Source organism: Setaria viridis, chromosome 4, assembly GCF_005286985.2.
Source record: "Setaria viridis chromosome 4, Setaria_viridis_v4.0, whole genome shotgun sequence".
Taxonomy (NCBI): Eukaryota; Viridiplantae; Streptophyta; class Magnoliopsida; order Poales; family Poaceae; genus Setaria; species Setaria viridis.
The window spans coordinates 18,944,433-18,995,965 of record NC_048266.2 but is presented as its reverse complement, the minus strand read 5'-3'; the positions used below and the strand labels follow the sequence as shown (position 1 = coordinate 18,995,965).

Sequence of the window (51,533 nt, the reverse complement as noted above, 5' to 3'; positions counted from 1 at the left end):
GACGATGTGTGACGATCGACCCCAAATCTCATGAGTTAATCTTAATCCGAGTCCCTAATCCCCTGTCTCAGCCTTACCGAGTTTAAGTACTCAACCTCCAGTCCGGTCCCGACCCCTGAGACCCAACCCTTCTCAGCTGGTTCCCCGTTCCGACCCCGCTGACCCCAACTCACCCGCCGAATCCTTCTAAGTCCTCCCGCAGCGCCTCTCTCTCAATCTGAGCAGTGGACCAACCGAGACTGACCGGTGGACCCACAAAATCTTTCTCCCAGATCTCCCGCGGCAGACGCACTCGAATAGCATGCCCGCCTCAGAGCTTCTCTGCCACGTGGCTCAACTTCTCCGACACCCGCCGCTCCGCCTCGTCGCCGGCCACGACCGGATGGATATCCGTGCCCCCTTCCCCAATCGCAGTGGAAGCTCCTCTGCTACCCTTTCTGCAGCGTCTCGCGACTCGCACCCATCATCACCCCGCCGGAACCCCGGCTGCGGAGCCCGACGCCTCCCGTCTTTTCCGCCGCTTCTCCACCGTCGCGCCGCCCCAGACACGCTACGCGACGATTCCTCCTCCGACAACCCAGACCACGGCCGCGACAGCTCCTTTTCCGCCCTATCAGAGCCGCGCCCCCGACAATCTGTTGCTCCGCGCTCTCCCGCACGACTGCAACCCGCCTGTCTTCTCACCTGTGTGCCCTCGCTTCTAGCGCCATTTCCCCGATCACTTCCATCAGATCCACCGCACGACGACACCCGCCTCCGCCAAATCTCAACCACCGGCAAAACCGTACCTACGCCGCCCCGTCTCTGGTGCCCAATGACCGACGGTGCCACCCCCGAAGCCCCGCTCCGTCAGCCTGCTGCTCAATCTCCGCCCCGGCAGAGCACTCGATCGCTTCTTCCCGGTCTTCGCGCCGCTCCAACCTTCTCTCTCTTTTGCGCAGCTATGAAAGGGAATACCAGAGCTCCGCCGGAATCCCCTTCGCCATCGCTGCCCTTCCGCCCTGCTCTCTATTTCGTGCTCAAGCGCTACAGCCTAAGTCCCTGAGGAACTCTCCTCTCCGCTCCACATCCGCCCTTCCCAATCCACCCAGCCGCCTACTCCTCCGTGCTACGCAAGAGCTTGCTTGTGGTCCACAAGAAGCACTGCCACCGCCGGAACCCCGCCGGACCTCGCCGCTGTCCAAAGCCTTAGTCCTTCCTCCCAAGTTTTCTCCTTCCCGACCCCAAGCTTCACCTGTAAGACGAAGGTAAGCTGCCGACCCCTTTTCCGCCTCGTCCGACCCCTTCTATCCGCCCGACCCCTATTCCGTCTCGCCCGACCCTGTCTATTTCGCCGACCTTTCTCCGCCTCGCCCGAGGGCTCGGCTGTATCCTTTTCCTAGACCCGAGGGTATATGTGTAAAGATGTGGGGACTTCTCTGCGTTAAGTCTGAGGACCCCCAGCACATCTATTCCTCTATTCTAAGGGTCAGATCATAAGCTTCTTCCCATCCGACCCTTTGACTTGTTCTTCTCCAACTCAAGCGTACTTCCCCACCTTTTTCCGTAGCTATGCTACAAAGTTTCTGAGCTAGAACTTGCAAGTGTTACTATTGAAATAACCGTCTAAGTACTAACCCTTGCATTGCATTCGTGTAGAGTTACGTCTCGCCGACGGCTTCTACGAGCTGCACCCGGCGCCAGAAGACGAAGCTGCAGCAGAGCTCCCACTTCCAGAAGCCGAAGCCGCCCCCGCAGAAGACCCCTTCCCTTCCTCCTCGTTTGAAGGCAAGCCCCGGAGCATGAACCCAGTTTCCCAAACTTGCGCATGCCTTCTATTTCTTGTTTGTCCATTTACGTATAGGAGTTGTGTGAAACCATAGAATGCATGACTTAGATCCCTGATCTGAACACTAGCTGTTGGACCAAGTAATTGCAATGCTTAATAGAAAGCGGTAAAAGTCGAGTGATCTCCTATCACTCGCGAGTTGTAGGAGTTGGTTGTTTCCTTCTGTCGCAACTATAAGGACGATGGACGGGGCAGGGTTGTGGTTAACTCTTTGGTGGTCGGCTGATCGCCCCGTCTGTCTATGGAACTTGTTAAGGCCCGACAGTGGTGGTGTTCGTGATCAAGTGTTTGAAAGTAATAACCTCATACTTATTATGGGATGAGGAAGCCGAGTACCGGATTGAACTTAGACGTGAGCGGTCGCCCCATTGTCCTTGGAACGGAGTTTCCCCTGCGGCCGCACGTGGTGGCAAGTGTGGTCACAGAACGGCAGAGGCCGGGTCTGTGGAACATTGCACCAAAGGAAATGGGCCCGACACGGGTTAGGGAATTGATGGGGAAGGCCGACACAGGAAGCGACCCTCGGTGGTGCACGTATGTCGTGAGGTTAGGTTCACCATGCATGGTTAAAGAACTCGAATCGATTCGTCTGCCTGTCACAGTTTGAGACTGCTTGATCGCTATGCTACCCTGAGTAATAAAGGAATCTGATGATGACATGGTCTTGATGATGATATATATACCTTTTGGTTGGTTCTATGATGATATATATACCGGAGCTAAAACTTTGAAAATAAGGAACTACGTAGTGCTTTTGGCAAACAAACCCCTCAGCCAAAGAACCTTGCATGTCTAGAAAAGGTGGAGTAACTTTACTCCTGTCGGTTAAGTCTTGTTGAGCTTAGTAGCTCAGCCTTGTTGTGGCTCCTCTTTTTCAGGTGAAGTTGCTGCTCCCGAGCCTTCTTCTATTGGCACTTTGCCGCCCCAGCTCCCTCCGGGTTGGACAGTCGAGTGGGATCCCTCCTCGGACGGCGAGGAGAGGGATCACTGACGTCTTGGATGGCCTCACCAAGGACGTTCGACCCCCTGCGTTTAGCTCCCGCTGTTTACCTTCTGTTGTTTTCTTCTAAATCTTGTAAAACTCTGATGTTTGTTTTATGGCCGAACTAAATGGTTAAGTTGTTTAACTCAGTGGACTTGTTGTAGTCTCTGGAACCGCTCACCTTCGTGTGAGTTTGCTAACTCGGTCCTGTTCAAGTGGTTAAATCGGATGAAATCCGACGGCATCTCGTGTTAGCCCAATTAAGGCCGAGTGTCGCATGTTGGGCGACTTAACCGTGCCTTGATCTAGCTAACCCGAGGTGGATCCGCCACACGATGAGTCAAATGTTTGGCATTCATGACTTTGTCATGTTAATTTCAGTTGTATGTTGCGGCTAGCTAGTATGAATTTAATTCCGAAATTCACTTTGGTCAAAAATTCTAAGTGTCAAGTGTGTGTGCAATCTAAGCAACCCCGCAAGCCTCACAAGGCTACTGAGGCGAGGAATTTGGCACCTTTAGAATTAATTCATTCGGACTTGAGCGAAATAAATGGTGTATTGACTAAAGGTGGAAAGAGATATTTCATGACTTTGATAGATGATTCTACTGAATACTGCTATGTGTATTTGCTTAAATCAAAAGATGAGGCATTTAATTTTTTCAAGATCTATAAGGCCGAAGGTGAAAATCAACTTGAGAGGAAGATAAAACACGTACGATCGGATCGAGGTGGAGAGTATTTTTCTAATGAGTTCAATTTGTTTTGTGAGGAACATGGCATTATTCATGAAAGAACACCACCTTATTCTCCTGAGTCAAATGGAGTGGCTGAAAGGAAGAATCCTACTCTAACTGAGATGGTTAACGCCATGTTAGAGACAGCTAGACTTTCTTGGGAATGGTAGGGTGAAGCCATGTTGACTGCTTGTCATACTCCTAATAGAGTTCCCATGAAAAATAAAGAGAAAACTCCATTCGAGGAATGGGAAAACAAAAGATTAACACTCTCATACTTGCGTACTTGGGGTTGCTTGGCAAAGGTTAATGTACCAATTGCTAAGAAGCACAAGCTCGGACCAAAAATAGTTGATTGTGTCTTTCTAGGCTATACTTTTCATAGTATCGGATATAGATTCTTGATAATTAAATCTAGAGTACCAAACATGCATGTTGGTACAATCATGGAGTCCAGAGATGCCACATTCTTTGAGAACATTTTTCCTATGAAAGAAACATCTAGCAACTCTAGTTATGAATCTGTTAATTACCCTAAATGTAATGATACAGTAGTACACTTTGAATAACCACTTGAGGAGAATCATGAGAAGGATGATAATGAAGGGACTCGAAAGAGTAAAAGACAAAGGACTACAAAGTCTTTTGGTGATGACTTCATTGTGTACCTTGTAGATGACACTCCAAAAACCATTGCTGAGGCTTATGGATCTCTTGATGTTGACTATTGGAAAGAAGCAATCAGAAGTGAGATGGATTCCATAATGTCTAGTGGAACTTGGGAGGTTTTTGATCGTCCATACGGGTGCAAACCTGTAGGATGCAAGTGGGTGTTTAAGAAAAAGCTTAGGCCTAATGGTACTATTGAAAAGTACAAGGCAAGACTTGTGGCTAAGGGTTACACCCAGAAAGAAGGTGAAGATTACTTTGATACTTACTCACCTGTTGCCAGATTGACCACGATTCGAGTACTACTATCCTTGGCTGCCTCACAAGGTCTTCTCGTCCATTAGATGGTGTTAAGATAGCTTTCCTTAATGGAGAGTTGGATGAGGAAAGCTATATGGATCAGCCTGATGGCTATGTAGTAGAGGGTCATGAAGGAAAGGTGTGCAAGTTATTAAAATCTTTGTATGGTCTGAAATAAGCTCCTAAGCAATGGCATGAGAAGTTTGACAAAGACTCTCACGTCAGCCGGCTTTGTTGTGAACGAAGCCGACAAGTGTGTGTACTACCGTTTTGGTGGGGGAGAAGGTGTGATCTTGTGTTTGTATGTTGATGAGATATTGATCTTTGGTACTAATCTAAATGTGATTGAGGAAGTTAAAAGATTTTTGTCTCAAAGTTTTGAGATGAATGATATGGGAGTGGCTGATGTAATTTTGAACATAAAACTATTGAGAGAAGGCAATGGTGGGGTTACACTTGTGCAATCCCATTATGTGGAGAAGATCTTGAGTCGCTTTGGTTATAGTGACTGCAAGTCTGCTCCCACGCCTTATGATTCCAGTGTGATATTGCGGAAAAACCGTAGAATCGCAAGGGATCAATTGAGATATTCTTAAATCATTGGTTCGCTGATGTATCTAGCTAGTGCAACGAGGCCTGACATCTCATTTACTATAAGCAAACTCAGCAGGTTTGTCTCAAATCCTAGAGATGATCACTGGCATGCTCTTGAGAGAGTAATGCGCTATTTAATAGGCACAACGAATTAAGGAATTCACTATACTGGGTATCCTAGGGTACTGGAAGGGTATAGTGACTCAAACTGGATATCAGATGCTGATGAGATTAAAGCCACAAGTGGATATGTGCTCACACTTGGAGGTGGCGTGCTGTTTCTTGGAAGTCTTGCAAGCAGACCATCTTAACGAGGTCAACAATGGAAGCAGAACTCACAGCAATGGATACCGCCACAGTTGAGGCTGAATGGCTTGGAGATCTCTTGTCAGATTTGCCGGTGGTTGAGAAACCAATACCGGCTATTCTAATGAACTATGACAATCAAACAGTGATTGCCAAGGTGAACAGTTCCAAGGATAATATGAAGTCATCAAGACATGTGAAGAGGCGGCTGAAGTCTGTCAGAAAAATGAGAAACTCCGAAGCGATAGCACTGGACTATGTCCAAACAACTAAAAATTTGGCAGATTATTTCACTAAAGGTCTTTCACAAAATGTGATAGACGAGGCATCGAGGGAGATGGGAATGAGACCCACATGAGAGTTAAGTCATAGTGGTAACCTATTCTATTTGATCGAAGATCCTGTGAGCTAGAGTGGTGAAACAAGCTATTTGACTAACTGAGAAGGTGAGGACTATTGTACTAACCCACTCCGTTGGAGATGCATTCTCTCCTAAATCTGCATGATAGGTTGGTAAACACCTTAAGGTGATCCGAGTGGCTTAGGTAAAGATGTTAACCTGCAGAAACATCTTTTGAGGAACATACCTATATGAGTTTGACTGCTAGTCACAGTCTATGAGATTGGGTAATCTCTAAAGACCCATGAAAGGTCAAGAAGTATGACTTATATGCTTCAACCAGAGGAGGTGCATTTTGCAGCCTAGTATCGGTAAAGGACTTAAGTGAAAATTGTTCGCACAAAACTGACAATTCAAGGCATAGTCCATTGTTTAGTTGTGGATAAATGTAGCTTATGTTCTAGGTGGATGTTCAACCTTATTCAGGTCTCCATCAAAACACTGGTATATTCAACAATAGTGGAACAAATTCCCAAATGAGCCTTGGAATTTGGTAGGGATTGTTAGAATAATTGGGCAGGCCCAATTGCTTAATTAATCAAATAAATCCCAAGGCCCATTAGTGGTGGTAGTTACAAAAAAAAGAATAAAACCAACTTGGAAGTTGAGAGGGTCCCTAACCAACTTATATGGTGAAGTTATGCTGCACCTGTTGAGAAGTTGATAGAGGCATAGCAGGATGCGACACGCGCGCGAGCTCGCTCGCCGAGCCGAGCCGTGCCGTGCCGTGCCGAGACGCGGTGCGGCACAACGACGTGATGTGTGGGCTGGGCTTTGTTAGGTTTTGCAGTTTTTTTTTGTCATAGTTGATGACTAGTAACTGAAGACTCATTCGGTGACTAGTAACTGATGATTCAACTGACCAGTAACTGATGACTACTAATGGCTGGTAGTTACCAGAAACTGAGATTTTTATTTGCTGCATTAACCTCGACGTCCAAAGGTCTTCTGCTGCCTATAAGAGAGAGGCTGCCTCTCATTCTTTCGCGTGCGAAAACACTGACCACCAGAGCTTTTGTCCACTGTGCTGTGCTTTTATCATCTCCGTTCCGGCGATCTGTGTGCACGGATTTCGCTGGAAGAGCAGGCGTCTGAAGTTGCGCTCTTCACCAAAGGCACCCGAGGAGTAGAAGGGCGATCAAGTTTTTGGGGAGCGTGTCTATGCGACTGCTCACTATTCATCCACGACTACTTCCCGGTGACGCATCTGCACTGCCTCAGCTCTACACTGCGTCAACTCTTGAACGGTTACATCGAACAGGCTCGACTATCAATGTCGGGTAACGGCGCATTCGATTGCTCCGGAACTGGCCCCGCCTCTGGGTATTTCCTTTTGGACTTTATCGTTCAAATCTTATGTTTCATAGTACCTACTGCATGCTTTATGTTCATTGCAAATACAATGATGGATCACGTTCTTGTTTACACTATCTTAATTATTATGTTTTATTCTATATTTTGGATTAAAATGAACCATAAAATGCCTCTGATTCCAACAGGGTGGTGTAGCTCCAGCGTGGAGCAGAAGGTGCACGCGGCGCAGCGCTCCGTGGCCCCGACGTGCGGTAAAGGCCCGCGAGTAGCGGTGGCGGCCCCACGGGCAGCATCGCGGTTCCGACGACGGCGGAGGTGACGACAGCGGAGGCGAGCGCAGCGCCTGTGAGCGGAAGCACCAGGTGGGGCCCCACACTCGGCGGAGAGCAGGGGCGTTGATCCTCTTGCATAGGTAGGGCGCGCAAATTTGTAGGGCGCGGGGCTCGTGGTTCGGGTCGGCGAAAATTCGCTATACTTTGGGGGAAGTTCTTGGAGAGAGTTTTTTTTCCTTTTTCTCCCTAATTAAGTTTTTAGGGGTAATTTAAAGGATCTTTTAGAGTTGGTCTAAGAGCGACTCCAAGACTACCCAAAAATTTTTTCCCCAAAACTATGTATTGGGGGCTCTTCCAAAATTTTTTTTTCCAAAAAAACATATCAACTCTCAGCAGATCGCTAATAGCTAGCCCCCAATATTTCAAAACAGGCCACATCATCATAATTGGGCCCATTAGTTGGACTAGTCACATGCTCCTCACGCACACCAACATGGTCGGCGTGCTCGCCAGGGAGGCTGAGGCGTTCATCCTGTTCCAGTTCAGCGTCGTGGAGGCAAGGCTCGACGATGTGGACCCGGACGCACTCTGACAACTCCTCCGCGTCGGGTCCGGCGAGGTGCTCACCATCAGCGTGAGCGGCTACTGTGCGAGGGGCGCGGCTGTTGTGCGAGAGCCGGTCGGAGGTGAGCAAAAACCAAGCACATTTCATACATCATGATTCAGATAGACATCAAGTTGGTGTCTTGGTGAGAGCAAAAACCAGGAGGAGAGCTGAAGTGGGAATGAGTTGATTCGAAATAAAAACTCCAAGCTAATCATATGTGCAGATAAGCGGGAAAGCACCAGCCGATTCCATCTCATCCTATTGCCGTAAAATGTTAGATCAAATAAGCAAAACGCAGAGCGCCAGAACCCTATCCTCGAGAGGGCCACCTGCAGAATGCCACCGATGTGGGGTTCAACGACGACCTCCCCTGAGATGATGACGACGAAGGTGCTCCCGCGGTGGCCCCGGATGTACGGCCACGCCTCCCAAAACCACCCGACGAACCGGCCCCCTTCCTCCCCCTCCGCCTCCTCCGGCAAAACCCCGCCGGCTGGCACCCTCGCCCCTCCACAGCACACGCCAGCCTGCACCACCCGGCGATGCAGGGGATGAGCTGAAGTCCTCAAGCTCGCACGCGGCGTCCTCGGCGATGGGGCGGACAAGCGCGGCTGGCGGCTGGGGCGCAAACGCATGCCCGGACGTGTTCTAGGACCGGGAGAGGAACTTGAGCGGGTCCAGCGGGGAGCAGGGCGATTGGGGAAGGATCGGTCTCCCACATATATGCAGGGTGACGGAAGTGTTTTTCGCATCTGCAAATTTTTACGGGAAGGATGGGGGAGCTGTTGGAGGTGAGTTTTTTTCTTTTTTCCCCTAAATAAGATTTTGGGGTAATTTTAAGGGAACTTTTGGAGTTGCACTTATGCACCTAAATATAGGGTTTTGTCTAAGTGCATAGCAAAAATTAATATTTCCCCATCACAAATTATATGTTGTTTTGGTTCTTTTAGATTCATAATTTTTTCTATACCTTTAGATATACTCTATATCTAGATTTATAGAAAAATTAATGAAGCTAGAAAATCAAAATGACTTACAGTTTAAAATGGAGTTACTCTGTTCAGCATGAACTTTATTAATCATATTTCATACTACACATCAACACGTCTGATGATCATACGGAGCCCAAACTTAGGTCGCAGCATGAAAACATCTATTGGTGCATGGACGTACTTGGGCGACAGTGATAGTGAGAACCGCTGGAGCATAACAGCAAAAACGGCCTTAGCCTCAATCATCGCATAGTTCTTCCCAATGTACGACCTTGTGTTGCCCCCCTCTTCACCACCGCCGTCGCCTCACCTCCCGTGCGTCTCCTCGTCTCCCGGAGTGCCAGCGCGGCCCCCTCCCCAAGACCTCTCGACACCACCGTCCTCCCATAGCACCGCCGCTGGCTGCGCCCCCCTCTCCACCCGCCGGCCCTCTGTAACAACTCTACCTAAATTAAGTGCTGTTAAATATAAACCAGTGGTTAATCACTAAGTAAAGAGGTGAAATGACCATTTTAACCCTAAGAAGCTCTTTTTGGAGTTTAAAATAAAACTTGAGATTTTATATACAAACTTAAAATTCTGCCCAAATAAGAGTTGTAAAAATTTTAATTTCAAACAACTTTTTTAAAGGAACTTTGACTAATTCGGATCAGGAGGAAGTCAAAAACAGCAATCAAAACCGGAGTACTAAAGAACCCTATAAACCTCCCAAGTCCTGGAATTCAAGATTTCCTCCAACTTTGCAAGCTGTTATCTCACAATTTAATATCTAAACTCAAGCCAGGCTCTTAATAAAAGGTGTAGTCCCTTGAGTGTGTTCCAACTTTGTTACACTGATCCAGGTCCAAATCGAATCAGAACATGTTCAAAATCTTGGTCAAAGTTGGGTAAAACAGTCAACTCAGCCCCTGAGCACCACAACGCTAAGTCTGGAAAACTGCTCAGAGTACACCTCTTGGCGAGGGCGTTCCTCCAAATTTCTGAACTAAACTCAAGAAATACCCTAAATAGAAGTTGAAGTCCTCAGTTTGGAGAGAAACTCCTTCAATAACTCTTAAGTCTAATTCAACTCAGCAGCTACCCAAAAATCGAGTCAAAGATAGCTAAACCTCTGAAATTCCACCTCTCCGGCCAAATTGGCTAAGTCTGGATTCTAGATTTTTAGCCAACTTTGGTACGAAATATCTCCAAATCCTTTCACAATATAAACAAGCACCTTAAACCAAGTTTGAACTACGTTCAGAGTTGAACAAGTTTGCTTAAAAGAGTTTTGAAAATTGAGTTGCAAAATCTTGAGTAATGAGCTCCCAAAGCTGGTCGGGCTTACTGCCCGAAGGAGCCTCGACGCCCGCGCGCCGGGGCATGTTCGCCCGCGTGCCACGCGCCGCGTGGCCGCCGGATACCGGCAGCTCGCCGGTGCCCTATCACTAGTGAGATAGCGACAGGGCGAGAGCCACGGCGCCCAACCCGCGCCTGCGACAGGATGGGGCGAACGCCGGGCTGGCCAACCGCTGGCCGCGCGCGTGTCTTTTCCCCTGCCGCGTATCTGCTCCGCCCAACCGCGCTTTGCCTGCCCGCCGAAGAAGCTGCCACGCCAACGACGTCCCGCGCCTCCGCCTGCTCGCCCAACCCCCGCGGTGGCCCTCCGCTTCGCCCGCCCGACAGGCCGGAGGCCTCAGACACGCATTGCCCGAGGCCAATCGTGGCCGGAGAACACCCGGAGCTCCGCCTCCCTTGCCCAATGGCACCGCTGGACAATGGCCGCCTCGCCCGCGCACCCGCCGCTCCCCGGCCTTATCCTCCCTCCACCAGAGCCCCGCCTCGACCCTCCGCTCCACCGCTGCCCTATAAAAGGGTCACCCTCACCATCAACACCACCCTTTGCCACTGCCCACAACCGCGCCTCTGCTTCCTCCTCTGCGCCGCCGCTAAGCTCCTGTGGAGCTCACACCTTCGCGCCACCCCGCACTCTGATGACCTCTCCGCCCGCCTCGCCACCCCTCCACGCACGTCTCCGAGCAGCCTGTGGCCTTCCCGACGCCGCCAGTGTGCCGGAACGCCGCCTGCACCGCCGCTGCGTTCCGACCCCCGCCGGCCATCTCCGTCACTCCAACCCCGCCAAACCGAGCTCAGGTGAGCCCCTGCGCCCCTCTGGCCACTTGTTGCGCGTGCCCCGGGGACGACATTGCGTCTCGCCCATTCTTTCCAGGGGCCTGGGCGCAAAACTCAGGGACCCCTGCGTAGTTAAACTGTAGACCTAGGGGCTAGCTTGCAAGTTTACCACGGCTTTTCTTTTAAATAATAGGCAGAAATATAGTTGAACTTTGTAAATGCCCAGTAAATCGTAGAAAAATCATAAAAATGCCAAACCACTTTTGTTGGAATCCTTGCTCTGTCTAGTTCCTAAGAAAAGTAAGTTTGCTCATGTTCTTGTTGTAAATAATATCCTATGCTTTTAATCATGGTTTAGGCCTTTTAAATCCTAATAAATAGAAGAAAAGTGGGAAAAATGTAAAACCAACTCTGTGATGTGTTTCTATGTGTAGAAGCTCAGAAATATGGTTAGGGCTCTGGTCTAGCACTTTAAGTCACTGATAAAATTGGGAATCTAAGATTAAATCTTCCTTTTTGCGTAAGTTTTGATCCAGAGCTCAGAAAAATGTGAAACTAGTTGGGTTAATTTTGTTTTGCTGTGTAGTTTGCAGTAAAAATATAAGTTGTTGTGCAAATCAGAAAGAAAAACACCTTCCTTGTTAAGCATGTTTAATTAAACGGAAAACAGAGTAAATAGTTATCCTTCTCCAAAAATTATGAAAAATTCACCAAAGCTCCTGTAACATACCCTTAACATATTGGTAAAATTTGACCCTCGGTTGCACTGTAACTTTGAAGATAGAAAAAGTTAAGCTCATATTACCTTTAATAATAAAATGCATGTAATTCCTTTTTGAGTCATCCAATGGCCCCCAAAATTTTACAGTAACCTAGTGATGGCTTAAGTGAGGTGCTGTAATTTTATTAGTGCCCTTAGCTACTGTTTCTCTATGAAGTCATTTTGGTTCATTAATCAACTAAAAGGGATAAAAGAAAAGCACAAATCCTAATACGATAAATAATTGGAAATTGAAAGAGGTACATAAAAACATTTAGAAGTAAGTAACTCTCTTAATGCACTTGAACCACCCAAACACGACCTTTCACTCTCTTTATGCAACTCTAAGTTGCAAGAAACTATATATGTACACAATCGCCATCTAACTCGAACTCAAGTTTAAACCGACCACATTCGTTGAAGTTACAAGAAAGTTGAACCTCGTCAAAGTGAATGTGGCTGTTGCAACTCCTTGTCTTTAAGCCATGCCTTGTGTCATTGAATAAACGTGCGAGTCCAACTAAACTCTTGCATGTGCATGTCGTATAGAAGCAAATCTCGCCGACGGAACCTACGAGCTCCACCCAGCACCGGAGGAAGACCCCACTGCGAAGCTTCACCACTTGGAAAGCAAGCCCGAACCGGATCAAGACCTCGAGGACCCGCTAACTTTTCCTGAAGGCAAGCCCCGGTGCATGAATTCCCTGTTTTACTTTTATGCTTATGATTGTGCATTTATGTTGGTAGGAGTTGATTGAAACCGTAGATGCATGAACCTAATACCTTGTTTGAATACTAGTTGCTAAGGTTGAGTAGTTGCAATTCTTAATAGGTTCCGGGAAGAGTCGAGTGATTTCCTATCACTCGCGAGTTATAGGAGTTGAATGTTTATTTATGTTGCAACTATAAGGACGACGGACGGGTTCGGGCTTATGTTCGATACTTGGTGGTTTCCCCGTCTGTCTAAAGGAAATTGATCTAAGGTCGATACGTGTCGGCGTTCCTGATCAAGTGTTTGAAAGTACTAATCTCATACCTAGTATGGGATGGGGAAGCCTAGTACCTGATTGAACTGGGGCGTGGCATACTCCCCCGGCTATCCTTGGAACGTCATTCCCATGGTGCATCATGTGGGTGCAAGTGCGGTCATAGTACCGCAGAGGCCGGGATTATGAAGCATTGCATGCCAAAGGCAGTTGGCCCTGACACGTGCCTAAGGGATCGATTGGGACGGCTGACAAATGAAGCGACCCCTCGTGGTGCGTGGATGTCGTGAGATTAGGTTCACCATGCATGGTTAATAAATTCAAATCGATTCGTCTGCCTCTCACAGTTTGGGACTACTTGATTGCTATTCTACACTGAGTAACGATGAAACATGATAACGAGATTAAGTTGATGCTTGTTCTTTAACTGCTTGGAAACTATGCTTGCTTAGTATAAGTTGCTAGTCTAGACTGGTTAAAGAACATAGAACTTGAGCTAAAATATTGAAAGTAAGGACCGATTGTAGACGCTATTGGCAAAGCAATCCCAGAGCCAGAAAAGCCTTGCATGTCTAGGTCTTGGTAAAACAATTTACCCAACGGGTCAGTCTTGCTGAGTATTAGTTGCTCAGCCTTGTTGTGGCTTAATCTTTTCAGGTGATGTTAATAGTTTGGCTGCTGGCACCACTTGGTCTACCCAGCTCCCTCCGGGCTGGACAGTCGAGTGGGATCCCTCCTCGGACGGTGAGGGCAGGGATTTTTGATGTCATGTTCGGCTTCGTCGTGATATCATGTACCGACGTTTTGCTTCCACTTGTTTTATCTGACTTTTCGAACCTTGCAACTTTTTTTAATTTCAGAAACTTTGATGTAATAAATTGTGGAACTAAGTTAATGTGATGGAATGTTGTAATCTCTGTGCTACTCACCTTCGTGTGAGCGATGCTTCTCGATCCTGTGTATGTGGTTCATCGGATGAAATCTGACGGTCCACCAAGTTGACTTGCTTAAAGTGCATAATCGCGTGTCAAGCGACTTATATGCATTTTAGTCATGTTAATTTGGGAGGTTCCGCCACACCCTCCCCTGGTGAAAAGACCGACATGTCGCCTAGAGGGGGGTAAATAGGCGAGATACTCAGCAGCACTGCCCAAGCCAAACCGGTCAGACCAGTCCAAGCAGGATGGCACACAAGTGCTGCTCAAGTCCCTCCTTGACTTCTAGCACCTACCAAACTTGGAGAGTAGCTTCCGTAGATGATTTCCAACAGGGAAAATAGTCCCTGCACACAAGACACAAGCACACAAGTAGATCGAAGCAGAAGCACAAGTAAATTGCTATAAATCAACAAGTGAAGCAAACCAAAATGAAGACACGAGGATTTATTTATCCGAAGTTCAGATTAACCGCAATGAATCCTACGTCTCCATTAAGGAGCCTATTGGAATACGAGTCTATTTCAACTCCCTTCCAACAAGTCGTGTCTCTTTCAACCACTTTCCTCATCTCTACTAGATGATCTTTTTCCTTGCGGAGGCAAGATCACAGCCCTCACAAACTTGCTGCTGCTCACCACACCTTGGGAGTTATCTGACGATGCCTAGCCGTCTAGGAGGCACACTTCCAAGAGTGACAAATGCTTGAAATGCTTCCTTAACGTGAACCACAAGTGCTCAAGCTATGGATTGCTCTTTTCAGCTCACTAATGCTCACACAAGATCACACTCTCAACCCAACTTAAATATTTCTCAAGAATCACTCAAGTCTCACAAAGAGAGTGAAAGTGCATCTAGGCCCCTAAGTGGATTTTGGTGAATTGAATGATAAACGATTAAAGAACTAACTTGTTTGCCTAAGATTGTGAGCAAGATTCTATTCTTATACTCATGTTGTAATATTGACCTATGTGTTGAATGAGTATCATATGGCTCACAATAAATACAGCAAGCAAGTGTGTGATCCTATAATACAAATAAAAGATCAATGACAAGCAAGAGCAAAGTGAAACTTGGGGATGTGTTCTATGATGGTTGAACTATGATTCTACAAATCATATGATATCTTATTTGACAAAGTAAAGGGATCACTAAGAAAAGAATAGCAATATTCATAAATGGATAGTTACAAGACTTCATGTGAATATAATAAATGAACATGAGTTATTCATTGGTCTTGTTATTGGAAGTTTGCAACTCATAAGAGATTCTTTATCAATAAAGAACAAGTATTTAAAGCGGATTTCAAATGGGATCTTATTGTTGATGTCAAAATCAAAACTAAACTCATAATGGTTTGAATGCATAAAGAGATCAAGCAAGGGATTTGCGGTACTAAGCAAGGTTTGGTCAAGTGGTGACTTGAGCCATGAACGATGTTAAGGTGAAGTTGCTATCTCTTGGGAATTTTGAGGCATCAAGTCAAGCCTTATGGAGAGAATTAATGCAATGCATCTAATCTATTTTGATTGGTAAATGGAGTGGCTTAAGGATTCAAGTATGTCTTACATGAACAAAGGAGAATCCTAAGTCATCAAGATGGATGTGCTCAAGATGATAGCTATGTCAAGAGCCCTCAAAATGATTATTGATCAAATTATGGCATGGATGAGGACTTTCAAGCTCAAGTGGAAAATATAGTGTTTATATTTATTCTTGATTATAGGTATGCCGTATTATCAAGAGGGATGCAACATTAGCTAATTGACAACACCAAAAGTGCTCTTAGTTGACCTATGAGAGTTTGGCCTTGAGAAAAGCCCCTGAGTGAGCTAAATGTTCCATATCAGCTAACAATGGTTGGTTCATTCTTTGGGCCAATCAAGGGTGAGTGTTGAGAGTTTTGGGGCTAACACAGCCAGACCGGTCTAATCAATCCAGGTGTTCTAGGTGATGCTAACTTGGGAGCTCCGAATTATTTCGGAAGCTTTTCCGGAATATTTCAGAAGTTCCGGAGTTTTCTGAAGAAACTTGTGGAAATTTCCAAAACTTTGTCCTAACGGTTAGTTTTTGGGCAATGGCGTATTTGTACCCCACGACCTCCTCATTTGGAGGCTGTTGTTATGAGCTTCCAAAAAGTGTTCCTTGTCCATTATAAGCTAGGCCATAGCTAAGAAAAGCTCTCCCGAACCCCTCATTGTGAGGTTGTGTGATCCTTGTGAGATCTTGTAAGTTGGGTTGTAGAGAGAAGTCAATTGAGAGATTTTGTGAGCTGAGAAGAGTAATCCATATCTTAAGCACTTGTGGTTGACGTCAAGAAAGCATTGAAGCATTTGTTACTCTTGGAGGTGTGCCTTCTAGACGGCTGGGCATCGCTGGTTAGCTCCAAAGGTGTGGTGAGCAGCGGCAAGCTTGTGAGGGCTATGATCTTGCCTCCGCAAGGAGAAGATCAAACTAGTGGAAATGAGGGAAGTGGTCGAAAGAGACCCGGCTTGTTGGAAGAGAATTAAAATAGACTCGTATTCTAATAGGCACCTCAATGGAGACGTAGGATTCACAGGAGTGAATTTGAACTTCGGAGAAACAAATCTTTCTGTCTCCTTTTGGTTTGCCTCACTCATCAATTTCTAGCAAAATATTTGTGCTTCCGCTTCAATCTACTTGGGTGTACTTTATCCAGCAGGAAATTACCCACAGAAGCTACTCTCCAAGCCTTGCTAGTGCTAGAAGTTGAAGAGGGACTCGAGCAGCATTTTGTTTTCTACACAGCTCCTGACCGGTCTGACTGGTTAGGCAGACCGATCTGATCGGCTAGCCCTAGCTGCAGTGTTCGAGTGGGCTTAAACTTGAATAAATTGTCAATTCACCTAGTCACCCCCTCCCCTCTAGGCGACATCAAGATCCTTTCAAAGAGGTTGGGGAGAGCTGTTCTGATCACAAGATGGTGTCAAAGTCATGTGTAACAAGCAACCCACCAAGGAGAGGGCCAAGGGGTATATATAACCTCACAAAATAGAAACTAGCCGTTGGAGCTGATCAAACTGGTCAGACCGGTTGCTAGACCGGTCAAACCCAGACCGGTCAGACACTCACTTTCGGTTTACCTACTTGTTGAAACAACCATTGTTACTTGATCTGGGACAATTAGCTCACTTAAGGATTTTGTCAAGGCCAATCTCACATAGGTTAACTAGGAGCACTTTTGGTGCTGTCAATTAACTAATGTTGCATCCCTCTTGATAGTACAAGATACCTATACTCAAGAATAAATATAAACACTATATCATCCACTTTGAGCTTGTAAATCTTCATCCATGCCATACTTTGGACAATAGTCATTTGAGGACTCTCAACATAGCTATCATCTTGAGCACATCCATCTTGAGCTAGTGACTTAAGATTTTTCCATTGTTCAAGATAAGATATACTTGCATCATTAAGTCACTCCATTTTACCAATCACACTAGATTAGATGTATTTCATTGCTTCCCTCGGTAAGGCTTAGATATGATACTTCGAAACCCCCTGATACTAGCCACTTCACCTTAGCAAAACGCACATAGTCCAAGCCGTCGCTGGTCCAAAGCTTTTAGTCCCTCGCTCTAGTATCTCGATTGATTTCTTTACCTATTCTTGTCACTTTGAGTTTAGGTTTACTTTGACACCAACAATGAAATCTCATTTGAAATCCTCTTCAAATGCCCATTCTTGATTGATAAAGAATATCTCATGAATTGCAAGCTTCTAATAACAAGACCATTATGTAACACATAAGCTCATGTCCTTTGATCATATGCACATGAAGTCTTGCAATATCCATTTGTGAATATCACTATTCTTTTCTTTATGATCCCTTTACTTGTCAATCAAGCTATCACATGATTTGAAGACTTATATATCAAGAATAAAACATATGCCCAAGTTTTACTTCACCCATGCTTGTCATTAGTCATATAATTTCACCACGGGATCACATACTTGCTTCAGATTTCTTGATTGTGAGCCATATAACACATATTCAACTCATGAGACAATATCACATCATAAATATGAGAATAAGACCCTTCTCACAACCTTAAGCAAACAAGTTAGTCCTTTAATCATTTTGTCATTCAATTCACCAAAACCCACTTAGGGGCCTAGATGCACTTTCAATCTCCCCCTTTTTGGTGATTTGATGAAAACCCAATTAAAGCTTACAAATATATCAATAAAACACTTTTAGATTCTCAGATATATCATAAGTTCCCCCTTAATATATGCTTTGAGTGGAATTTCAAAAATTTGACCTCATATGCCCAATGTACATAATCATGAATGCCATGGGAGCTTCCTCTATATCTCAGAATCTGTGGGGTGCAACAAGTGTGTGTAACAATATAAAATACGTGATGCATATGACATGTAACAACACTCAATAAGAGATAAGTGTGTCTATTGTCAAGGGCCAGACCGGTCAAACCGGTTTGCCCAGTCAACATACACACAAAGCAATCATCAACCATAACGTGCATATCAAGCTATCACAAAGTCACTTAAGAGTATAAATAAGTTCTACACACACAATAGCATACATTACAAGTTATCAAGTCCACATAGGAATTAAATTTGAATTATTACAGAAATATCTCTCTGCCAACTGACCAGACCGGTCCCTCTGACTTGTCAGACTGGTGACTACTGACTAGCTCAACTAAGTCCTAAAGAGGTTTAATCCATTTCTTCTCCTCCTTTGTCATTAAGCATCCATAAAAGGGCTTGGAGAAGATGTAGTTGTAGTCACTGATCCTCATGTCAATTCCCACTTTCTTTTGGCAAGTCCTCGGGCCAATGAAGTCCTTCATGCATCCAAGGTATAGGATACATAAGATAACTAGAGTCTGATACTGTGATTTCAGAGAGAGGAACAAGAGTGCTATCAGACATACCCTGGGTCGATGGATGAGGAGGAGGAGGAGGAGTACCAAAGATAGCCTGTGCTGCATACTCGGCTGTGTCCATAGGAGGTGCTGCAAATGGATGACCTGGAATACTGCCACTAGTTGCTGCTGAAGATAAAGCTCCTGCAAATGGCCCAAAGCCGGATCACGGATAACATGGATAGACACCTCCATGAGCGCTCAGACTCTGATCTATGATGAACGCATCAAATCCTCCTGCTGTGTGAATTTGAAAAGGTGGAGGAGCTGAGGATGAACCTCCCATATCCGGATAGAACTTGCTGCCATATTGATCAAAGTACCCGGATGTCATGTACTTTTCAATTCTTGCCTCAACTTATGGGATTTCAACTTCTGGAGGTGATGGAGAAATGGGAGAGCAAGGAGGCTGAAGATTCATGTGATTGTGCATCATTTTGATTGAATCTCACTATTTCTTGCTAGCCTTCCACTGTCGCTGCTGTTCCACCTCAATGTTCTTTTGACTCTTGCACATACCCAGCAGAAACTTTATGGACTTTTTCATGGGAGAGGAGGGCTTCTCGTACTGCCTCTGTGAGTGGCTGTGCTGCCCAGGTCCAAACTGGTTAGGGGAACCAGTGAGACCGGTCCCTGCTTGGAAACCAGCTGGCTGCTGAAACTGCTACTGCTCAAACCCCTCTGCCCCTTATACTTGTTGTTCAGGTTCTATTTCTACTGGAGGAGATGGAATTCTAAGAGTCTTGCTCACATGAGGTCTCAATGGTTTGTCCTTCATATCCCTAGGAAATTTTGCCATTGTCACCTTCTTAATCATATACATGATGTAGGGACTATCGCTGCAAATCTTCTGAGGAGTTTCTAATAAATTCTTGATTTCTTGCCAAGTAAAGTCACCCATACTAAATTGAGGCTCATCCAGTTTCAAAGCTGCCATCAAGTTTCTTTGGAAGAGAGTCACATTAGAGGGATTTCAATCTCTAGGAGTGAGGGTCTTTCTAAACAGCCGGTTTAGAATAGCATAATAGGTGTAGAGGCTTTTTACCTTCCCCCAATTTTCTCTCTTATTCTTGGGATACATAAAGTGCATCTTTGATGTCTCAAGAACACCTTCATCATGGAGCTTGGGATGAGCATCATCATTTCCAACTCTGAACAATGATGCAAAAGTGGGATGAATGATATGGTGCTTCTCACCCTTTGTCATCCAAAACATAGCCCTCTCATTTGCAACATATCCAAAATAGACAGTGGCATAGAACTGCGCAATGATCTCCTTGTTCCAACTATGCTTGAAACCCATGAGATATTTTATTATTTTTCTTGCACAAGCATCTATGATTTCATTGAAGATAGGATCATTTTTCTTACTCATATAGTCCCAATCGACCCATTATTCCTTGCGTGATTTTGGACTTCTTCAGAATGACAGTGGTATAGAAATCCTGCTAAAAAGTAGTCCAAAATTTGTATTCTTGAGCACTCTTAGGACCACTGTAGGGATCCTCTCTTCACTATCTCTGTCATCCCATCCCCAAAGTAATTCGTAGGTCCTCTATGAATGGGATATGTTGGCCTACGAGTAGTTGGCATAGCTATGTCACCCACATCCCCATCATCGCTTCCCTCATCATCCTCTTCATCATCATCATCATTCCCTTTACCACCATCATTGCCATCACCATCACCATCTCCCTCATCACTGCTAGCTGACTCCCTATCATCGCGGTGCTTGACAATGTATTCCTCTTCCTTACTATGACCACTAGTTGTTTCTTTCTCACTTTCCTCAACTTCTTCAATCTCATCATCAACAGGAGCCCTTTTCTGTCATCTCGGCCTCAAGGATCTACTCTAAATCTTGGTAGGTTTGCTAGAATTGCTCCTTGGACAACCGACTCCTATTCTCTTCTCTTCTTGACTCTTTTGACATGAGGTCCCTTAGGCATAACTACTGATCTTGGGTCACAAATATATGACAAAGAGTGCATAAGACACCAGGATAAAGATTGGATGGATAAATAGATGCAAGAATCATGAACTAGAACAATTGGGGCACTTTTGGGCCAAACCGGTCAGACCGGTTGCACCCAGAAATGGACCAATGGTTCTAGATGTCAATCCTAGCAGCCAGATCAGTTAAGATATATAAATTTAGGTTCTAGAGGCATTCCTATGCAGATGAGTTATACATACACCAGAAAAACATGATTTAGAGTTTGATTGTGCAGACGATCAAATCGGTCTACTTGACCGGTCAGACCGGTCCAGGTAATCCAACCCGAAAATCTGAATCCCAACAATGTAGCCAACAAAATTGAATGATACTCTAGGAATAGCTTCTAAGGGTTGTCAAGAGATGATTCACCAAAGGAATTTCAAATTGACTCATGGAGTTGATAGATCGGGAAAGAACAAGATTTGAATACCTTTGGAGAGAAGAACTCAAGAGGAATCCAAATAACTGGTTGGGGAACTGATTAAGCTGCCTTAGGAGACTTGAATCCTTCAAAGGGGCGAGCAAATCCTTGGTTGAATCTTAAAATCACCAAGGGAAGAGTGAGGCCGGTGTAGGGGCGCACGGGGGAGAGAGGAGGAGAGGCTGTCGGTGGTGAAGGGGTAAAAGAGGATAGAATTCACTATTGTACATTCATGGGAGGGGTAAAAAGATAACTCCCGGGGCGACCGGTTAGGGAAGCTGGTTAGACCGGTTTCCACCAGGAAACTAGAGAAAGGTTGAATTTGAGAGATTTTGGTCCCACACTTTCTCACAAGATTGGATATAAGATTTGAGATAGATATTGATCCAAAGTTGACATGTCTTAGAAGAATTTTTGATAATCCAAATAAATCATCACTTCTTGATTCTTCCAAGAGAGTTGTGAGAGATAGACAATGATTTATGGACTTGATAAAAACTCACCACTTGTGACTAGCCATCAATCAATCAAGGTGAACAATAGTCACAAGCGGGTCAATTAAGTCACAAAGACCAAGAGCCAAATATTTTCAAAATAATCATACTTCCTATACATGCTAGTTAAATTTTTCAAAATTCTATCCTATGCCACAAAGAACATGCAATCAATTCAAGTCAATGGTCAATTTAGTATATTTATCTCATACCTTACACAAAATGAGAATACATGACACGAGGTCAATTATAAGGACGGTATCAACTAAATATCTAAAAGAGGTACATCGATGATAACTTGAAATGATTACATGCAAGTGCACAGACTAGCATGAGAATATAGCCTAGATGCATAAAGGTAGAAATACGAGTACATGAGAGCGTACCTTTTGCTTTAGCCATCCATTCTTGTGCATATTTTATTTTAACCACGATGCTAGCTCTTATTGGATTTTTCTTAGCCATAGCATGAAAAGGTCAGATAGTATAAAGTGCACAAGTATATGAGACTACAAGATCACTAGAAGAAATTGTTAGTTTCACAAGTGACACAAGTATTGAAATAAGCTCCCCCTCAATTAGTGCAAGAGATGTTTGAATTTCTTAATTATTGCACATTATCCATTGACGGACATAGAGGAGATTATTCACAATCTTGGTCAAGGCACATAGCTAGGTAATTTTATCAATTGAAATTATGCCAAAGATCTTATTACCATCAATGCATGGTCATCATAACCATAGCCAAGGTTTGAGCAGTCTGTCAAAAGTTCCTATGGAGAGTCGGAAGTTCCGATGAAAATGAATCCAACTTCCTAAGCACCCTATGCCGGAAGGTTGCTGAAACTTTCGATGGTCATTGGAAGTTCTGATGAAAATAAATCCAATCTCCTGATCACCCTCTGTCAAAAGTTTGTTGAAATTTCTGGTGGTTATCAGAAGTTCCAGCGTTGTGTCGGAAGTTCCGGTGGCTTAGTCTCCTCTACTCCGGGCCACCGGTTAGTTCGGTTAGTCAAGCCGGTCAGACCGGCCTAGCCAGGGACTGGCCAGTCTGATAACCTTGATTATGTCTTGCTCCAAGAATTAATGAACCGAGCATTGTACAGATTTCTGCATGAGAACAAGACATATGCCCTCCCAGAGAGCCATTTAAAGCATCATATGCTATGAGAGAATAAATTTCATAAATGTGTCAAAGTCACTTTCATGAATTTCACAAGCCCAATGCTTGTAAGTTGTAACACACTAATGTTCACATAAAGTTGAGATTGACTAAGACATGACATTAAGCACTAGTTACCGAGATGACATTGGTTATATGAATTTAACATCATAGCTTTTCACTTGGTCATTTGATCCATCTTTGATTTCTTTTATTTTAATCAAGTGTCCAATGTATCCCGACGACTCTGCAAGCTCAGCAAGCATTCTTTGGTACCCAAACTTTATTAGGTCCATGAAGGTTAGCCACAAGATGTTTAGGAATCCAAATGGCTCTTATGCTAGTTCGAGGTGAACCAAATCACTCTTATAGAACAAGTACCAGCTTTATCATTCCCAAGTTTACTAAAATCGTATTGGACAAGGTTTAACTTGAGAGGGTTACCATTTGGACAATCCTTACCTATGTAACCTTTTTGTCGGCAAGTGTAGCAAATACGATTTTTGTTATTGTTTGATACTATATCTTCTTACTTTTTTTGCCTATGCTTGCTTCTAGGCATGTTGGTTGAAGAGGTGGCTTCCTTCATCTTGCTGCAGTGAGAAGAGACTGCCTTGGCCAGAACCAGTCTAACCGGTCTAGGTCAGAGCCACCCTCACCTGTAGCACTAGGACATGTAGCAGCAATATGTCCCCTCTCATTGCACCCATAGCATACCCTCTTCCTGGCAAGACTTCTTTGCTTCTTGGAGAGAGTTTCCTTGCCCTTAAGCTTGGTGGGGCATGTATACGCAAAGTGCCCTATTTTTGAACAATTGAAGCATTTGATATGCTCAAATTTGTTCTTTTCTTGAATCTTGCTATTGCTGATTTTGAGATGTCGTTGAGGAGCTGAGTAAGTGACGGTTGATCCCTTCTCAAGCTTCTTCACCATGATTTCACAATTATCTTGAGAAGGTTGCACTTGGCTCTTCCCTTTCAACTCACTCAAGTCTTTCTTGAACCTTTCAACCTCTTAAATGAATTCATCATTTTCTTGAGAAATGATGTCATTACAAGATTCTACAAATACATGCTCAATGCTAGATTGGCTTGCTTGAGAACAACAAAGTTTAGTGCAAGATAAATCAATATTGACGTGTGAGCATGAGCATGTGTGTGAGAGGTTGAATAGATTTTACCGATGTTATAACAACCTCATGATCTATATCTAATATAGCATATGATTCCACAAGCTTCTCATGGGAACACTCAAGTTCCTTGTGAGTAGCTTGCAAAGCCATATGTTCACTAGTGAGCTTCTCAAGTTGAGCTTCGAGTATATCATTGGCTTTTTCTAAGGATGCTACACAAGGTAGAGATTTAGTAGCACATACATAATCTTTTTCCAATGAATAATACTTACAGACCAAGGAGGCATGATCGGATTTGAGGAGCTCAAGTTCTTTAACCAAAGAACTTGACAACTCAATCTTTTGACTTTTCCCTTTCTTGGCCTTCTTCTTCTTCTTTTTGTCCATCAAGCACAAGTCAACTTCATCATTTGATGGAGTGGATTCTGGAAGAGATGAAGCTTGGCTTGAATCTTGACAAACACCCATGTCACACATGGAGCCAGTTGCTCTACTTGGACCGGTCTGACCAGTTCCTGCAGAGGAACCATGTCTTGACTTCTTTGACCTTCTTCTTCAATGAGAAGGGACACTTGAGGATCAGTGCGAATTTCCGGTGATGTAGAGCACTCCTCAAGTGACTTCTCCTCTGCTTGCTCTTCATCATCACATTCGTGCGTTGCATATGTCTCCATGAGAAATGCCCAAATGAGATGTGCATCATTACAAACATCTTTTATGTCAAAGATGATATCCTGAATATCTTCACAAAGAGTGCTACGCAAGAAGTTAGTAACACTAGCATTAAGTTGCGTGCAATCTAATTCCTCTTGAGTGATATTGGACCAATCAATATGGTCAATGTTAGAATTCAGAGGAACAATACTAGCAACTAAAATTTGCTCAACAAATGGACCTATGGTCCTAAATGCATTGAGTATATGAGCAGACCAAGAAGCGTAGTTTGAGCCATCATACGCGAATGGCTTACATGATACCTCACATATTGTCGACATCTTTTCTCATGGCGGTTAAGCTTGAATGTGAGTCCAAACTCTGATACCAATTGAAAGGACCGAGATGTCACCTAGAGGGAGGCTGAATAGGCGAGATGACCAATTTATAAAACTTCAACCCACTCAACAGTATTGCCCAGGCCAAACTGGTCAGACCGGTTCACCAGACCAATCTAGGTAGGGTGGCACATAAGTGTTGCTCGAGTCCCTCCATGACTTCTAGCACCTACCAAACTTGGAGAATGGCTTCCGTAGATGATTTCCAACAGGGAAAAATAGTCCCTGCACACATGACACAAGCAGCCAAGTAGATTGAAGCAGAAGCGCGAGTAAATTGCTATAAATCAACAAGTGAAGCAAACCAAAATGAAGACACGAAGATTTATTTATCCAAAGTTCAAATTATCCGCAATGAATCCTACATCTCCATTAAGGAGCCTATTGGAATACAAGTCTATTTCAACTCCCTTCCAACAAGCCGGGTCTCTTTCAACCACTTTTCTCATCTCCACTAGATGATCTTTTTCCTTGCAGAGGCAAGATCACAACCCTCACAAACTTGCTGCTGCTCACCACACCTTGGGAGCTATCTGACGATGCCTAGCCGTCTAGGAGTCACACTTCCAAGAGTGACAAATGCTTCAAATTCTTTCTTAAAGCGAACCACAAGTGCTCAAGCTATGGATTGCTCTTTTCAGCTCACTAATGCTCACACAAGATCACTCTCTCAACCCAACACAAACATTTCTCAAGAATCATTCAAAGTCTCACAAAGAGAGGTTGAGGAGAGCTGTTCTGGTCACTAGATGGTGTCCAAGTCGTGTGTAACCAGCAACCCACCAAGGAGGGGGCAAGGGGTATATATAACCCCACAAACCAGAAACTAGCCGTTGGAGCTGATCAAACTGGTCAGACCGGTCTAGTTTGAAAAAACTAGTCGTTGCCATTGGACTGTTCAGACCGGTCTACCAAACCGATCAGGCTAGTTTGGCTGAGTTAGCTATTTGCTCACTAAACCCCAGATCGGTTAGACTAGTCTGCCAAACTAGTTAGATCGGTTTGGTTAAGTTAGCCCCAAAAGTCTCAAACACTCACTTTCGGTTTACCTACTAGTTGAAACAATTATTGTTGCTTGAGCTGGGATAGTTAGCTCACTTAAGAGTTTTCTCAAGGCCAATTTCACATAGGTCAATTAGGAGCACTTTTGGTGTTGTCAATTAGCTAATGTTGCATCCCTCTTGATAGTACGACATACCTATACTCTAGAATAAATATAAACACTATAGCATCCACTTGAGCTTATAAGTCTTCATCCATGCTATACTTTGAACAATAGTCATTTGAGGGCTCTCAACATAGCTATCATCTTGAGCACATCCAACTTGAGATAGTGACTTAAGATTTTTCCATTGTTCATGATAAGATATACTTGAATCATTAAGTCACTCCATTTTACCAATCACACTAGATTAGATGTATTGTATTGCTTCTCTCGGTAAGGCTTAGATATGATACTTCAAAACCCTCCAGGTACTAGCCACTTCACCTTAGCAAAATGCACATAGTCCAAGCCGTCGCTTGTCCAAAGCTTGCTTAGTCTCTCGCTCTAATATCTCGATTGATTTCTTCACCTGTTATTGTCACTTTGAGTTTAGCTTTGCTTTGACATCAACAATGAAATCTCATTTGAAATCCTCTTCAAATGCTCATTCTTGATTGATAAAGAATATCTCATGAATTGCAAGCTTCCAATAACAAGACCAATATGTAACACATAAGCTCGTGTCTTTTCATCATATGCACATGAAATCTTGCAATATCCATTTGTGAATATCACTATTCTTTTCTTTATGATCCCTTTACTTGTCAATTAAGCTATCACATGATTTGGAGACTTATACATCAAGCATAAAATATGCACATGAAGTTTTACTTCGCCCTTGCTTGTCATTAATCATATAATTTCACCATGGGATCACATACTTGCTTGCTTTTCTTTATTGTGACTATATAAGACATATTCAACTCATCAGACAATATGACATCATAAATATGAGAATAAGACCCTGCTCACAACCTTAAGCCAACAAATTACTCCTTTAATCATTTTATCATTCAATTCACCAAAACCCACTTAGGAGCCTAGATGCACTTTCACCCGGCTGCCCCCCCCCCCCCAACGCCCCTTGACACCGTTGCCACCGGCTGCGCCCCCCTCTCCACCCGCCGGCCCTCCCCCGGCCTCCGGTACTCCCCGACCCGACGCCCGACGCCGTTGTGCCTCCCTCTTCCCCGCCACTCCGTGATGCTGTGCTGCCGCTCCTCCCTGAGCCGAGCCTCCTCCCCGACCGCCGGTGCGCCGCTCCTACCCGAGGCCGCCGCGCTGCCGCCAACCCTCCGCCGGTGCCGGCCCTCCCCGAGGCTGCTGTGGCGCCGCCGGCCCTCCCCCACGCCGAAGGACCTCTTCCTCTACCCGGGGCCACACGGTTGTATTTTTTCATTCAAATATAATTAATTGATAAATAAAAACAATGCCGAAGAAAATGTAATAATAAATGTGGTGTTTAAATATTTATGGTTTGCAATTTTCATGGGTTATAAATATGTATATGTTGTGAAAGGAAAAGTTTGTTGTTGATATGCATAAATTCATCCTAATCTTCATTTACTGTATACCTGCAGATGTCTAGGATCGAGACTCATAATGCGACGCTCGAAGATGGTCACATCGACAACATTTGAAGGGATATGGTGAGGTTCATCCAACGTGAGATTTGTCATGAGGATGGAATATTCTTTGATAAAGATGGTATGTTGATGGTGGACGAATGCAAAGATCTTCGTTGATAGGTGTAGTAGTTTTAATATTAGCGTGGCAAAGAATAGCTCTATTCCAAATGTTGAATGATGTGAATTATTTATTATTCAAGTTTGTTGAATAATATGAATTATATATTATGTACGATTCAATTTTGAATGATGTGAATTATTTATTATTCAAGTTTGTTGTTATGTGGTTGAAGATATATATTTCAATTTAACGGCTAACAGCTGGCGGGAAATAGAAATTATAAATAAGTTATGGGAAATAGAAATTATAAATAAATCACTTGAATAATATATATAATGGAAAAATACATATTTCTAGCAGGTAGCATAACCACCCGCCAGCGCAGACACTATTTGTGCTGGCTCAAGGTTGCTGGCGGATGCTCGACCTATTAGCACAGACCCCTTTTAGCCGCTAGCACATATCTTTTGTGGCCTAGTGCGAGGTGATTCATATTTGCCTTCTCGATGACGGCACTACCTTCGAACCTCAACGGGTTGAACTTGCCAGCATGCTCACCCCGTACTTCCTTGTCGCGGTGCATCATCGCAATCGGTATTGTCAGGATCGTGTCTTCAGGCACGGTGATGTTTCCGAGCACAACCTGTGTTGTTGTTCTCCTACGGATGAGTGGGACAGGGCTGTAAAGCCTCAGAGTCTCCAGAAGGAACATGTTTACCTGCAGATTGGATTGTAAGTGCACTTTGTAATGTAGGAGGAATGAAAATATGTGGGAAACAGGGTGCCTCAAGACACTTGCCAGCTTCAGCTTGGTGAGCATCTGATGAATGGGTGGCTGATCCCTGCCGCACTCCCTGAGCACCTCCTCCCTGAGCTTCTCCTGCCAGCCCGGGTGTGTACTCAGCAGGAACATGATCCAGGTGAGCAGCTGCGAGGTAGTCTCCTGCCCTGCTAGAAAGAAGGTCTTGCATTCGTTCGTCCATGATCTCATCCATGCTCAGCAGCTCATTATTGCTGCCGCACTCAGGAGCACAAGCCTCAAGCATGAGTCCTAGGAGATCCTCTCCGAAGCCTACGGTATCCTTGGAGGCAACCCTATTCCTTATGATCGGCATGAGCAAGCTTCTCACCTTCTTGTCGAGTTTCCAAGTTCTTCGGTTGTTTGCGGTCGGAACATATCTGGGAGAATGGTGTAGTTATAATACCATAAATTAGTGAAACTTACAAACAAAATATTGCAATCTGTTCGTGATCCCTATTTCAGTGTACTGTGTATGCTGTTCCCTTCTCATCAAGTTAAATTTTCGTTTAGTTGGCTGGGGCCAATAGAAAATACAGTGCTCGTCGTTTAATTTGGGTTCAAGATCTAGACCGTGTAACTTAATTGAAACGTAACTGCCATTATTTCCTTACGAATTTTCCAAATCAAAAGGGTCACATCGTGCAAATAAAGTAGAGGAGAGGTTATTTTTAAAAATATCTTAAAAAAGAGTTAAAAATAAAAAAGTATTAGAATGTGCAGAACTAAATGATACCCATTTTCTTTACCTTAACCCTGGAATCTGGACACTGAGAAGGGTTGAGAATGCAATCAGTTGGAGGTCCTTGAGTGCCAGGAAGACTTGTTTCCCCTCTTTATAGCTTGTCCCGAAAGCAGTGTGAGATATGATGTTTGCCGCAACCTCAACAAACTGGCTGCTCAGTTCGATCTCCACTCCGCGGCTGTCTCCTCCATGACTTGCCAAAAGCGCTTCCCACCCAGACCATCGACAGAGCACAATCGGTCATGGAGGCCGTCATCATCTGATTCAGACCAATAAATGATATGTTCCAAGCGATCAACAGTCGAGTCAGCAATACTCCCTGCATCCATTTGAGGTTACGTTTGTAACTTGAGCTTGTCCATGTTGAAGGCCGGTTGCAGGACCTTCCTATGCCGCTTCCACCCGTCGCCGTTCGCCAGCACCAGCCCCGTGCCCAGCAACCGGACCAAGTTCCCGTGCGTCAGGTACTTGGGGAACATCCCCGTCCGCTCCGAGAGCACCTGCTTCGCCATGCCGAGGTCGGCCGCGCATAGGTTTGGCGTCGACCCGAACCAGTACAGGAACAGATATCTACATACATCTGCCGCACAAATAATGAGAAAGCTTTCTAATTATTATTGTTGAAATAAAGAAAACTGTGCAGAAACCCAAATCTCATCCAAGAACCAGGCGTGAAAAAATTGTAGATAGGTCCCGTTTCCCTCTTCCAAATACACTAGAACATTATCACACAAGAGACATGTGTTACTTATATAGAAATAAGATGACCCTTTGTGTATGTGAGAAACACTGAGTTCATACATGGGCTACTTATATAGAAGATAACCCTTTAGCTTTAGGATGAACCATTCACCTTCAGGATGAACCCTTCAGCTTAAGGGTGTAAATACAGTATAAGCCCACTAGTTTATGGGTTTCATAACACGCCCAACATAAGCAAATATCCACAAAACTTTAACTTGAAACGTTCTTAATATAGGTCAAGGTGAGAACTAATATACAACACGTGTAAGGAAAAAGAAAAGATAAATTCACTAGTAGAGAACTCGGTATTAATCCCAGTTGGTAGGGTGCAAATCTCTCGAAAATCCATCAGGGATAAACCAATCGAGACAAAAGGAGGTCTTTAGTCCTGGGTCCTTCAACCGGGAGTAAAGCCACCCTTTAGTCCCGGTTGGTTTTACCACAAAGGGCCAACCACGCCAGGTGCGGGACAGGATGCCCCTTTAGACCCAACCGGGACTAAAGTCCTGCAGGCCTGCGCCATGCAGGCGCCTGCATGGCGCCTGTAGTTTCATGCATCACGTACGTACTCCGACCCTTTTAGCAGTTGAGACTTTTTTTATAATGAAATGTATTTAAACGAATGAAACTAGTAATTATACAATTACTATATATACAATTCTTAGCATACTATACAAATCGATCTTAGCGTATTATATATACAAATCAAACTATATATCTACAATATTCCCGTCGAGGTGTTGCTCGAAGCGTCTAAATTTCGTCCATCGTAATAAAATTCTTCTTGTGGATTTACTACCTCGTCTATCAGGAATCCAATGAGACCTTCACATACTGCCAGTACTCTTTCCTTCTTCAAGAGTCGTTGTAGAATATTTAACATCTATAATTTGGAAATATGTGAATGTTACACGAACAATTAAATATAAGGAGCTAGAAAATAATTAACTATTAATAGTTTTATTTTACGTACTTTAAAGTTGTGCGGTGTCATCTTTAGTCCTTTGGGTCTCACAAAACTGTGCATGTGCTCACAGATGTAGTAGCCACATAGATTATTTATGGGTTCCTATCGTGGGGAAAAAATAAGTTATGAAATATTTGTGTTATACAATGTACAAACTGTGCAGACTTCATACGTACTGGGAAGTTTGTATTCCATGTAAGTTTTTCTTTGAATGGACCTTTGTGTGTCGTCATGAATTGTCTCTATGCGCTGCGGATTAAAATAACGAATGATATAGTGTAACCGGGATAAAATTTAGGAAACAAACTTTTGCATACAGATAAAGGTCCAGAATTATTACAAGCCTAGCATGTCTTGCATGTCTCGGTACTCCACGGATCTTTCCTCAACGAATCGAAGACAGTGACATAGCTTCTTTCAGGCTCAATTATAATGAGGATCCAGTGGAAGCTGCATACGTAAATGTTCATACATATTAGAGCTAACCAACATTAATCAGGTAAGGAAAAAGAAAACAAAAGTAGACGGTATACACACACTTACTTGAAGTTGTATGGAAGTAGTATGAAATACTTGAATGTTTGTTTGTCTAGAAAATTGTATACTTCGACCAAGATTTTTTCGGCGATACCTGTATCTGTTTTTGGTTAACTACGGATGGATCCATGAAGCTAATATGGAGGTACGCTTCTTGTCAGCACGTCTGAATTAGCATCCTACATAAAATGGAAGATAAAATTAGTATGGTGACGCACGCAAAAAAAATAATGATATGATCCAAAATTTACATGTAGATAAATGGACACTTACAAAACCCAGGCTCTGATCAGAGAGACGTCCAGGGCATCATGATGGTATACTTTGTATATATCCTTGAATTCTAGCCACAGAACTCTCTCGCCTTCGCCGTAAAAATCTATCGGTTTTACCTTAAAGCCGAACATCTCCCTCGAGTCGGCGGACACCTTCATGTACCATTGATGAAATTTGTATATTATTGTTGATAGCTTCCATACCAACTCAGGCCTTACTAGAGACTTGCCTAGCTCAAAGGTCCATTTTGATTCAACTAGCAGTGCAGCTGGTGGCTCAACTTGCCCTAGACATTCATCAAGTCCCATACCTGTTTCTTCCATGAATTTCAATACTTGTGATTGTTGATCCAAGGGCATTGCTACTATCTTTTCAGCATCTTTTTCGGGGACAGCACCACTGGAAGATGACTTTTCTTTCCTTTTGTCCCTCTCATCAGCCTTGACTAACGCCCGTTCGTAGTTCGATAGTAGTGCTATCCTCTTCTTCGCTCCTTCTTCCATCCTAATAAAAAAATTTAATTCTCTTCGATTTACTGGCGGTGGCTCCATCTCCCTTCCTTTTTTTTTTCTTTGGCTTGTTTCTTGAACCACTCACTAGCCTCTGCTTGAATTTCAGCCCACCGCATGAGTCATTGCCTCCCAGCGTTCCTTATGAGTCACTTCAGGCTCCTTTCTTTTATTCTTTCTCTGTCTTAGCTTGGGAGGTGGTGGTCGCGACTTCTTAAGTGGTGCTGCAGGTTCCTTCCTCGGGGCTGCGCTTAGTCCCGGCAATGGTGATCAAGGAGAAGTGTTGTTATTGTTGTCATCACTCCCACCACCAGGATTTGGTGGAGATGGAGACCTTGATCGAGCAGGAAGCGACGGTCCTGGAGCAGGTTGTGCTGGAGATGACGGTCTTGAGCTTTGAGGAGATGGTTGCTGCTGGGGATCTCCGGGGAGCGGTCTTGAGCTCTGAGGAGGTGCTTCCGTGCCAGGGATGATGATGTAGCGTTTGCACCATAGAATGATCCTGTGAAGCGCATCTCCTAGTGTCCTTTCCCCGATGCCTCACGGGAGGTTGAGCTCTAGGTCTTCATATTGGCTATCAGCGATCTGCTCTAGGCTGACGCTGGTGTAGCTAGGTGGAATCTCCATGCCATGGCTTGTTTGCCCTACCAGGATTGGTAAGGCACTCCCGTACGCCACTTGTACATATAATAGAAGTAAACAAGTTATTAAGCTCTGTCCTGACGCGTGGATCAATTAAGAAGATTGCATAAATATTATGTATAAGTATACCTTAATAGTGAGGTTGCCAACCGGTGTATGCAGCTCACATGAGGTGCATTGCGTGATGGCATCCATAGGGAACCATTGCTCATCCACAGGTAATCTTGGCGTCTGCGCATCGGGGAGCCCTGTAGAAGCAGAACTGCTCAAGAGGCGTTGAGAAGGGCTGGCGAAGTTTGGATCTGGCAATGCTCTAGATTGGGCCAACTCCGCAACTGCATGGGCCACTCGACGATTGATTTCCTCCAACATTATTACTTCTTGTGAATGCACTTTGGATTCTAGCATCTGCCGCCAGCTCTCCTCGATTTGTTCCTTTCTTCGTTTGCGTCTTTTGTACGATGCGCTGTCGCCTCAGAAAGCAAACTTCCGCGGAATGACCCCAAACCCTCGACAACGTCCTAGGTGCTCGGGATTCCCGAGGGCCAATGTGAGCTCATCATTCTCTTGGTCCACCTTCAACTTCCCAGCCTAAAAATCTTCAATGTTCTTGATAAGCCTTTCAGCCTTCTGACGCATTGTCTCATTGAATATCAACATCCCATCCTCTTAGCTCAGGAAGCCTCCATGAGCGTAATACCAATTTTTCGATCGTTTGGGCCATTCGATAGTTGCTGGTACAATACCCCGATCGATCAGGTCTTGTTCCATCTTCTTCCATCTGGGAATTGTTGTGCCATAACCACCTCGTCCTAGACGATGATGGTACTCCTTCTGACTAGCATTTGTAGTGTTGGTCTGGATCTTTTTCACACCATCTTCACTCCTCTTTTATTCGACAAATGCCTCTCAGTGGTCCCTCAACTTTGGCTACACATCGAAATCTGGAGTTCGGCCCTTCTTAAGGTAGTTGGCATCTAGCATCTTTTTGAATGTCTGGAATTGTGTAGCCATCTTCTTCAGCATCCACGCTTCCACATCCTTTTCAATATATCCTTCGGGAAATGTGAAATGTCTCTTGAAGTCTTCCCACAGCATATTCTTTTGTGTATCCGGGAGCGCATATGGATTAGTGCTTTTGCCCTTCCATTCCCTAATGCTGATGGGCACGTTGTCCCTTACGATTGCCCCGATCTGACTCACATACTTCTTTGCTACTTTTCAGGAGCAATTGGCCTGCCCTCTTCTGTGACTTCCATGATGACAAGCCTCCCATCCATCACCCTTGTATGACCTCAGGGCTTCTTATATTTTGTCAATCCAAAGGGCTAATAGTTCAAGATTCATTAATTAGTACATAGTAATAACGACAAAGACATTACATATGGGGTAAAATAATGGAAATTATATATACCTCACCGGAACCTTCCGTCATGGTAAGGTTTTGCTGGGGCTCAGGCTCTTCAATGCCATCACCGGAACCTTCCGCCATGGCAAGATTTTGCTAGGGCTCAGGCTCTTCATTGCCATAGCCGGACATGTTGAGGAACATGTCCTCCTGGGTACCCTCTTCATCGGTGTACGATATGGGAAGGTTGGAGCCACTACCATCACCAGCAATAATCCGCTCCATTAGATACCTTGCGGTCTCATCGTCTACCATGTCAACTACTTTAAACACACATGAAATCGTAGTTACAAGTACGTTACGGTATATACATGAAATCATAGAACAACCATGGAAAAAAACAAATTGATTGAAACGTACACATGAAACCATACATGACAGTCATGAATCATAAAACAACCATGAAATAGGCAACTCACACGGAATGAAACTTACATGAAATCACCTTAGTAACATGTACGTAAAGGTATATACATGAAATCATAGAATAACATGAATGCCACCAAGTCCGGAATGTTTATACAAATTTCTACTAATTTCTACCTTTCAAGTGTATATACAAATTTCTACTAATTTATTGGAATTTCTAAAAAAATTCTAATAATTCCTACTAATTTTAAGAATTTCTACCAAATTTCTTCTAAGTTCTAAGTATTTCTACTAAATTTCTACAAATTACAAGTAATTTGTAAGAACTTCTACCAAATTTATACAAATTTCTACTAATTATACTGAGTTTCAACTAATTTCCTATTGATTTTTTACTAATTACTGATTTTCTACTAATATCTATTGATTTTCTAACTAAAAAATAAAAAAGGCCCTTGCTGAGTAAGGGTTGTACGTTCCCGGCGCCAGGGCCAGAGGGGTTAGGCGGTGGCGACTGGGCAGGAGGCCGTATGGCGGCCGGGGTGGCGGGACAGCAGCAGCCGGGGCGGCGGACGCCGGCGGAGGCGAGGACGAAGCGAGGTGGCCGCGGCGACAAGGGGTGGAGGTTGGCAGCGACGACGATAGGGACGGAGGCGGCAACGAGGCGGCGCGACGGAGGTGGCAGCGACGAGCTCGAGGGGGCGTGACGGAGGAGGCGACGAGCTGGGGTGACGGAGGAGGTCGTAGTGACGGAGGAGATGGTGGCGACGAGCGCGGAGGCCAGCAGTGACGATGGGGACGGAGGCGGTGACGAGGGCGGAGGCCGGCGGCGACGACGGGGACGGAGGCGGCGATGAGGCGGCGCGACGAAGGCGGCGGCGACGAGCTCGAGGAGGCGCGACGGAGGAGGAGGCGGGTCGGGGCGACAGAGGAGGCGGCGGTCTGGGCGCGGGCGAGGTGGCCGGATGACGGCAGCCAGGACAGCGGCCGGCGAGGGAGGCAGACAGGCGGCGACGGAGCAGGCTGACAGGCGTGGATCTTGGCGGTGGTGAAAATTTGCCCAAGTGTAACTAGTGTGGGGGGAGGGGTAGAAGAGACTATAGTTACTTTTATCCCCCGCACCTTTTATCCCGGGACTAAAGGTACCTTTTGTCCCAGGTGCCAACAGCGACCGGGATAAAAGGCACCCCCTTTTATCCCGGTTCCAGTTTGCAACCAGGATAAAAGGGTATGTTCCCGTCGGGAATCGAAAACTACCCTTCTATCCCGGTTACAGTGTGCAACCGGGATAAAAGGGGGGGCCTTTTGTCCCGGTTGTTGTTGGCACCCGGGGCAAAAGGGCCTTTTCCCAAAATCTCCCGCCTGTTTTTTGGAAATGGATTTTATTTACATTTTTACTGGATTTCAGGATGCAAAAACAAAAAACTTTACATATTTTGAACATGCAGAAATATATTAAATTAGCAAGTATATTAACAATAAGTGTGAATGAGTCATTAATTCTATACCAGTTCTTTTAGCTTCTAAAATAATTATTTTACTGCATCGCTATCATCAAGAAATTATTCAATTAAATAATTTCAACGTGCGAAAAATTCAATTTATGTATGTGGTTAACATTGTTCATGTTTATCTAATAAATTTTCACCTCAACTAATTTAAACACACATGAAATCATACATACGTTAAATTAAAAATTGTATCAAGTAGTACATAAAGGTGAAGCAAATTTAGCGCATTGCAATACAACGTTATAAAATTTCTTCTTCACAAAAGTTCTTTGATCATGATCGCGGCGTAAGTACGGAGCCTCTTCTTTGGATAGCAAGATGCTTGGGTCAACTTCAACAGTGAATGGAGGCATGCCATCAAACTGATCATAATCATCTGATTGGTCTGTTTTATCATCGACTCCCACGATTTTTCTTTTACCTGGAAAAACTATCTGGCACTTTGGCTCCCATAGATCTTCTGGATTTCTCTTGTTGCTAGACATGTCCTTCACATAGAAAACCTGATGCACATGATTGGCAAGTACGAATGGTTCTTCACTGTATCCAGTCTTGCTCATATCCACTATTATCATTCCATACTGATCTTTGATTACGGCAGTTAGCTTCACCCAATTGCAAAGAAATAGAGGGATGTAGAGCAATCCATATTCAAGTTCCCATATCTCTTGTATGAAACCATAATACGACTCCTTGCTATTGTTTCTATCTATGACATCTATGTGGACACCACTATTCTGGTTCGTGCTTTTTTGGTCCTAGGCTCTTGTGTAAAATGTATAACCATTTATCTCGTAGCCTTGAAATTTCACGATTATGCTAGCAGGTCCCCTAGCTAACCAAGCGAGTTGTGGGTGAATCTCAGAGTTACCCATAGGTTGTTGGTGCAACCAGGAGGGAAAAGTTTCCATGTGATGACGTGTAAGCCAAGCATCGGATTTCGTCGGGTTTTTGGAAACTATCATCTGCCTGTGCTGCTCGATATACGGAGCCACAAAGGATGACTGTTGCAGAACAGTGTTGTGTGCCTTGTCGAACAAATCAGTATCATTGCTCAAACTTGATTTCCTTCCAAGGGTGCCCATTCCCTGCAGCCTCCCCTCGTGGCGTGAAGTTGGAATCCCAATCGAGTCAATTGAGTCAATAAAATCAACACAAAACTCGATCACCTCCTCTGTTCTATATCCCTTGATGATGCTTCCTTCTGGACGGGCATGATTAAGAACATAGTTTTTTAGGACTGACATGAACCTCTCAAAAGGCCACATATTGTGCAGGTATACAGGTCCAAGAATACCAATCTCTTTTACTAGGTGAACCAGGAAGTGCGTCATAATATTGAAGAAGGATGGTGGAAATACCAACTCAAAATTGACAAGACATTGCACCACATCGTTCTGTAGCTTTTCTAGCTTGGATGGATTGATTGCCTTCTGCGAAATCGCAATGACAAACACGCATAGCTTTACGAGCGGCAATCGGACATTCTCTGGTAGAACACCCCTCAGTGCAACCGGAAGCAACTGGGTCATCAACATGTGGCAGTGATAGGCCTTGAGATTTGTAAACTTCTTTTGTTTCATATTTATTATTTCCTTTATATTCGAGGAGTACCCCAACGGGACCTTCATACTATTCAAGCATTCAAACATGCTATCCTTCTCTTCCTTGCTGAGAGTGTAACTGGCAGGACGTAAGTAGTGTTGTCCTTTATCTCTCTTTTCTGGATGTAGGTCATCTTGTTTCCCCATGGCTTTCAGGTCCTGTTGTGTTTCCAATGTATCTTTTGAGGTCCCATAAACACCATGAAGCCTAGCATATTCATGCAAAGATTCTTCGTCAGGTGCATCACGTCTATTGCGTTGCGGACCTCTAGAATTTCCCAATAAGGTAGGTCCCAAAATATTGACTTTTTCTTCCACATGGGTGCATGTCCGTTATCGTCATTCGGAACAGGTTGGCTACCATGACCCTTTCCAAAGACTACATTTACATCCTTTATCATCTCGAAGATACGCTTTCCATTACGGTGTGCTGGTTTTTTACGATCGTCTGGCGTCTCTTTGAAATGCATCCTGCTCTTTCTCAACTAGTGGTGAGCAGGGAGAAATCGACGATGACCCATAGACGACCTTCTTATAGTGCTTCAAATACATGCTGTCTGTGTCGTCTAAATAGTGGGTGCAGGCCCGATATCCCTTGTTTGTCTATCCCGAAAGGTTACTCAGTGCAGGCCAATCATTGATGGTTACGAACAACAATGCTCATAGATTAAAGATTTCTTGTTATCCTTATCCCACACACGTACACCTTCTTCCTTCCAGAGTTGTAAAAGTTCATCAACCAACGGTCTTAGGTATATGTCAATGTCGTTGCCAGGTTGTTTTGGGCCTTGGATAAGCGCCGACATCATCATGAGCTTCCGCTTCATGCACAACCAAGGAGGAAGATTGAACATACATAGGGTCACAGGCCAAGTACTATAGCCACCACTCAACTCACCAAATGGATTGAATCCATCAGTACTTAAACAAAACCTTATGTTCCTTGCATCACTTTCAAAGTTCGAAAATGCTCTATCAATTGATCTCCACTGGACCCCATCTGCGGGATGTCTCAGCATCTCATCTTCCTTACGTTCTTCTTTGTGCCATTGCATCAACTTAGCATTCGCCTTGTTCCTGAACAAGCATTTCAAGTTTGGTATTATAGGAAAAATACCACATCACCTTTGCGGAAACTCTCTTCTTGGGAGGCTGCCCCTCGACATCACCAGGATCATCTTACTTGATCTTATAACGCAGTGCTTCGCACATGGAACAAGCATCAATTTTCTCGTATTCATCACCACGATAGAGGATACAATCATTAGGGCATGCGTGTATCTTCTGAACCTCCAATCCCAGAGGGCAAATAATCTGTTTAGCTTCATATGTTGTGGACGACAATTGATTATTCTCAGGAAGAATCTTCTTGACAATGTTCAACATCCCCTGAAATGCCTTATCAGACACACCATTTTCCGCCTTCCATTGCACAAATTCTAGTGTCGTACCTAGTTTTTTATGGCCCTGCTGGCAATCTGGGTACAATAATTTTTGGTGAGAATATATCATGAGCTGCAACTTTGTTGCTTCCTTCTCAGTTTCGCAATCTCTATGTGCATCTCGTAGCACTTGACCAAGGTCATCAGTAGGGCCATTTTCTGCAAACTCATCTTCATCAGCCTCACCCATTGTGGTATCTGCATAAGCTTGGTCTGCAGCCCAGTCCGAAATGTTATCATCCTCCTCCTCCTCTTTGCTGTCTTCCATTACAACCCCTCTTTTGCCGTGCTTGGTCCAAACCAAATAGTTAGGCATGAAATCGTGTCTAAATAAGTGGCTATGAATAGCCCCCCAGGAATCCTTTGAATAGTCCTTCTTGTTACTACATTGGAAGTATGGACAACATACGAACCCATTCTCTGGCTGGTTCGCTTTGGCCACTTCGAGAAAATAATGAAAGCCATCAATAAACACATTGCTCCGTCTGTCCGCATTATACATCCATTGCCGGTCCATCTGCATCGTATTATACATGAAAATGGATTACACTTGAAAATGGATTACACATGAAAATGGATTACACTTGAAAATGGATTCAAGATTGAAAGCATGTCAAATGTTGTATTATCTAGGAGGACTTTAAGCATCCTTAGGCGGCAAAGACGAAGGTTCCGCTAACCCAGCCTCATCATGTGGTTTATTTGTGCCTCCTGGAACGGTAGTACTAAGTGGACGTGAAACACCCGGGACTAACGGTGGAGCATAACGACCACCAAAAGGAGGTTCCTGACCTACCGCAACAGCATTTTCATGACGTTTCTGTAAAAAATGAAGCATTGCTTTCTCCAACATGCTCATTTTTTTTGACTTATCATGAGGGCCAACTATGGTTTCCCCTTGCCGCAAGAGGAACGACGATCGCCCCCACCATCGTCACTACCTCCAGTAGCAGAAGCCATCTCTATGTACAAAAATTCATTCCTTAGCACTGCAGAATTTGTTGAACTTGAAGCCCGTGATCATCTCGGCGAGCATGTTCTCAACTGGGCGGCACCGTACTTCGTCATGGAAGAGCTTCGATTCTAGGAGAAAGGGGACACAGTCTTCCACGATGTCCGTTGTCGCTCTTGCTCGTAGAATCGGAGCTCCTCCTTGACGTCCATTGCTGCTCTACGGAGAATATGCTTACCGAGATGAACACGGTATGCCTATAGAGTTGAAGTTCAACAAGTATGGATTTGAAAAACCATATTGAATTTGACAAGATAAACCATCTAGACAAGGGTAGCATCATTTTCTTAAACCACTGCAAGGATACATACTATATATGACACATCAATCTCTCTCACATTCTAGCTCAAAATCCTCTCCATTTTCTACTTCACATTCTAGCAAATAAACTATCCATCTCCATTCTACACATCAAGTTGTTTTAACTAATACGAATCGTATATAACAAGCAAACTATCCATCACATTCTAGCTCAAAAACATGTATAAATACAAATCCTCTTCATTCTCCCTCTTTCTAACAAACAAACTCATTTTTCTCCCTCTCTAAAGTATAAATCAAAGCATAACAAGAGGATGAAGTAGCAAACCTTCACAACACTTTAATTGAGTGAAATTTCCACGGAAATGAGGGAAAAAAATTTGGGCAGCACCTCTCTTGCTTCGGTACCACCGGAGAGTAGGTGAAGCTCTCTGTCTTTGTGGAGTGGACTGACTCAGGCTGGAGGACGAAGAAAGGCCTCTGTCTTGGATGTAATGGGGGATGAGTTTTTATCCCGGTTAAAAACTCCAACCGGGACAAAAAGGAACACCTTTTTTCCCGGTTGAAAGTTTAGTCCCGGTTGGTAATTCCAACCGGGACAAAAGGGTGGCCCTTTTGTCCCGGTTGGAATTACCAACCGGGACTAAACTTTTTGTCCCAGTTGAAGGCTCCATCTGGGATAAAAAGTGGCACGCCACTGACGCCCGGAAACTAGCCGTTACAACCGGGACTAAAGGCCGGGGGACCTTTAGTCCCGGTTGCAAATACCAACCGGGAGTAAATCTCCGCTCCATTCCAGCCTACCATGGTGCGCCCCCTTTTGTCCCGGACCAACTTTAAACTGGGACAAAAGGGGTGCATGGAAGATCAGTTCTCTACTAGTGATTACGTTAAGAAGTGAGGCGAATACGATGGATATGCATATCTTTACTGACAGTTTTTTATTTATTGACAATTTGATTCGTGCATTAGAAAGAATACCGAATGGCATCTATTGTCCCAACTATCTGAATGTTACTATATTGCCGATTGATGGTTTGAAGCTATCTTTATTTCAACAATAACAATTTACCCAAATCATACAAATTCAATTGTTAATTAGTGTGTAATAACCCCAAAATTCATTTTATTACTAGTGCATAAACATTCACGTGGAGGAATTTGGGATGAAAGGCCCGGGGAGCTACAGATTTTGGGGGGGAGATTGGAGAGGCGACAAGGTCCCGCGTCATGGTTCAGATGGGTTGGGGCCACGGCAAGTTTTTGTAGCACACCATTATTTTTTTTCCAAGTTATTTGCTAGCAACAATTTTAGTTTACTTACTGGCGCTTACCATTCGATATTAAGAACATAACTTACCACTAAAAACATGTATTGATTAATGATGAATTTTTAGTTCTATTATGGTTATTTTAATGTCATTACCCACCAATAAGTTGTTGTTGGTTGTTAATAGTCGTCGATATGTAATGACAAGGTGACTTTATCATCGTTTTAAATAGGCCAAAAATGATGTAATGGCTAGTGAGCTAGCATCACAATTCACAACTACAATTCCTAACAGATTAACTGCAGGGTTGGTATGCATGATATCCAATTGGCGCAGAGATATCACTGAACAACTTCACCAGTAACATTATCCGTCTATTCTAACTGCACATGGAGCACACGGGGACAAACTTTGCATTAAAGTCGAAAGCCATTTTATTGCACCAAGATATACTCAGTAAGCATTTTTTTTGTCCAATACAATCACAAGTTTGTTGAAACTCAGCAACCAGCAGATTGTTTACGAGTTTCCAGGCAAGCAGTTGTTGGCCATGTGCCCTAGAGGCAATCAATAATAATTCAGATTAGATATATACTGAACTTGGGTTAGAGTTCTAATGGACCCGTGCGACAGTTGCCCATGACAGACTAGGAGTACCTTTTAGTTTAACACTTTTCATCAAGCAAGTGATGTCTGAATTCGACCAACAATAACACGCTGGGCGTCAACTACGGAAAACACATACTTTCTATCAAGAAAGTCATGTTCTAATTACAGTAGATGCTTTTATAATTAAATGTATTTGAATAGTAGAAATAGGATCTAGGAGTTCAAAGGAGCTTGTTTAGGTATTCATCCACAGTAGTGTACTTGACATCAGAGTAAAGCTCGGTGGCTTCAACTCCAAATGAAGGATCAATCTCAAAGTTGGTGTGGTCCCCCTTAACCCATACAGAATGGCTGATTGACATCTTTATGTTCAGTGGAACTGGAGACTCTGCAACAAATCAGAGTGAGTAAAATCAGGACAAAATAGTTTCTTATAAGAAAACATGCAGTGGTAGAGACAGATAAATGCAGACAGCAATAAGTTCAGCATGCTTTTGCTTTGACCTTGAATCTTCTTCAGGACCTCATCTTCTGGAATGTATACCCTCTCAAATGTCTTTCCGGTTTTCTTCTCCCAGAGTGAGACAAGCTCATCGTGAGACAAAATATTGCTTGATGGTCTCAGATACAGGACCTTATTCAGGGTTCTCAGATCATCTACTGCTTTGATCGCGTAGGTGCCAACATCCTCCTCTGCCGCAAATATTGCTATTGTCGACACAAACAATATATAAATTAAAGTGTATTCATATCTTCAGAAGTTGCTATCATTGTACACAACCCTAAAAGTATATATTACTTTGATTGTCAACAGATTGTGATTTACCTTTCACATTTCCATCACCTAAGATGAGAACCTTATCTGTTGGAAGGACAGAAACCCCAACCTGACCAAGACATGGCAAGAAACGACCAGCAAAGAAGTTTGATGATACATATGTGTACGGGATCCCCTCAGCCTCAATGGCACGCCTTATACGAGCTTTGACAGCAAAGATCGACTTTGCAGGCTCAACCGCATGCACATGATCCACATCATTCCCATACTCTGATGGCAAGAATCTCTGAAAAAGTGAAAAGTAATCCACCATCATCAGAGCACAACAGATAACTGCAGATCCCTATAGCATATAGAAAAGTAAACCTTCAACATTTACACAATATATTTGGTATTTTAGGTTAGCAAACCTTGTAAAGACAAAAGGAATGAACTGCCTGGTATTCAGAAGAAACAAATAGGAAAGCACAAGATAATCTCAGATAAACAAATAAAACAATCAATTAGCTTGCATTTTAGAGGTTTTCTTTTCCTACATGGAGTTGGAAGAGGGAGAGAGAGAGAGAGAGAGACTAATATACTTATTTTTTGATGGAATATAATAATATCACTCTTATGTTGCTAATCTGTATAAAATTGTAGATATTGAAGATCAAAGTCGAAGAAGTTTGACTTAGGAGAAGCCTAAATGGACTTATATTTGTGATTGGAGAAAAGAGAAAACTGAAATGCTATAACTAGAAATTGTTTTCCATTTCTTTTTCATAAGAAAAAAAGAAGTCATTGAGTCTTCTTTTTCTTTCTTCCTTTACTTCTTTTCAAAGGGACCAATGGATCATTTTGAGGCCCAGCATGTCAGGACCACGTTTGATAGATCACAAAATACATAATCATCAGCAGTAATGTGTTCAAATAAACTGAAAGATATGAACAAATGAAAATTCCATTGAGGTACAGTAAGTCACCTTTACATTCCCAGCTTCTTTTATTGCTGAGATAATGTGGATTTGATCTGGTAGCTGAGTGTATCCCACTGCCGAGATCACAATATCTGCAGATTTGATTGCCACCACCAAGCTTTCATGGTTGTACAGATCTCCCTGATGATGCAGCATAAATATAACTATATTACATAATGGTGGAATCGAATCATATCATTATAGAGATGATATCGGATATGAAGATTATGGTACTTATTATCATTATATGGATAATCTTTTCAAGTCGATGAAGAGAGCTGCATCCCTGTAAAATATAAATCAGCGCCAGTTTAAATCAGCACAGATTTATACCTTTTTCTAGAATATGCAGGAGAACTGCGTATCATTCAATTAAGAGGAAGGTAAAATAACGTTTGTACAACGCGGGCCATTAACCGGGCTCTCGCACACGGTAGGGGATTTAGACAGTGTGATTACATTGCTTAATAAAAACTCCTTCTAGAAATAAAGGCCTAGGCTTGCGACAGTAGCTAACGGTAGCTAACGATCAGGAGGCTTCCAACCGAAAGCTTCAAGGTTTCGGGCACCACTTTGAACCCAGAGCGACACCTCATCGATGATGAGCGGCAGGAGCTGTTGCGGCGTCCTAGCAATGTCAGTCGCAAAGGCTCGGCCGTTCCGCTCTTTCCATAGCCTCCAGCACACTAGCATGACTGTGGAATCCAGGCCTCTGGCTTTGGCGTTGATCATTGTTCGACGGATAGACAGCCACCAGTCAATCAAGGTAGAATTTGGAGTTAGGCTCGGGAACTGATTGTCAGTCGTTTGCCCAACCTGAAGCCACACCTGACGGGAGTAGTCACACTGGCCGAACAGGTGATCCACCGTTTCAGCTTCTTGTTCGCAGAGGTTGCACTCGTCAGTATTCTGCAAGCTGTGCCGTTTGCGCCTCGCAGAGGTCCAAATCCTTCCCTTAACCGCGAGACAGATGAAGAACTTGACTTTCAAAGGTGCCCAAGCGCGCCACACTGTCCTGAAGATCGGCGAATCAGTGGAGCCATGGAAGAACATGTTATAGGCCGATCGAGCGGAGTATGTCCCACAGGCCTCCCAACGCCACGAGACGACATCCTCGACGCTGGCCTGCAAATGGACAGTGGCTACCGTATGCCAAAGCTGGACGTACTGCCTAATGCCGCTGACTGTAGCTCGTCCGACAATATCGCGAATCCACAATTTCTCCGTCAGGGCTGCCGCTACGGTTCTAGTTCTTCTTATTTTGGGTTTGACCATAGCACAAAATCCGGTGCAAGGAAGCATGGTGAGGAGTCCCCCATCCAGTTGTCCTCCCAGAAGAGAGCTGCATTACCATCGCCCAGCTGAACTCGGATCGACGCTTGGAAGATACTCCGCAGGTTCTTGTCGCTGTCAACTTCAGTGCTTAATTGGATCCATGGTCGCTGCACTTCTGTTCTTTTCAGCCACATCCAGTGAAGCCGAAGGGCTTTAGATGAGATTTTGAGGTCAGGAATCCCCAGGCCACCGGACCTGAATGGCCTGCACGCAGTTGGCCAGGAGATAGCACAATGCCCCCCATGTGTTTTGTTCTTCCCTGCCCAAAGGAATCCTTTTCTGCTCTTGTCAATCTCTCGCAGCACCCAGTCAGGGACATCGAGTGCAAGGAGTGTATGTGTGCAAACCGAGGACATCACCGATTTGACGACAGTTAGCCGCCCAGCTTTGTTCATGAGCTGGGCCTTCCAACTCGGGATCTTACTAGCAACTTTATCGATTAAAGGTTGGAAGTGGGACTTCTTCATGCGCCCAACCGTCAAAGGCAGTCCAAGATACTGGATGGGGAAAGTCGCGACCTGTGCAGGGAGAATGTCCCAGATTCTGGAAATCTGTTCCTCAGAGCAGCAGATTGGCGCCAACTGACTTTTCTGGATGTTTGTCCGGAGACCAGAAACTTGGCCAAAGAAGTCGAGCACTGTTTTAATCGTGATGACATCTTGGACACGCGGCGCTGCGAAGAACACAGATTTATACCTCATTCAAAATCATAAGTCTTGTGCGCATTCATCTGGCCCTTTACCAGAGCACGGACCATACAAGCTACCAAATCTCAAGTTTTAATCCCACTAGAAGTTTTATACTGCAAATCTGCAGCTGCCACTGACAATTGGTCGATAGCATTAGTGCTCTGAATCTGAGCTAAGCTAAGCGGTACGGCAAGCATAACAGCTGCAATCATCTGGCCAGAAACAAACACAGCCAAGATACCATTTTGAGTTTTTGACCCAAGATAACTACATCACTCTGGATCGAGACAGGCACCAGGGTCAAGATAATGGGGAAAACTAATGGAATCAGGGCAGCAAACCTTGACGAGGGTGACGCCGGTGTCCCGGAACCCCTGGAGAAGGGCGGCCTTGGCGGGGTCAGCCAGCGCGGAGTCGCGGACGAGGACAGAGGTGGGGTGGCCCTCGCGGCAGCTGGAGGCGACGATGAACCGGCCGATGTAGCCCGTGCCGCCGATGACCAGCACCCGGCTCCGCTCCTGCCCCGCCGAAATAGACGGCATGTCCGCGGGCTAGGAGTGCAAGATCGCAAGAGGCGAAATAGAGCGCAGAATCGAAGAGGTTTGGCGTGAGTCGCCCTGACACGCGAGGATATTGAAGCAATCAGTGCGCCGAGAAGACGGTGAGGAGGGGCTTCTGCATCCTGGCTAAAAGTAATTAGTTCTCAGCACATATGGTTCTCAGTGGGGTCCAACTACAATGCTCTGATCCACGATGAAGTTCCTAATATCAAAAAAAGCTTCTGGAAACTAAAAGTTCCATTGAAAATTAAATTTTCTTGTGGTACGACGGTAGAGGAGTTATTTTAACGAACAACAATCTAGCTAAGCTCAATTGGCAGGACAATAATATTATTGCTTTTGTCATAAGGATAAGATAACGAAATTCCTAAATAACACTCGAGTTTTTTTTACCCTGCCATCAATCGATTTTTGTTGTCCATCAGTTATAAGTTTTAGGCTGTATTTTTGTTATTGTTTCTGTTTGCATAGAGCACAACACATCATCAATTGCTTTTTGTCTTATCTCTGTCACTCGAATGTGGTTTATTGTTTCGGAATTCCTAACGAACACTCGAGTAAATTTTGTTTTGCGTCATCAATCGATTTTTTGTGTATGTTGCAATGTGGTGGCCACGCTCCTCCAGCCTTGCTGCTCGGGCCCGCTTAGTGCTGCTTGGCTCCTGGGCTCCTGGCCTGACCGAGAAGGCTGAGCTCGGGCGGCCCATAACTAGTTGCTCGCTTGGGAATTTTTTTTATTTTTATATTTTTTCTTTTACGATTTTGTAGAAATAAATAGCTGATTCAAAAATTTGCAGGACCTCTACCGTCGGATCAAACGGTGGAAGCAAGCTATCGCCACTTGAATTGGCGGTACCTTCCCCTCTCTGGACAATATACTTTCAAAAAATCATAACTAATTCATATGAATTTGTTTGGAAATAAACTTTATATGAAAATTGTAGATCTCGACTACAACTTTGTAGTTCAAACTATTTTCATTTGGTGCTATCTTTGTGCTGAAATAATCAATTTTAGATCTGCCATCTTTGTGTTGAAATAATCAACACAAGTTTCAGATCTAAAATTGATTATTTTAGCACAAAGATGGCACCAAATGAAAATAGTTTGAACTATAAAGTTGTAAATCTCATTGAGAGCAACAATATTTATATAAAACTTGCCTTATCCAAGTTCATATGAATTAGTTATGATTTTTTGAATGTGTGCTGCCTAGTTCATATGAATTAGTTATAATTTTTTTTTCAAATTTTAGATCTGAAAATTGTGTCTAGATCTCGTCGAGATATACATTTTCATATAAAGTTTATCTCTATCTAAGTTCATATGAATTAGTTATGATTTTTTTGAAATCGGCGATAGCTTGCTTCCGCTGTTTGATCCGGCGGTAGGGTCTATTTTTGGAAATTTTTGAATCAGCAATTTATTTCTACAAAATCATAAAAGAAAAAATATAAAAATAAAAAAATTCCTCGCTTTGTCTCTGATACATTAAATTTTTAGTCCGGCCTAGCAGCAGCGTGCCCCTAGTCCTCCCTCCTCGAGCACGAGCGGCGGCCCGCAGATAGCTTTTGGATTCGTTTCTGAATTTCATGGGGACTATTGTTCAGTATTCACTGAGGCGGTGCGTCACCAAGCAAAATCTAATGGGGACGTCTATATTTCCATGTCGAGCACAATATTAATTGTTTTTCTGTTCAAAATTAAATCGAATTAGTGGAAGAATTTGTAATGGTTTGTAAGTCCAAGTTATGTTTGATTTTCTTTGCTTTTTTTTCTTTTGTGTGTGTGTCATGTATTGCATGTGGTGTCTCTTAATTTTTTTTAGGTTGCATGCTCTTCTTTTTTTGTCATGTGTGTTGTCGTTTTTTTTTCATACCATTTTAGTTTTCCAAATTTCATGTGGTCTTCATTAATCAGTTTTTTGTTTCCTCCTCAATTAGTTTTTGTTATTTGGCAAATGCTATGGGGTTTGACTCTATTGGTAAAATTAGGAGACCGAATATATTATTTTGATTAGGATTCTCGTGGTGGAACCTACGTACCCAAGCTCCATTACTCGATTAAGTATGGGTGCTCCCATTTTTCTAATTTATTTTAGAAAATAATAGTTATATTTGTTTTGTGGTAGGTGATGTGTCATGTGTTTGTCAACATCCGCTGGCCTGGTATCTCAGACATGCACGTACGGATAGGGTTGGGTGTGTGTTCATGGGGATGCGTGTGTATTTGAGTTATATTTTTTTAAAAAATATATTATTTCTGTTATTAGATTTATTTTTTTATTTTTTTGAACGGCAAGTTGGTGAAATTAAAAAAAGTTGGTGCACTTAAACGGGTTTGCAGGTAGCTATACTGTTTTCAGTGTTTCCGATTGTTGTAGCTTCAATTTTGCAGTCCATTTTTTTTGATCCGCACATTCATTTTTTCGACTGATTTTTCCATCCGCATCAACCGTTTCCTGGAACCTACCGTTGCTACGTGGAACGGTTCTGAATGGTGGAGAAAATCGATTGACACGTCCAGAAATAAACAGCCGGATGATGTGCAGTCGTCGTTCCCTTGCAACCCGTTTGGATGTACATATTGTAGATCAGAATTCGGAATTGGAATTAGATGCATTCAATTCCACTGTTTGGATGGTCTATATATTAGTATTGGAAATTAGCTTCAATACCAAGCGGTATTCGGCGTGCTGCAAAACATAGTCAACGATTCCGACCCCGACCCCTCCGTATTCTTGAGAATCGTCATCCCTGTCGCCTCTCCCCCGCATCTCTTCGTCTCTTGCACCTCCCCCTCCTCTTCACGGAATCACGCGAGCCACGCCGCCCATCCGCCACCCCTAGCCACACCTGATCCGCCGCCCCGAGCCGCGTTGCCCGTCCGCCACCCCGAGCCGCGTCGCCCGTCCGCGGCCCCTAGCGGCTCTGCCCGTCCGCTGTCGTGTTGTGCTGCACTGCTCTCCCGCACCGCTTCGCTGGCTCCTCCGCACAACCTCATCGACACTCCAAAGCTGGAGTAGGCGAAGGCGGGGGCACCGTGGGTGAGAGGAGGGCGCGGGCTCTGAAGATGGCGATGAAGAAGGTGAGGAAAAAGCGTGGGCCTTGGAGACTCGGCAAAGGTGGGATATTTTGCTCCCATGCTGACACCATGCCGGCAAAGGAGGGGAGGCAGCGGCTATCATGGTGGAGAGAAGAGAAGGTGAATGCCAAATTTTTAGTGTATGCACATCCAGACACGATTTGTTATTTGCTACCTTGTTGAATTCCGTCTAGCAATTTCATCTTCATCCAAACAGTTACTTAGGTATTGTGCTCATTTCCAAAACCAGCCTGATTTGTATGTGGGCTATATTTGTTGATTTTTTTTGTTTCAGCCGGACCATCATTGGACCATTCTTTGCACAACTGCATTTGAATCGGTCCATCTGTCCTGATTATCACCGACCTAACCTTGTTGGGCTCGACCGACACCTGAACAACACCTTAGCTGCTAAACTCGAGATCATCGCTCCTTGTCGTTGTCAAGATTAGCGGATCAAGGCTACGGCTAGTAAATTTCATTTATGCGCGTAAGGCTTCGGATGGTGGCATGAGAGGACACGGGATTAGACTAGTTCGGGTAAGGATAGCCCTACGTCCAGTATGAGGAGCTGCTCGTGTTGCTCATGCAAGCTCTGTAGTAGGGGTTACAAACGGGTGAGAGAGGGAGCTGGTCCCAAGTCTCTTGGGCGTGCACTGATGCTCGTGAGAACGGTGTGTGGGTTCTGTTGGCTTGAGAGTCCTCCCGTCTCGGGGCCCTGGTTCTCCTTTTATAGCGCAAGGAAGGTACCGGGGTTACATGTGAGCCGGGTGTTTGGAGAAGCAAAAAGGATAAGCTAAGTAAGGTAAAAGACAAGGAGAAGGACTAAGTCCCCGGATCGCCACCTCCTGCTCCGGCCTTCGACTCTTGTCAGCGCAGCCATCGTGGGAGGGCGGCTGTCGCCGGATCCTGTCGCCAGTCCTCCCGGCGACCGTGCTGCCAAGCATGATGATGGTGTTTTAGCCGTGGCAACTATGCACGTTGGGGAAAACGGCTGACCCCTGTTCTCCTGCTTACGGCCCGTGGAACACGGACGTCGCGCCCCTGTCGCCGGATAGGCCAAGCACAAGAACGGGCGGCGCTCCCTCCTGTGCCAGGCGGCGCATGCTATGAGTGCCCTATGGGGAATCAGGGGAAGCCGCGGCCACTGTAGCCTATGCGGTCGTGGCTACAGTGTTCCGCCCGAGTACTTGTGGCGGGTCACGTCGAGGGGCGTGGGTGCCTTTCTACACACCAGAGCCACGGCGCATTTATGGCAAGATCGGTGAGGGGCCGATGAGATCCGTGCCCTCGTTTGCCGGTCTGCGCCCGAGGCGGACCCTTGTCTTGTGGGCCCGGATGAGTCCGACGCCCTACGCCCAGGGTCGGGCGAGGCGGAGCCTTGCGGCGAGGGGTCAAGTGCACCCGACCCTAGGACCGTGGGTCGGGCGAGGCGGAGTGTCGCCATCGAGGGGTCGGGAGTGTCTGACCCCGGGGCCTTGGGTCAGGCGAGACGGAACGGGTTCCCTGCCTATGCTGGGCCGGCGGTAATCATCATCACCGCAAGTGGGCCTGGGCCTTCATGATTGTTGTTTTAAGGGGCATAAGAAGGTCGTTAATATTTCCCCCCAACAGTAGCCCTTGAGCCTGTGGTGGAGCGAGGATGCTCCTCCAGAGGCTGCTTCCGTCGTTCGTTGGGGATCTCTGCTTGCTTTGCAAGCTGCAGTTGACCAGGG

The 51,533-nt window shown here is 44.4% G+C and overlaps 1 protein-coding gene and 1 pseudogene across 1 annotated transcript; both read right to left on the bottom strand.

Moving 5' to 3' along the window:
• Positions 1–9,100: 9,100 nt before the first annotated feature.
• LOC117853507 (cytochrome P450 709B2-like) lies at positions 9,101–34,418 on the bottom strand (annotated as a pseudogene).
• Positions 34,419–42,444: 8,026 nt separating this feature from the next.
• LOC117854048 (phenylcoumaran benzylic ether reductase Pyrc5) lies at positions 42,445–46,870 on the bottom strand. Its single transcript, XM_034736329.2, has 5 exons — positions 46,516–46,870; positions 44,157–44,291; positions 43,240–43,477; positions 42,918–43,121; positions 42,445–42,801 (listed from the first exon to the last, which is right to left on the bottom strand). Exons 1-5 carry the CDS (start codon positions 46,714–46,716, stop codon positions 42,635–42,637), a joined length of 945 nt encoding a protein of 314 aa, XP_034592220.1. The 5' UTR covers positions 46,717–46,870; the 3' UTR covers positions 42,445–42,634.
• Between the last annotated feature and the right edge of the window lie 4,663 nt (positions 46,871–51,533).

Excerpts from the sequence above, each read along its gene's own strand:
- LOC117854048 (XM_034736329.2), bottom strand. The coding sequence starts at position 46,716 with ATGCCGTCTATTTCGGCGGGGCAGGAGCGGAGCCGGGTGCTGGTCATC. Across the intron at positions 43,478-44,156 it reads AAGAAGCTGGGAATGTAAAG|AGATTCTTGCCATCAGAGTA; the intron begins GTGACTTACTGT and ends TCACTTTTTCAG. Across the intron at positions 42,802-42,917 it reads GGTCCTGAAGAAGATTCAAG|AGTCTCCAGTTCCACTGAAC; the intron begins GTCAAAGCAAAA and ends GATTTGTTGCAG.